Consider the following 72089-nt stretch of genomic DNA (forward strand, 5'->3'; position numbering starts at 1 on the left):
TACAGTAGCCCAAACAAACAAAAACAAAGGTTGAAATAAGAAATAGCAGTTATTATTCAAATTTGTATGAAAAGTCTTTGAGAAAGTAAATTTTTCTTTAAAGGAAAGATGGTTATGTATATGAAAATCAACAATGTATTGAAAATACAAAAAACAAAAGAAGAAAACTGTATTTGTTATTACGACTTACTTTTACATGTAGAATAATTTCCTATCCGGTTACTGTACTACCCCATTCATCCTGGAACAAATTTTTAGGTTAAAATTATTTATACAAAACTAATATGTATACGAATCTTTTCATTTTATAAAATTGTATGTACAAAATATTTACCTTCGTTAAATCTCTTTATATAGAAACTTTGCAGCTCGAGTTTCTAATCAAATTCAATTCTCCACTTAATACTCATTACCAAGTAATGTTTGGTAAATTAACAAGTTATAACGTTCAGTAAATTTTTATACCATGTACATTCTACCTTGGCTCGAATACGAAAGACGATTGAACAGCACCGATGTCTATTATAATAGTGAAGACAAAGGAGTGGTGCTGCTTGCTGATTGGCTACGCTCTAGGATTACAGGTGGAACATGTGCCCGATCATTGCGCAGAAGTTACCTTGTGACATACTTGTAAAATCTAGATGTGATTATCTTGTTAATTTTCCATGGTTGTATTTCAATTTGAAGTTTAATTAAATAAATGTTTAATAACGATTTTAATACCGAAAATAACGATTATTATACTCCGAATTTTTATATGGTTGTAGTATAGTAAAATATATGAAATACATGTATGTGTTATGTACAACGGCACACGAAAGTATTCGAAAGCTCGCTACTGAAATATTAAAGACATATATATGTGTGTGTGTGTGTGTCTGATGCTCTTGATATTTCAAAGTATTCTCATAACTACAGTAAGATACAGATATCAACATTATGCGTGTAAAATTTGAATTGGATAATATTTGTAAAAGTTAGAGAATACTCGTTACAGTAACACGCAAAAACAGAGTTATAAAAGTTTCTCTATTTCTATTTCTTACCTCATTTTAATATTTAGTTCGATCGCTTTTGCCTCGAATAACATCTCTAGGACATTGTGACATTTATGTCAATGTTATTCCATATTTAAGTAATTATCTGTTTTCATATCGTTTCCTTACTTATTTTACAATTATTTTGTCTTCTACCTATTCCATCCCATAAATATCATATTGGGTTTATATATTGGCTCTGTGATGGCGTGTGTTGTACAGTATCCATTTTTTCACAACTCAGGTTCAATGTTTCGGATCTATATCCTGTCGAAAGTGAAGATTATGTATTTTTAGCATTTTCAGCATTATTCCATTTTTTTATAATATAATGGATTGTATTATATTCGATTTACATCTCTTAAAGAGATCGGCTATCTCTCTGTAAGATTTCCATCTTTATGCAGTTTTAATATTACTTCACGCTCGGACTTTTGTATTTCAGATCTCTTCGAGTTCATGTCTGCACTCTATTAATCGTAACTGATTATAACATTAAAATCAGTAAATGACGTCTTAGCGCAAATTAAGTTCGTTAGTATTAATATTTACTGCGTAAATTCAATGTAAATATCGCTCATTTCGAAGCGTCCGATTATTTTGTGATTCTCTTTTTGCGTGTTTCTGTAATGAGTATTCTCCAACTTTTACAAATATTGTCCAATTCAAATTCTACATACGCAATCCTGATACTTATATCCTAATACAGTTATCATATTACCTTGAAATATAAAATCTATCTCATATATTTTTATTCTTTAATGTTTCAATGGCGAGCGTTCAAATAATTTCAAAGACGCTATATGCCTATGCAAAATATAATATTCAAACTGTTACACATTCAAAATATGTAATATTTGTACAATATTTTACATTATGAATGTAATTTTAATCGTTCGTTATTAATAATCGTTCTTATTAATATTTTGTTGTCAATTGAAAATCGATTTATAAGAGGGAAAATTTTTTTATTACAAATAGACTAATAAAAAGTTTTTCACTAAGATGTATTGCAAACAATAAATTTAAATAAAAATGGATGATTAGATGATTTTTCTAAGGAAATAAAAACGCATAAGGAATAAAAATCGAGTAGTTATAACATAGTTGATAAAATTTTATTCCTTGTTCCTTATTCAATAGACTGCGGAATTTTAGGCCTTGATATTTGTGTTAGGTATGCATATCTCGCTGACATTCGATAAGAACGAAAAGCATTCCCTTAACACTTTCTCTCCTTGAGAATGTCCTTAGTGCTATAACAAATGATTCTTGTAAACAAAATATTATTCTTAGCTCGATCCTAGCTAGCAAGCCCGACCCTGAAAAAAGATAATACCAACCTTTGTATACAGGGTATCCGGTTACATGTTTTCGAAAATTTAAGAGATGATTCTTGACACCGAGATAAGACGAAAATCAAGAATAAAAGAATTGCGTTTTCGACTTTGTTTTTTTTTTTTTTATTTTGACAGTTAAAAATACCCTGCACGTGAGTAATCCTCCTTATACCAACGAAGAGTGGTCAACCTATGCAGCGGGGCGCACAGTGATCCTCAATCCGAACGATACATTAGCGGTAGCTTACTTCTTACAAGCCGTAGAAAAGATCTAGGTATTCAGAAACGTGAATAACCCCACGCGACGTTTTGCAAAATACCTTTGCGATGGGTATAGTCCTATTGGGATATTTTTCGGCGTATAAACTTTTACGTTATTGTCGACCGCCGTATCACAGCAAAAGTACATGTCCGAAAGTTCTGCAAATGTATAATATTTTATAATATTATACAGTATAATCACATTTTATAATAAATGTGACTAGTAAAAACGCACACCACGCAGTGCGTGTACTGTATACACAAAATACACCCAAGTAACGCTTTAACTGAATATTTCCAGTTCTTTGAAAGCTCTTCTTCGACTATTGGAATGATTCTGTTACTCAAAAACTGTTCTAGCCTCTTGCTTGAAAACAGTTAAAATACGGCAATATAGTGATGGAGAGTTCATTTAAAAAGAAAAATTTACGATACTCATTACCAATGCTTTCACCTTTTTTGTATAACTCGAAATTATCTAGCAACAGTCGAAAGCAAGTGTATAGTATTGAGAAAGCGAATAGGCAGGCAATCCGATGTGTTTAAAAACGCACAAACCTATTTGGTACAATCTTCAAACTTTACGTAATTAGAGATTTATTCATATTTCATATTTACCAGATAATCATTGGAAAAGTGGACTTTCTACTTACCAGGTGGGTTTCCGAAATATATCATTTCTTCGAGCCTTAATTAATAGCCAATAAAACAATAAAAATATTGAGATATGGTTTTTAATTTTTACAATGGTAACGTGAATACTCTGAGATAACTCTAACATAGATTAGAAGCACGATCATCGCATTCATTATTTATTTTTAAGTAAACATTTTCACTATATATATTTGTGGAGTAATGTAAAATATTAATTTGACATTCTGTGATGAAAAGTGAATATTTATCGAAAAATTTATAACCGGCTCTTCAACAGTTTTTATAAAATGTCAAATTAATATTTTATATTATTTCACAAATATAATCACAATGTATATCAGATACGAAACACCAGTCTATGCGTTGAAGCGCTATTAACCCTTTCGCTTCGGCAGTCCAGTCCACCGACGTACCGTCACTGAATGGAAACGTTGCTGTATATACGTTTTCCTAAGTCTCAAATAACAATAATTCTTGTAAGAACCGTGTATGAAATATCGCTTCACTGTCAATGTTTGTTTTTATTATTTCTTATATTTATTTTAATGTACGATAGAAAGTAATGAAAAGAAATGTCCATAACATGTAATACGGTTTTGATCTCATAAAGACAATCTTTAAGTTTGTACTGTTAATTTCTAATCTAAGAAATTCCCTGGCGCATTTACTTTCCAAAACACTAAATACTCATATCGCTATCGTTTATCATCGAAACATCTATGTATCTGCGTTATCTTTATCCTAAAGTAGTTATTATTTTGGGGCTTAGGCCCATTCAAAGTTAAATAAAACTGTAAATTATAAAGTCATATCATGGTATCGTAACTGCCGAAAAAATAAAAGGACACGTAGCGGCGCATGAGCTAGAGGACAATTCAAATCATGTTGTTGCTTTACCTCGGAGTATCAATATAAAACCTCCACGATGACCACCGTCCCTATTGCGACAACATTCTGTCCGTATTACGTCTCGCACTCTCCCAGGGGGAAAGTCCTCACTCTTACCACCTTTCTAACCTCATCTTTTGTTACTATTGAGGCACTTTTTTTTTTTTACTTTATTTTGGTTATTTTACAATTTGTCCTTGCGGACATTTGGTAAAGTGTTATATCTTGTTGGTGAAGAATAAAAAAAATATAAATAAAAAAATAATATAGCATGTGGGCGGCTACCCCCAGCGGGATGCCAGCTTCGTTTTTTCTAAGTTATATCTTTTATGAGGTCTATTGGGTGTTTCCTTTTTAGTCTTCTTGCGATGTTTGTTGTGTTGCACGTTTCGGGTTCGGGTGTGTTTCTGTTCTTATACTGCATCTTGTTGCGAATCTGGGAATCTCTTCCTTCACCGTTGGTATTCCCAGGTCTTTCCGTATGTCTTCGTTTCTAACGAACCACGGGGCGTTTACCATTGTTCTAAGGATTTTGGCTTGGATTGTTTCTATTTTGTTTATATGGCTCATTGCTGCTGTTCCCCATAGTGGAATTCCGTATGTCCAGATTGACTTTATGATTATTTTGTATCTTTTCAGTTTGTTTTCTGTGCTTAGTTTGGATTTTCGGCTTGTTAGCCAGTGCATTTGTCTCCTTGCTATCTGTATCTTGTCTATTATTGATTTGATGTGCTGTTTCCATGTGAAGCGTGTATCTCTGTGAAGTCCAAGGTATTTGACTTGCCTTGTTTGTGTTATTTGCGTGCCGTTCAGGAAGATGTTTGGTGTTATCTGTTTTCTCAATGTGAATGTAATGTGGTTGCATTTGTTAGGGTTAGCTTTGATTTGTTGTAGCCACTTTTCTATTTTTGTGATGTGCTCTTGTAGTATTGTGGCTGCTGTTACAGGGTTAGTGTGCCTGACTAGCACGGCCGTGTCGTCCGCGAATGTCAGTATTTTGCTATTGGTACTTGTTGGAATGTTGGCCGTGTATAGTGTGTATAATATGGGTCCTAGGACGCTTCCTTGCGGAACACCTGCTTTGATGTCTTTGGCTTCGGAGTGTGCGTCCTTGATTTTTACTGTGAAGGTTCTGTTGCTTATGTATGATTTTATTATTTGGTATATTTTTTCCGGGAATTGTTTCTTGATTGTTTGAATTAGGCTTTCGTGGTTTATTTTGTCGAATGCTTTCTCTATGTCCATGAATAGGGCTGTACAATATTGTTTGTTTTCTATTGTGTGTATTATTTCGTTGACAAGTCTGTGCATTTGTTCTATGGTGGAGTGTTTGTTTCTGAATCCAAATTGATGGTCTGGTATTAATTTTTCCTTCTCTATTATTGGTTTTAGTCGGGCGTATATTACTTTTTCTAGTATTTTGGAGAGCACGGGGAGTAGTGATATTGGTCTGTAAGATGTTGCTTCATGTGGGTCTTTGCCTGGTTTGGGTAACATTATGATTTGTGCCTGTTTCCATAATGTAGGATAATATTGTATTCTTGGTATTGCATTAAATATTATAGTGATTAGTCGTATCGCTTTTGGATGGAGGTTTTTCAATATTTTGCCATTGATTAGATCGATTCCTGGTGCTTTGTTGTTTTTTGTTTTTTCGATTATATTTCTAATTTCTTGTGCTGTTGTTTTGGGTATGGTGTATTGCTTGTCGATTGCAGTGCTAGTGGCTAGCGTATCGTCCTCCGTATGGCTATTGTGGTTGGTCTAATCCAAATGAAGATTCCTTACAGGCAGCTAATCATAATGTCAACCAGACACATATATATCTGCTTTCTAAACAAGAAAAATATATCTGTGTGAGGTACATTTATTTAGAGTATAATCATAACTCATGCTATATAAATATTTAATATAATAATGTAATGTAATGACATTACATATCCCTACAATTATTTTATTCTTCTAATAAAATGTTTTTTAGGTTTAATTATTTTTTGTTTTTTATGTTACAAATATTTCAATTTATATTTTGTAGACTTACCATATTTCCAGTTGGCAACCAACTCCCTTGATTTATAATGAACGATGGATTTTAAGCCGGTATTATTGCCGAGAACTAGTATTGGTTCGTGTTGACTTCCGTTTGCTATAAACAAGGAAACAACTGTGCCCAAAATAGATCTTCTATTTCTTCGAATGTCTTAGACCCGAAAAATTCGTGAGTCCAACCTGGACCAAAAAGCGCGACAGAAAGTCCTTCGTGTCGTATTTTTGGTAAAGCCTGTAGATTATAATGGTTTAATGAAATATTAAATGACTATATGCTACAATAAAATAAGTAATATTGTAATTACATATGTTGAATTAAATCCACCACAACCAGGACAACATCTTCCCCAAATATCAAGTCCTACATAAATATCATGAATATCTCTGCTGTGATTTTTTGCAAGTGCCAAACCGTTTTCCAATTTTGATTTCGTCCAGTTATAATTCAAGTAAATGCCATCGCAGTTTAAAAAGAAATCTCTGAAACATTGTATTCAGAACATTAAATAAAATTTAGAAACAGAAACAATTGTAATTAAGCTCATTTTGCCAATTTAATTTTCCATCATTGGTTACGCTGTCGTACCATATAATTTCAGAATTTCTAATTGCTTCATGAATATTTTCTGTTAGATATTTTACATAATAAATTAGTGTAAATTAGTATTAGTGCATCTGCAAATCTTCTTACTTCTTCCTGAGATTCAAGTATTACATCCCAGATACCTTCTCTTTCCGTAATTACAATACCAAGAACTTTTACACCATGATTATGTGCTACATTAATCCCTGTTCCAGCGGCTCAACGAAAATCTGCATTTTCAAGATTATGAAATTTGGGAATCTGAGAAGATCATCATACACATTTCGGCGCACACTTCCAAAATTTGTCCCGAGTAGTCTTGTGGGATTCACGCAACTTTTCGCGCGGTAGAAAGGAGACCGGATAAAGAATGCTTCGCTACATACAAATAACAAAAGGTGGCGCAGTTATGAAATGATGACTAGAATACACAAACGTGTCAATAACACTCCAGTGATAAAATAGGTAAGAATCATAAGATTCTGATCCATATATAAATCTGAAAAATCACGGCTATATTATGTATAATATATGAATTAATAAATATAGCGATTTATATTACCTGTCTTCTAGGCAGCCACCTTTCATATCATGACGAAGCAACGTTTTAGGATGTACTTCTCTATCCAATTTTTCTAACTGCGTTCTTTCTGCGCTTATTTCTAAACCACTGTACACATAATCAGTTGAATCTCGTAGTTATTCAATTTCCGGTCATGGTTTCAAATTACCCACGTTATCGAATAATTCTTTTAAGTTTTCGAAAGGTTGTGACTATGTAACTTCGGTTGTCATCTCTCTGATTTATACTGTTCTACAGACCACTTTCAAATAGTTTTTAATTCATTAACTCAAACAAAGGTTTCTCTTCTTATTTGCTTCACTGGAAAGTTGTATACATGCATGATAGTGTTCCCATCTAAGGGAACTAGCATATCAAATTACGTCACATGATTTAACATCTGATTTATCTGAAACAAACTATATAAAATAAAATTATGAATTTATAATGCACGTACATCAATGTTTATATGATTGTTTCGACTTTGAAAGTAATATTCTTATTTACATAAGTATATATTCTTTAATATTTTGCAAAAATTATATCGAAACAAACAATTTGGAATAAACATAACTAAGTAAATACTTTAACTTTTTTTTATATTTAATTAAATATTTTATTTGATTTGAGTAGAATTTAACACCTAACCTTCACGTTTAAAATATTACACTTTCTCATTCTCTCTTTCAATTTTATTTCTTCTGCTTCCGTTTTATGATATTTATGACAATTCTTAGTTCAGATATAAGTAACTTTTTCGTAATTTATAAAAAATGACACTCTTTTTAATTATCGTACACTATTAATCCATTACATGTCTTGTTGTAATTTAACTTTTAGCAACTTAAGATATGTGCACGTACAGAGTAATTTTCTTCCTAAGAATAATCATTTAATATTACGATAATACTAGAAATTTAAATTAATTACTGTTGTTAATTAATTTGCAAATAACGTAATGCACAGCCATACACAAGTCATACAAGTTATACTTATGTCCTTTAATTCACCAGAAATAAATTTTAAATTTTATATTATATATTAATATATATTATAGGGAGAAGCACTATACAAAATAATAATGTTAAAGGCATACATGTAATTTATTAGTATAGATACTTACTATATACAAAGCGTTCTCTTCAAAGATAATATGTCGACTACCAAACGATCGACGGCAACCGAACGCATTTCTGGTACTGATAATAATAGTATAGTCGCAAGATAGTTGTGTATCCATGTTCAGCTATAAAATTTGAAAATCGGCGCTTGGTCTCGCGGCATGTCGTATGTCTCATGGGACATACAATGTATCGCCTACGGTCTACGATGTGAATATATTAATAAACTTAACAAATTTGTTATTATTTTCTCTAGGTAATTTTTCTCCCTCAAGATTCTGAGGAAAGTACTGAACTGTTGACTCGTTATCAGTATTGTCAAAAGTTCATCATTTATCACCTTTCCCGCTTCATAGTCAGGTTTTTCAAACTAAGAGCGGCATACGGTACATTTTTATTGTACGTGCGAGAGGGAGGTAACGTATAGCACAACCACACACAAGTATGTATCCCCTTCGTAGTATGTATGCGAGCGTTGTACGATGGCCTAGGACTCCGTTGAGAGAAAAGAGAGAAGCGCAGTGTGAAAATCTTATGCCCTAGATCTCTGGCGAGTATCACACGTGGCGAGCAATTACGTGAATATTAGAATAAAGTTCCTTATAATACCTCTCCAAGTCCTCTCCATATTTTAATAGCCGTAAATTGGCGCAGCAGCGCCAAAATTTGAAAGAATAAGGAAACACATATGTACGTATCTTTCTTTTGTGAGACAGAAGAGCTTTATTTTTCTGGTCTTCCAACGTTGCCGTCTGCACGCGTCGCGAAGCGCCGGTTAAGCGAGCTGTCGCCCGTAAGGGTAGGTTCAACTTGTCCAGTGACCCGCAAGGGGAGGGCCGGGTTTTTCCAAGCCGCGCAAAGACCATCAGCGCGCCGTACCCGAGGCGATGGACGCTAGAAAGTAGTAAACAGTCAGTATGAGTTTCCACTCTTGGTATGGCACGGTCGGCCAGTAGCCAGACCCTAAGCGCTGAAACTAATTGTCTCGTAATATAAGAATCGTAGGTTACTACTGCTGCAGCCCTTGCAAGTTCACTCGTTTGAGGTGGCCCTGCTGGCAAAAACTAAGATTACGGAGAGGCATAAGGTGCAGTTCAAGGGTTTTCATTTCGAAAGAATGTGACCATCTGAACTCGAAGTTCGGGGACGGAACCGCTTTATCATTTAATTCATTTCGATATCATTTAACTTTGAAGTAATAATCACTAGTCATACAGACAAAGGGAAAATGGATCTTTCAGTTGTCACGATAAACCTAGCAAACAAAACGCGGCTTTTCATATATTATGTTTACTCTATTTACGTTGCAGGCTCTTAAGCTTGTGTCTTATTACATGTCTTATTACGTCTTTGCCGCGGAATGAGACACGCTTTTCGAAAAACTCTATCTGTGCGATAAAATTTTTTCATGCTTGATGGTGATTATAACGCGAGACACGTTCCCTGGAGCAGCAAGTTAAATAATAACAGAAACGAGAACCTGTGACATGGATGTAACGAGTAATAGATGGACATGGTCCTCCAGTTCACTGACACTGATTTTGATGGTATTTGATTTGTCAAGGCGCAGTCGTTCTTGGATTTGGTACCCGCGGAAAAGATGGATGTTTTTCTGCACCGAGCTGTCAGAATTTGATACCTTTGTCCACGAGGATAAAAACACTGAGACAACAGTCACAAAATAGAGATCGTCCTACAGACCACAAATAATAAAATTCTTTCGGTCCTAGGAGCCTCCATTTCAGCTCTCGCATGGGATTTCAGTTACGTTGAGAGATATCTGGATTCCCACTTCGGAGGTTTGCTACAAGACAAACACCAAATATCTGAAGAAGCGCTTCTGCAAACTATGTTACTGTATCCCATCATTCACTGAACACGACAAGTGCTATGCAACCATAAAAAGACGCATCAGAAAGGATTCTGATAGATCCCTGAGTTCTCTGGATCCAGAGAATTAAAGATTCCAAAAGCATGTTTCCGCAAGTTAGACGAGTGCTAGGCAACAGGGCTAACCTCTTGATCGGCGCCCTCAAATTTTCTTCAGACGATTCTTACCGTCTTTCACAGTTGAATAACTTAGTTTGACAAAGCAGAGGATGCTTCGTTATTGGTACCAAACTGACAAATGAGTCGAGATCGTGACGTCTCCGGTGCTGCCGGCTCCCCAGAACTTACTAGTAATGCGATTACATGCCAAGAATAATGTACGCAACACGTGCTTCTGTTACTCACGATCGTGTGCCGTGACTTCCTTTCAAGTTATAAACTGTTCTTCGAACAGGTCTTTAATTACTATTGTGCTCGCGTGCTATTTTATCACTTTAAATTTATTAAACTTCTATCGCTCGTTACTTCTATTACTTAGCACCTATTATTTGTATGTAGCGAGGTATTGTTTGTCCGATCTCCTTTCTACCGCGCGATAAGCTTCGTGAATCCCACAAGACTACTAGGAGCAAATTTTGGAATTGTACACCAAAATGTGTATGATGGTCTTCTCAGATTTCCAAATTTCATAACCTGGAAAATTCGGATCTTCGTTAAGTCGGGGCCGCTGAAACAAGGTCTGTATCTTCACCCGAGGAAACAGTAGTAACCGCTGCTAGTAACCGCTTCGGCTCCGATCTCTCAGAAAATTATTTCACATCGGTAGATTCATTAACGATTCAATTTAAGTTTCTGAATGAGAAAAGATTATGGCAGATGAGGAATGGATCGATATCTCTAATACGAGAATGATTTCTGCTGCAACTGTCAAGTTTATTTAGCATAAATAATTTAAATATGAGTATAATTGATACCGTCAATAGACATTCGTACAACGTATTCCCCAAGATAGAATGGACCTCGAGGATGACTCGATAATAGCTCTCTAATAATAATTCGTACAACTCGGAAAAGAACTTGCTAATCGCTCGACAATTATCTCGTTCGCGATCGTATCCGCTTATTTATACTGGTCGGGAGGAGTCAGATGGTTTAGATGCCGTTTGGAACGAAGGTTGCCCTCAACGGCGACAATGTTTTTGGCTAGATTTCGTGTGTAGAAGCGCTACCCGTGATTCGAGGCACAACATGCGTCGCTCTCGCTTCGCCTCGTCCTATGATTCATGTGTCGCCACAAGGTAATCTGACTTCGATATTTTCAACGCAGTTCCAATATAGCTCCCGCAAAGGTACACATTCCTCTTCACCTTAATCTTCAATGATCTCTTGAACTTGCATACTTTTCTAAGATATGGAAGATGGGAAAGTAGTTCTCTTGCTGGGGAAGGATAAGAATAAACCAAATCCAGCCAAGTACGGATCAATGAGTTTGCTGTATGCAGAATATCCATTAATAAGGTCTTAGAGAGGCTGATACAGAGACTCATACTGTTTCTTTTTAAAGAGGCTTCCATTCTTCCCCATCAACAATTTGACTTCCGGATTAAATACAGTAAGGTCCACGCAACAATAGAATTCGTGTCAGACATCTGCTAGTAGCAAAACTCTCTTTATAGACCTGGAAAGAGCTTTTGACATGTTTCGATGTAGCGGTTTGCTATAACAGCTGATACGATACGGTTTCCTTAAACATGTAGTTCCGATGATTTTGTCCATAATCTCCGGAAGGCGTTTCATACGATGGCGCAAGCTCGAATGTCGTCTTCGGGGTGAATGATGGGTGCAACAGGGAACATTCAACACCTCCATTCTGTTTAATTTGTATTTTAGTCATGCTTTGAACCTCTTCCATCTCAATAGCGACCTTAACCTTTGCGCGTTGGTATTTGCTGATGACCTAATTTTCACGGCTTAAATGTATTCGTCAAAAATTAATTCCACGCTACAGAAAGTTTTCGATCGAACTATGGTTTACTGTGGTAACTGAAAGTTCCGTATAAATACTACAAAGTGGGAGTCTATCCCTTTCGGGCTGTGCATGTCTAGACATTTTAATTTCAACCGTGATGTGACCCGACATTCACTCTGATATCTTATCATCGACAATAGCCCCTATCCGTTCCGCCTAAGAAGATGGTCAAATATCTCGGTACATATTTGTATTGCAAATTACAGATTACACGGCACATTAAGACGCAAATGTAAAATAAGTCAGAAAAGACTTTTATTGCAAAGAATGTTCCGTTCTTCTCGAAGCATCTCTGTGCGAAGTGTAGTCTTCTATTGTACAAATTGCTGGCAATAATCCTATCCCGACTTATGCCTGTCCGATTTAGCTCAATCTCACAACGAGCCATATAGACCAGCTCAGACGTTTCAAACGGAAATGCCCGAGGCATTGCATGAGGCTATATCGCTCGAGCTATTTTACATGCCAATACATATATTTTATATAATTGTATGTACTATATACGAATTACACATAGCTTTTAAATTCCTTGTGTCTGTAGGACGCGATGAGAGTGTCATGGACTCTCAGTTGACCTGTTTATGTCAGAATTAGCGAAGAATCATAGAGCCGAAGTACGTGTAATCGTCGATCAACTTTGGTGGAGATTTGTCTGATCCAAATCATTACTTATATCATTTTTTTAAATGAATTCAAAGTAGAGTATGCGCCATCTATTTCCCTTTTCAGGATTAATATTTCAATAAAACTGCGCACATGCACAAACAATGATAAATAATTTACGACTGCAACTATAATGTATTTTTATATGCTACTGAGAACACCTGCACTTCGTTATATGCAGTATGATGGATCCTCGCGAAAGTACAAGAATTGTTGGAAATTTTAAGAATATTCACCATTTTGGCTAACTTGTCTGGAAGCTAATTTCTCTACGATTTGGATGATATTGAAATATCAATAATTTTTAAAACAAAAATTTTATAAACGCGTGTGGCACCGTAAAAAAGAGGAGAAAAGGAATACCAGAAATGAACGAAAAATTACAAAAAGGAGAAGCGTGCCTTCGCTCGTCTGCAAATGTATTAACCATAAAATGGCAAGATAAAAAAGAGATTTTCATAATTTCAACAATACGTACAGAAGAATTTGTGGATGTACCAAAAGACTATCATGCATAAGAAATTTTACAGAAATCATCTTGTATACACGACTATAATAAATTGATGGGTGCTGTAGACACGGTCATCAGCACTATAAATTCTACTTGCAAAACAAGGAAATGATACAAAAAATATTTCTTCCATATGATTGATATGTGTTTATGGAATTCATATTGTCTGTACAAATTGAAAGTCAACAAAACAATATCAATTGCGAAATTTCAACTGAAATTAATAGATCAAATTTTAAATCAAATAAAAATAGGTCAAATTTATACCCATTAAATACGCTTATATCTTTTATGCAGAAATTATGAGTATATTGTTTTAAAGAAAAATCCCTTTTCTTCCAAGATAAACTGTCTGTTACGTCGCGTGAGATGGTCCGTGCGACGTCCCTCGTGGTCTGGCCGCCAAGGCCCACGAACGGTTACACAGACCCTCGATAAACTTAAGGAATCTGCATAAACAGAATCTTTCCAACGTAATTTCTAATCTTGCAAGTATTTTCGGTTTATGGGTGGTGCATATGGATCATTACCTAACTATTATCTCACTTTCCTAACGAAAAGTGTGAGCAACGAATCCGCGTTCTTAGTTTTAAAGACACACTCGCACTGAGCTTTCCTCCGTAATTGCATGAGAGCAGATTGCCAGTCATCTCAACTGTTTCTACGACTTTAGTTCAGTCAATACTCCGGAACCAAGTTGACAACTACCAAGTCATCGACGGATCAATCAGCTGCTTCTACTACATTCGAGCAAGATCAACATATGGACTCGATCTTCTTCATAGATCATTCCGCTTCTCAACACTGATTTTCTGACTTGAGAACAGTCAGTGTCACGCTACCGGGCCTTCACCCATCCAACAATCGTCTATAACACGTATATCTTACGCAACGACGTAATATTTGATTGCATTAAGTTGTTGGAAATAAAGTTAATATAAGCCGTCAATTGCAGTGTTATACCACCCCCCTATTATCCCAAAAGAAATAAGGGGATCGACCAGTTCGTGGTGTCGATTATTGTAATCGTAACGGGAATTTACGACTCCAGTTAACGTGCTTCCTCGCGAACGCGTCTCCCCGCGACTGGAAGAAAATACACTTACGCCGCAGCCAGCTGGAGGGACATGCTGAATCGGAAAACAAAGAAAATCTTAATAAGAAAGAAGATCGACGCAACCAGGTGAGCGGACAAGCCAGCCCCTAAGGAGAAGTGAATGGCTGGAGCGACGGGCACCTGAGCGGGGTAAAGGGGAACCGACTTCATCGAAAAACGGAGACAACAACAACAACAACAACAACTAAATGAAGAATCGCAGCGAAGAAATAAACGGACATAACAAACAACACAATGGATTGAAGATAGAACAATAGACAAGATAGAACCGGGAAAACAACAATAACAAAGAACCTGAGCACAGAAAAAACACGATGCAGGCTGTTGCGACCGTTCGCGGAGAGACGCGGTCGCGAGGAAACGCGTCAGCGAGAGTCGTAAATTCTCGCTACGATTCGGTTAATCGACGCCGCGAAATGGTCGCTCCCCGCGTTTCGTTTAGGATAACCGGGATGATTCAATGAGTGCAACTTATTCTACTATTGTAGAATAAATATATATATTTATATCAGAATAACACTTACAGTTTATATAAGATATCGGTTTAAATGGTGTCGGAGGTTACCACTAGAGTGTTCGAGTTAGATATTATACAATGTGATTAATTTGGACGCGACCGTACAGAGAGTTTTCGACTGCGACTGATCGGTTCGAATGTTAGATTGCGACTTTACGATGCTTCTCAGTGAGTTTGCTGGACTGAGCGATAGTTGTAGACGTAGTGACTGATTTGAGGACGAAGACGAACTGACTTGATCGTGACGATGCTGTGTCGGAGGTGAGCTAAGGAAGGGTGTGTCTAACGCACGGAATCATCTGATTTGTTGATGACAGTTTTTGGTTGGAGAAGTGAGGGGGGCAAAGGGGAACCGACTTCATCGAAAAACGGAGACAACAACAACAACTAAATGAAGAATCGCAGCGAAGAAATAAACGGACATAACAAACAACACAATGGATTGAAGATAGAACAATAGACAAGATAGAACCGGGAAAACAACAATAACAAAGAACCTGAGCACAGAAAAAACACGATGCAGGCGGTATCCATACAAAGTGGGTGCCGAGACAGTGCAGGGATAATCGGTTGCAGAGTCAACTTGCTGAGACCGGGCTATATGCTGGCAGCTCCGCCTCCTCGTGACCCCCGCTGGTAACGGCGCGGCGCGACGCACGCATACGCGAGCTGCCGCCTGACAGGCAATGACACGCAAGGAGAGAGCAGGGTTTTTCCAAGTCGCGCGTCGACCATCTATGCGTGCCGTTCCCAGGGCGGGGGGTGCTGGAAAGGAGATGAGAGTCGAATGAGAACATCTGAATGCGAAGCCAGTATGAGTTCTTTACGCCAGGTATAACGCGGTTAACCAAAAAGTCGGGCTCTAAAACGCACACATTACTTGTCTCTAACCAAACGGCCATTTGACTTAGTGCGCGAAAAACAAAACAATACGCTGCGGGACTTAATGCGCGATCAACAAAACAATAAGACGCGGAATTTAGTTTTTTGTGTGTTAAAATAAAAAGAAAAGGCTACACGCCGCAAGAAGCAGTGTCCGCGTGCGAAAACCGATACGCCGCTTAACTGAGTGCCTGTGATTAAAATACGTCGCGAGTGAAATCTGCGGAAATAATAACACACGATGTCAACTTAGGGACGATGTCTTACTAAACTTGTACCGAGGCATCGGTGTAACTGTCCATCTTTACAAAGCTGGTGGAACAAATGTTATTATATACGTATTAACTCAGTGTATCCTCAATCAAAACACCCTTGTTATCATAACAGAAATAAGGGGATCGAGCCGATCACAAGCCCTTGACATATGCGTTCAACCAAAATCTAGAGAAGGGCTCACCACAATAGTTTCGACACCTAGACTATATTGATCAATTTGCAACCGATATTCGGTATATAAAGGGGCTAGATAATAATGAAGCCGATACTTTATCCCGGATCGAAGCGATAGGGAAATCAGTCGACCACCGCACTTTAGCAGCCGCGCAAGAGAACGATACCGAGTTTCCCGACCAACACGCAGAAATATACTGGGATATATCTAGCGAAACTGTGCGACCGTATGTTCCGAAATCTCTGCGATACAGTGTATTTAATTCGTTACACGGGCTTTCCCATCCAGGGATACGCGCCACGCAAAAACTAGTGACGACGCGTTTCGTCTGGTCGTCGATAAACAAGGATTATCGAAACTGGACACGGCAATGTATCCCGTGCCAGCGATGTAAGGTCACCAGGCACTTATCCACGCCCGTTGAAACATTCGAAGAGTTAGCAGGCTGATTCGAACACATACACATAGACATTATCGTGATGCAATATTTGCAAGAATACCGATATTGTCTAACGTGTATCGACCGTTTTTCGCGTTGGCCCGAAGCCATTCCCATCACCGACATGGAAGCATGGACCGTGGCTCTCCTTTCGACATGGATATCTCGTTTTGGCATATCCTTGAAAATAACCGTGATGGACGATTCAAACAACCAATACTACGGTAACTATATTCGGTATTTACTTTATTTAAAACAGACAGCAACTATCGAGCAACCGAGCAGGAATATCTGCGGTATATACTCCGCTGTTCGTAACTGTATGTGTTAGAAAATATTCACTCACCACCGAGTACCGATCCATAGTTTCAAACTGTACTAGACCACGATTTTCATGTTATAAGTATATCGTGTTATGTGGGCAACAGCGTCGTAGATTACTCTTCGTCAGCACAGGAATGAAAGCTAAAAAATTGTTAAATTGCCTCAGTCAGAGACAGTCAGATCGGATGGTAGTCCAAGCCAAGACTAATAAAATGGAGAGTGAAATTGCTAAAGTAGAGACGTTCTGGAAGAACAAACAAGAACGGAATCAAGCTGTATCGTAATTGACTTGTTCCGTGAGTGACCCTGCACAGTCTGTCGTGTAGGTAAAGAATTGACACAACAATTGTCTAAGCTAAGACATCACAGCCGATAGAATCCGGTCATCTTCTTCAAGGAATGAGCCGAAGCCGACAAAAATTTACACACATAAAAGATCCTATGCAACGATAAGTCCTACATAAACACATAGAAACGCGCACGCTACAGCGCAACAAATTTTCTTTCGTATTTATTTAAAGATCGTACGCTCGATTGCGATTCTGGAAAAGTTAGGGTCAACGCGAAGTAAAATTCCTTTAAACGAAAATCTCACGAACGCTACGATTTCTTCCTATTCGTCAGTACTAATTTTTCCCCAATTTCTGAGGTGTGAAAAGGGTAGTAACAAATGTTAGATGGGTTCAGTTGGTCAACAGATTCGCTACGAGGAATCCACAACAACATAAACATACTACTCGTATCAGAGACGCATTTCACAACAAAAAGCTACACAAAAATACCGCACTATACCATATACGATACCAAGCACCCCTCAGGAAAAGCACACGGAGTAACCGCAGTGATAATAAGAAACGACATTAAACACCACCTACACAGCCAAGTTAGTAAAGAACACATACAAGCAACTACCGTTACCGTACAAACTAGCAGCAACCGTCTACAGCTGTCAGCAGTATATGCACCACCGCGACACAAAATTACAGCACAAATGTGGGAAGAATACTTCCAACAACTAGGCGACAAGTTTATCGCAGCAGGAGACTACAACTCAAAGCACACAACATGGGGATCAAGAATCACTACACCTCGAGGCAGAACCCTGGAAAAACACATCAGGAAAAACAATCTCAATATATTATCCACAGGAAGACCGACATACTGGCCGACAGACCTGAGCAAAATCCCGGACCTACTCGATTTTGCAGTCACAAAGGGATTAAACGGAAACAAAATAAATATAGCATCCAGCCTCGAGCTTAGCTCCGACCATACACCCATAATAATAACATACAGAAACAAGCCAATACTCTACAACAACTCAGAGACGCTATGCAACAAATCCACTAATTGGCAAACCTTCAAAGAAATAATTGAAAGCGAAATCAACTGCAACATACCACTGAAAACGCCCCAACACATCGAACGAGCTGTAACAACACTTACAAAAACTATACAAGAGGCAGCACGGGCAACCACAAAACCAGCAACTACCACTAGACAAACAAAACAAATCCCATCAGACATCCTCGAAAAAATTAGAGATAAAAGAAAAGCGAAAGCGAAATGGCAGAAACACAGAACAAAAGAAAACAAAAAACACCTAAACAAACTCGCAAAGGAAATAAAAAACGAAATAAAAGAGCACAACAACAACGAATTCACAAAGTTCATAGAGTCACTATCTGCACACGAGAACTACAACTACTCACTATGGAAAGCCACAAAAAAAATAAAGAAGGCGATAAAACCAGCCCCAGCAATCAGAAAAGCAGACAACACATGGGCAAGAAGCAACGAAGAGCAAGCCGAAGAATTTTCCATCCACCTATGCAACACATTTACACCACACAACATCAATAACAGCAACCACAATAGCCATACGGACGACGATGCGCTAGCCACTAGCACTGCAATCGACAAGCAATACACCATACCCAAAACAACAGCACAAGAAATTAGAAATATAATCGAAAAAACAAAAAACAACAAAGCACCAGGAATCGATCTAATCAATGGCAAAATAATGAAAAACCTCCCTCCAAAAGCGATACGACTAATCACTATAATATTCAATGCAATACCAAGAATACAATATTATCCTACATTATGGAAACAGGCACAAATCATAATGTTACCAAAACCAGGCAAAGACCCACATGAAGCAACATCCTACAGACCAATATCACTACTCCCCGTGCTCTCCAAAATACTAGAAAAAGTAATATACGCCCGACTAAAACCAATAATAGAGAAGGAAAAACTAATACCAGACCATCAATTTGGATTCAGAAATAAACACTACACCATAGAACAAATGCACAGGCTTGTCAACGAAATAATACACAAAATAGAAAACAAACAATATTGTACAGCCCTATTCATGGCCATAGAGAAAGCTTTCGACAAAATAAACCACGAAAGCCTAATACAAACAATCAAGAAACAATTCCCGGAAAAAATATACCAAATAATAAAATCATACATAAGCAACAGAACCTTCACAGTAAAAATCAAGGACGCACACTCCGAAGCCAAAGACATCAAAGCAGGTGTTCCACAAGGAAGCGTCCTAGGACCCATACTATACACACTATACACGGCCAACATTCCAACAAGTACCAATAGCAAAATACTGACATTCGCGGACGACACGGCCGTGCTAGTCAGGCACACTAACCCTGTAACAGCAGCCACAATACTACAAGAGCATATCACAAAAATAGAAAAGTGGCTACAACAAATCAAAGCTAACCCTAACAAATGCAACCACATTACATTCACATTGAGAAAACAGATAACACCAAACATCTTCCTGAACGGCACGCAAATAACACAAACAAGGCAAGTCAAATACCTTGGACTTCACAGAGATACACGCTTCACATGGAAACAGCACATCAAATCAATAATAGACAAGATACAGATAGCAAGGAGACAAATGCACTGGCTAACAAGCCGAAAATCCAAACTAAGCACAGAAAACAAACTGAAAAGATACAAAATAATCATAAAGTCAATCTGGACATACGGAATTCCACTATGGGGAACAGCAGCAATGAGCCATATAAACAAAATAGAAACAATCCAAGCCAAAATTCTTAGAACAATGGTAAACGCCCCGTGGTTCGTTAGAAACGAAGACATACGGAAAGACCTGGGAATACCAACGGTGAAGGAAGAGATTCCCAGATTCGCAACAAGATGCAGTATAAGAACAGAAACACACCCGAACCCGAAACGTGCAACACAACAAACATCGCAAGAAGACTAAAAAGGAAACACCCAATAGACCTCATAAAAGATATAACTTAGAAAAAACGAAGCTGGCATCCCGCTGGGGGTAGCCGCCCACATGCTATATTATTTTTTTATTTATATTTTTTTTATTCTTCACCAACAAGATATAACACTTTACCAAATGTCCGCAAGGACAAATTGTAAAATAACCAAAATAAAGTAAAAAAAAAAAAGTGCCTCAATAGTAACAAAAGATGAGGTTAGAAAGGTGGTAAGAGTGAGGACTTTCCCCCTGGGAGAGTGCGAGACGTAATACGGACAGAATGTTGTCGCAATAGGGACGGTGGTCATCGTGGAGGTTTTATATTGATACTCCGAGGTAAAGCAACAACATGATTTGAATTGTCCTCTAGCTCATGCGCCGCTACGTGTCCTTTTATTTTTTCGGCAGTTACGATACCATGATATGACTTTATAATTTACAGTTTTATTTAACTTTGAATGGGCCTAAGCCCCAAAATAATAACTACTTTAGGATAAAGATAACGCAGATACATAGATGTTTCGATGATAAACGATAGCGATATGAGTATTTAGTGTTTTGGAAAGTAAATGCGCCAGGGAATTTCTTAGATTAGAAATTAACAGTACAAACTTAAAGATTGTCTTTATGAGATCAAAACCGTATTACATGTTATGGACATTTCTTTTCATTACTTTCTATCGTACATTAAAATAAATATAAGAAATAATAAAAACAAACATTGACAGTGAAGCGATATTTCATACACGGTTCTTACAAGAATTATTGTTATTTGAGACTTAGGAAAACGTATATACAGCAACGTTTCCATTCAGTGACGGTACGTCGGTGGACTGGACTGCCGAAGCGAAAGGGTTAATAGCGCTTCAACGCATAGACTGGTGTTTCGTATCTGATATACATTGTGATTATATTTGTGAAATAATATAAAATATTAATTTGACATTTTATAAAAACTGTTGAAGAGCCGGTTATAAATTTTTCGATAAATATTCACTTTTCATCACAGAATGTCAAATTAATATTTTACATTACTCCACAAATATATATAGTGAAAATGTTTACTTAAAAATAAATAATGAATGCGATGATCGTGCTTCTAATCTATGTTAGAGTTATCTCAGAGTATTCACGTTACCATTGTAAAAATTAAAAACCATATCTCAATATTTTTATTGTTTTATTGGCTATTAATTAAGGCTCGAAGAAATGATATATTTCGGAAACCCACCTGGTAAGTAGAAAGTCCACTTTTCCAATGATCATCTGGTAAATATGAAATATGAATAAATCTCTAATTACGTAAAGTTTGAAGATTGTACCAAATAGGTTTGTGCGTTTTTAAACACATCGGATTGCCTGCCTATTCGCTTTCTCAATACTATACACTTGCTTTCGACTGTTGCTAGATAATTTCGAGTTATACAAAAAAGGTGAAAGCATTGGTAATGAGTATCGTAAATTTTTCTTTTTAAATGAACTCTCCATCACTATATTGCCGTATTTTAACTGTTTTCAAGCAAGAGGCTAGAACAGTTTTTGAGTAACAGAATCATTCCAATAGTCGAAGAAGAGCTTTCAAAGAACTGGAAATATTCAGTTAAAGCGTTACTTGGGTGTATTTTGTGTATACAGTACACGCACTGCGTGGTGTGCGTTTTTACTAGTCACATTTATTATAAAATGTGATTATACTGTATAATATTATAAAATATTATACATTTGCAGAACTTTCGGACATGTACTTTTGCTGTGATACGGCGGTCGACAATAACGTAAAAGTTTATACGCCGAAAAATATCCCAATAGGACTATACCCATCGCAAAGGTATTTTGCAAAACGTCGCGTGGGGTTATTCACGTTTCTGAATACCTAGATCTTTTCTACGGCTTGTAAGAAGTAAGCTACCGCTAATGTATCGTTCGGATTGAGGATCACTGTGCGCCCCGCTGCATAGGTTGACCACTCTTCGTTGGTATAAGGAGGATTACTCACGTGCAGGGTATTTTTAACTGTCAAAATAAAAAAAAAAACAAAGTCGAAAACGCAATTCTTTTATTCTTGATTTTCGTCTTATCTCGGTGTCAAGAATCATCTCTTAAATTTTCGAAAACATGTAACCGGATACCCTGTATACAAAGGTTGGTATTATCTTTTTTCAGGGTCGGGCTTGCTAGCTAGGATCGAGCTAAGAATAATATTTTGTTTACAAGAATCATTTGTTATAGCACTAAGGACATTCTCAAGGAGAGAAAGTGTTAAGGGAATGCTTTTCGTTCTTATCGAATGTCAGCGAGATATGCATACCTAACACAAATATCAAGGCCTAAAATTCCGCAGTCTATTGAATAAGGAACAAGGAATAAAATTTTATCAACTATGTTATAACTACTCGATTTTTATTCCTTATGCGTTTTTATTTCCTTAGAAAAATCATCTAATCATCCTGTTACGTCGACCGACTCTCTACCTGAGCCGGACCTCACATCGCGGACGGATGGCAGCCAGATGCCCGCACATCCTTATCGCATACTCTTGAAAACACTCGCAGCCTGACTATAAATCTCAGAAAACTCTGGCGAAAGTCTTTCATCGCAAACAAGGACTTTTCCAAGAAAGCGTTTTCTAAGGTTTCTGGTTAACGTCTAGAAAACACGTGAACGCTAAGTGTTCACACGTGCGATGCCTCCTACTCCCAACTTTCCATCGAGGGTGGCTAATACCCTTCCTAGTCTATCGATAGTCTTACTAACCAATAGAAACAATTTCTATTACCCTCACTTCTCCAACCAAAAACTGTCATCAACAAATCAGATGATTCCGTGCGTTAGACACACCCTTCCTTAGCTCACCTCCGACACAGCATCGTCACGATCAAGTCAGTTCGTCTTCGTCCTCAAATCAGTCACTACGTCTACAACTATCGCTCAGTCCAACAAACTCACTGAGAAGCACCGTAAATTCGCAATCTAACATTCGAACCGATCAGTCGCAGTCGAAAACTCTCTGTACGGTCGCGTCCAAATTAATCACATTGTATAATATCTCACTCGAACACTCTAGTGGTAACCTCCGACACCATCTAAACCGATCTCTTATATACATTGTAAGTGATTCTGATATAAATATATATATTTATTCTACAATAGTAGAATAAGTTGCACTCATTGAATCATCCCGGTTATCCTAAACGAAACGCGGGGAGCGACCATTTCGCGGCGTCGATTAACCGAATCGTAGCGAGAATTTACGACTCTCGCTGACGCGTTTCCTCGCGACCGCGTCTCTCCGCGAACGGTCGCACCAATTGGTCCTTCGAGCCGGATCACGTGTCAGTGAAAAGGTGGACTTATCAGTGAACATACAGTGCCACGTGAATCCATCATAATTGGCGGAAGCGTTACCACTCCAGCGAGGCCAGGCGCATCACCTTCGAAGAGGTACAACCCGTTGGTCGAAGAACGCAACCACTCAACCTCCCGCCGCAGCGGGACAATCAGCAACATCGCAAGTACAACCATTTCAACTTCTCTACCATTGTGTCACCTTCGGGAAGGATCACCTTCCTCGCGAAGCGCACATCAACCACAGTCCGCTGCATAGTAACAAGCGATATCTTGCCGTCGGAACAACGTCGGTCTCATACCGCAACTCCAAGGTAAGCCCAATCAAAGTATCGAAATCAGCAATGGCGCCCAATCTAGAAGAGCGCACAAAACAGTTGATATTAAAACGAGAGGCGTTCAGAAAAGAATTAGAGGTAGCTCGCGCAATACTCGACAGTTATGAGGAAGGGGGCCCTATCCACACCATCCAACGTACTTTGAAAGAGTTAGAGATAGAATTCGCATCATTCAAAAAGAATCAGTGTGACCTAGACGATAGGGAAGAAGGCCCGACACAGCAAGATCGCGTGAATTTACAACGGACATTCTATACTATCTTCGGGGACGCGTCGGCCATCATTGACACCGCAACGAAACAATCAGAGCCGACGATCCGAGTTCCGACTTCGAACATTTCCTCTCCGGAACCCATCGAGTTGCCAAAAATTCAGTTACCCACGTTTTCGGGTGCTTACGAGGACTGGCCAGGTTTCGCGAATCAATTTCGTAACACGGTTCACGACAACCCACGAATCGACGACTGCAAACGTTTGACATATCTTCGATCCTGCTTAACGGGCGCCGCGGCGCTAACCATACCATCTTTGAATAACGTAGCAACCAATTATTCCGCCGCGTGGGCAATACTAGAGAAAAGGTATAACAGGCCAGAGAAGATCGTGCAGAGACACCTGCAAGAGATATTCAACACAGGCCTCGCATCGCGCACAGCACACCTAGACCTGCAATCCTACGCGACCAAACTAGAATGGCATTACAAGGCATTAGAGTCGCTCGGACATTTGACGGCAGACTCCGTGCTATTATATCTATGCACCTTTAGATTAGACCGGGATACCGATCTCATCTGGAAGGATAAAACACAACACACACCGTTCCCCACATTCACGGAATTCCTCAATTTCTTGAACGATCGGAGTCTACTCAGCGAACCCTCAAGGACGACGCGCCAGCCACGCGGGCAGGCGTTTGTCACATCACGATCGTCATCAATTTGTCCAATGTGTAGCGGACCGCACAAGATCTGGACTTGTAGAACCTTTAGAACGAAAACCATCGAAGAGCGCATCAGGGCCGCCGAAGAAATATCGGCATGCACCAACTGTCTGACGACAGGACATACACTCCCACAGTGTTCCGCCGGGTCCTGTCGCATTTGCGGACAACGTCATCACACCCTTCTTCATAGATCCGATGCTCAGACTACGGATCGAACCAATTCCAGCAACGAAGAGCCCGCAACGACACCGCCAGGCAAAGGCAGAAGTCCTTCGAAACACCCAACTAGTACATCACCGAATCAATCGTACCCTAGTCCAGTATCCGATATCCAACAACAAATCACACAATGACAACCACAGACCGACGCGACTCGGAAAACCGAATCACTGCTCATAGACTTTGTCACCACATTACCCAACGACCTGTTAATATCTGCACGCATCAACATTTTAAACGATAGAGCTCAACCAGTTCGCTGCCGAGCATTGTTAGATACCGGTGCTAGTATGAATTTTATTACCGAACGCCTTGCAAACTCTTTAGGACTTCCGCAACAGAAGTGTTCCATCTCAATCAAAGCCCTCGATGTTTTATCCACGACGTCAAATCGTTTTATTACAGCCACGATCACATCCACTAACGGAACCTACCAACGCACCTTAACATTTCTCATCATACCAACAATTTCGACATCCATTCCGGATCAACCAATAGACCGATCAACAATCCCAATACCCAAGAATATCCATCTTGCCGATCCAACATTTCATTTACCATCCCCAATCGATATTTTGCTGAGCTCAGGGCCCACCATTGCATCACTATGTGTCGGCCAAATCAACCTTAATCCGCCAACAGGCCCCGACCTCCGTTTACAAAAAACACACTTCGGGTGGGTCATCGGGGGGAGCCCGGTCTTCCCGTCAACGGCCAGGGCATTTCACACCTTCACAGCAGATCTTGAGACGGATCTTACTCGCTTTTGGGAACTCGACGAGGGACCACAAACAAAACACGTGTCAGAAGCGGATCGACAATGCGAGGAACACTTTCAAGCGCACGTCCAACGCACCAGCGAAGGGCGATACATCGTCGCACTCCCGTTTAACGACAAACTTTCCTCACTCGGATCAACTAAAACAATGGCGATGAAACGACTCGCCTCTCTTCAGCGCCAATTCCAACGCGATCAGAAATTCGAAGCAGCATATCGGGCGGTAATTCAGGAATACTTGGAATTAGGGCACATGACGACAATCGCATCACATCATCAATCAGCCGATGAACACTATCTGCCACATCACGGCGTAATCAAGGACTCGAGCACATCTACAAAGCTCCGCGTCGTGTTCGACGGATCCGCACCGAGCACCACCGGAGTTTCTTTGAACGACACCCTTCACACAGGACCGAAGTTACAAGAGGACTTATTCGATATTCTCTTGAGATTCCGCTCTCATCAGTATGTTCTCACGGGTGATATCGAGAAGATGTATCGACAATTTCTCGTACGCCCGGAAGATCGTAAGTATCAGAAAATTTTGTGGCGCAATTCGAACGGCGAAATCGAAACTTATCAACTCAACACCATCACGTTCGGCCTGTCGGCCGCACCCTACCTAGCTATCCGATGTCTCAAACAATTGGCAAACGATGAAGGACATCGATTTCCGCGAGCTTCGTCAGTCTTGCAGCGGGATTTCTACGTCGACGACGCCCTTACCGGGGCTGACACGATGAGCGAGGCGTTGTCAATCAGAACAGAACTCACCGAACTTCTCCAACTGGCCGGCCTGAAAATCAGAAAATGGGCATCCAACAACCGCGAACTACTCAACGGACTGTCGGACCACGACATAAACCAAAACCTACAATTGGGTGAGTCCCAACCATTAAAGACACTTGGAGTTTATTGGAGGTCCTCCGATGATTCAATCCTTTACTCAGTCGCCGCCATGGCCAATATTCCTCACGTTACCAAACGATCGATCAGCTCCGTAATCGCTAGGATTTACGATCCTTTAGGACTACTCGCGCCAGTAATTGTTCGAGCAAAAATATTACTACAGAGAGTCTGGGCACTGAAGGTCGATTGGGATGAATCACTTCCCGCAGATTTCCATTCCGAATGGAGCCGCTATTATTCCCAATTAGCGCTCCTGAACAATATCTCGTTCCAACGCAAGGCAATAATCGGATCCGCAAAAGAAATCGAAATGCATGGTTTCTGCGATGCAAGCGAGAAAGCATACGGAGCTTGCGTTTATCTACGAACCGTTAATCCTGACGGCCACGTGCAGGTCCAGCTTTTAGCTGCAAAATCAAGGGTAGCCCCGCTCAAGTCCCAAACCATTCCTCGGCTTGAATTGTGCGGAGCCCTTCTTCTTACGTCCCTGATGTCTACCATACAACAGGCTCTATCGCGCAATGTGTCTCGAGCCGTCTACTGGACCGACTCCACCATCGTCCTCCATTGGATAAGTACGTCTCCTCACACACTGAAAACGTTTGTGGCCAACCGAATCTCCGAAATCCAGACTAGAACTAGTTCGCACGATTGGTGCCATGTTCCGACCAACGACAATCCCGCGGATCTAATCTCGCGAGGACAAACGCCTGAAGAATTTCTACGCCCGACTATTTGGCAACACGGTCCTGAATGGCTCCAACTATCTGAAGAACACTGGCCGACATGTACACTGCCACCACTAACGGAGTTACCGGAACAAAAACGAGCAACCTGTATGTCCGCAACCCCCTCCGATCATGGATTTCTAGAAAGGTATTCATCTTGGCCTAAATTGATCCGGATCATCGCTCGCTGTCTCCGTTGGAAACATAAAAACAATCCGACTACACCCATCACGGCAACTGAATTAAATACAGCCCACAACAAGATCATCAAACTATTGCAAGGCATCTATTTTTCCGCAGAAATACGTGCGCTCCAGAAGGATCGAGACGCAACAATAAAGGGAAAGCTCACGCGACTCAACTCGTTCATAGATAAGGAAGGCATATTACGCGTAGGCGGCCGACTTAGTCATTCACTGATACCTTTTCCTCAAAAACATCCGATAATCTTGCCCAAGTCATATGTTACAGCACGCATTATCGATCATGCACACAACGTCCACATGCACGCAGGAACACAAGCTACGCTGTACGCCGTACGACGAAGATACTGGCCCATCGACGGTCGAAGTCAAGTTTGGCATACGATCAAGAGCTGCGTCCGTTGCTGCCGCGCTCATCCACCGCCGGTGGATTACATTATGGGTGATCTACCTGAGGCGAGAGTGACCGAGTCACGCCCATTCACGAACGTCGGCGTCGACTACTGCGGACCATTCCACATCAAGGAAAGGAGAGATCGCAACCGCCGCCAGGTCAAGGCATATGTTGCCATCTTTGTATGCTTAGCGGTTAAGGCGGTGCATATCGAACTCGTCGGCGATCTCACTAGCGAGGCCTTCATCGCCACACTCCGAAGGTTCATCGCTCGACGCGGGTTTTGCTCTACCATCCATTCGGACAACGGCACAAACTTTGTTGGGGCGAACAACGAATTACGTGAGCTTCACGAACTCCTACGATCGAACGATCATAATTCCAAGGTGGCCTCATTTCTGTCAGATAAGCACATTGAATGGCATTTTATTCCCCCTCATACCCCGCACTTCGGCGGACTCTGGGAAGCAGCGGTAAAGTCATTTAAACGTCATCTCAAACGCGTAATCGGCAACGAGTTACTCACCTTCGAACAATTCAACACCCTCATTATTGAGATCGAGGCAATCCTCAACTCACGACCGTTAACTCCGATATCCTCCGATCCGAACGATCTCCTAGTCCTCACTCCCGGCCATTTCCTCATCGGCGATTCACTAATGAGTTTACGGGAGCGAGATTTCAGAGACGTCCCTTCCAATCGGCTCTCCAGATGGCAACATCTTCAGCAGATCAGGCAACATTTTTGGAATCGCTGGCATAAGGAATATTTAAACGAATTGAGCAACCGCAGCAAATGGAACAAAGGTGGGCACAACATCCAGGAAGGCGCAATCGTCATCCTCAGAGAGGACAATGTGCCCTCTTTGCAGTGGCCTCTGGGACGAGTTATCAAGGTCCATCCAGGCGACGATGGTGTCATCCGAACGGCTACGATTCAAACGGCGAAAAACATCGTGGATCGAGGCATCAAAAGACTTGTCCCACTGCCAATCCATCCTGACTTCGAGGAATCCGGACAATCAGCAGTTGAGACGAGGGGGCATTAGGATCCCAACCAACGCCGCGACACCCAACGTTCATTACCTACCAAGGAACATCACTGGGAGAACTCGAGTCGGGCGACTCATCGGGGGGAGCCAAGCCTCCCAATCAACTACAGAACCCCGCATCGCGTCAAACGAAACAGCATCAAGCAATACTGGAATTCCGTTCAACGCTACCTCTTGGATCAAGCTGGTCCACTACATTCCAGGACCGAGACGGTCCACGATCATCCAAGGACACTTCCTGGGTCAATAATCACAACCGCAAGTTTCCGTACAACCACAAGGATCACGACGGTCGAGACTCCGACTCCTGAACAGGACATAAACAACATACTTGTCAAATTATCATAACTCTGTTATTTTTCCAGATATAATCTGGACTCTCCGAATGGAACAGCATCCATTCATCAGCCTCGGAATCAACCACTGCAAACCATTTTATGTCAACGAGCAACGGGATCGCAACCGCCACAAAATCCAGAGTCATCGCTCTTCGACAGGGATGCTCCATCCAACTGTCTCCAGCTAGCATCAAGCGGATGGTACCACTACCGAGCAGATCGACACCAGATGACTCCGACCTGATCAGCAGCAACGCGATCTAATGCGAGATCCACCTCATCTAATCAATCACATCATTTTGATCGGTACCCTCTCAACGGGGGGAGGATGTTACGTCGACCGACTCTCTACCTGAGCCGGACCTCACATCGCGGACGGATGGCAGCCAGATGCCCGCACATCCTTATCGCATACTCTTGAAAACACTCGCAGCCTGACTATAAATCTCAGAAAACTCTGGCGAAAGTCTTTCATCGCAAACAAGGACTTTTCCAAGAAAGCGTTTTCTAAGGTTTCTGGTTAACGTCTAGAAAACACGTGAACGCTAAGTGTTCACACGTGCGATGCCTCCTACTCCCAACTTTCCATCGAGGGTGGCTAATACCCTTCCTAGTCTATCGATAGTCTTACTAACCAATAGAAACAATTTCTATTACCCTCACTTCTCCAACCAAAAACTGTCATCAACAAATCAGATGATTCCGTGCGTTAGACACACCCTTCCTTAGCTCACCTCCGACACAGCATCGTCACGATCAAGTCAGTTCGTCTTCGTCCTCAAATCAGTCACTACGTCTACAACTATCGCTCAGTCCAACAAACTCACTGAGAAGCACCGTAAATTCGCAATCTAACATTCGAACCGATCAGTCGCAGTCGAAAACTCTCTGTACGGTCGCGTCCAAATTAATCACATTGTATAATATCTCACTCGAACACTCTAGTGGTAACCTCCGACACCATCTAAACCGATCTCTTATATACATTGTAAGTGATTCTGATATAAATATATATATTTATTCTACAATAGTAGAATAAGTTGCACTCATTGAATCATCCCGGTTATCCTAAACGAAACGCGGGGAGCGACCATTTCGCGGCGTCGATTAACCGAATCGTAGCGAGAATTTACGACTCTCGCTGACGCGTTTCCTCGCGACCGCGTCTCTCCGCGAACGGTCGCACCACATCCATTTTTATTTAAATTTATTGTTTGCAATACATCTTAGTGAAAAACTTTTTATTAGTCTATTTGTAATAAAAAAATTTTCCCTCTTATAAATCGATTTTCAATTGACAACAAAATATTAATAAGAACGATTATTAATAACGAACGATTAAAATTACATTCATAATGTAAAATATTGTACAAATATTACATATTTTGAATGTGTAACAGTTTGAATATTATATTTTGCATAGGCATATAGCGTCTTTGAAATTATTTGAACGCTCGCCATTGAAACATTAAAGAATAAAAATATATGAGATAGATTTTATATTTCAAGGTAATATGATAACTGTATTAGGATATAAGTATCAGGATTGCGTATGTAGAATTTGAATTGGACAATATTTGTAAAAGTTGGAGAATACTCATTACAGAAACACGCAAAAAGAGAATCACAAAATAATCGGACGCTTCGAAATGAGCGATATTTACATTGAATTTACGCAGTAAATATTAATACTAACGAACTTAATTTGCGCTAAGACGTCATTTACTGATTTTAATGTTATAATCAGTTACGATTAATAGAGTGCAGACATGAACTCGAAGAGATCTGAAATACAAAAGTCCGAGCGTGAAGTAATATTAAAACTGCATAAAGATGGAAATCTTACAGAGAGATAGCCGATCTCTTTAAGAGATGTAAATCGAATATAATACAATCCATTATATTATAAAAAAATGGAATAATGCTGAAAATGCTAAAAATACATAATCTTCACTTTCGACAGGATATAGATCCGAAACATTGAACCTGAGTTGTGAAAAAATGGATACTGTACAACACACGCCATCACAGAGCCAATATATAAACCCAATATGATATTTATGGGATGGAATAGGTAGAAGACAAAATAATTGTAAAATAAGTAAGGAAACGATATGAAAACAGATAATTACTTAAATATGGAATAACATTGACATAAATGTCACAATGTCCTAGAGATGTTATTCGAGGCAAAAGCGATCGAACTAAATATTAAAATGAGGTAAGAAATAGAAATAGAGAAACTTTTATAACTCTGTTTTTGCGTGTTACTGTAACGAGTATTCTCTAACTTTTACAAATATTATCCAATTCAAATTTTACACGCATAATGTTGATATCTGTATCTTACTGTAGTTATGAGAATACTTTGAAATATCAAGAGCATCAGACACACACACACACACATATATATGTCTTTAATATTTCAGTAGCGAGCTTTCGAATACTTTCGTGTGCCGTTGTACATAACACATACATGTATTTCATATATTTTACTATACTACAACCATATAAAAATTCGGAGTATAATAATCGTTATTTTCGGTATTAAAATCGTTATTAAACATTTATTTAATTAAACTTCAAATTGAAATACAACCATGGAAAATTAACAAGATAATCACATCTAGATTTTACAAGTATGTCACAAGGTAACTTCTGCGCAATGATCGGGCACATGTTCCACCTGTAATCCTAGAGCGTAGCCAATCAGCAAGCAGCACCACTCCTTTGTCTTCACTATTATAATAGACATCGGTGCTGTTCAATCGTCTTTCGTATTCGAGCCAAGGTAGAATGTACATGGTATAAAAATTTACTGAACGTTATAACTTGTTAATTTACCAAACATTACTTGGTAATGAGTATTAAGTGGAGAATTGAATTTGATTAGAAACTCGAGCTGCAAAGTTTCTATATAAAGAGATTTAACGAAGGTAAATATTTTGTACATACAATTTTATAAAATGAAAAGATTCGTATACATATTAGTTTTGTATAAATAATTTTAACCTAAAAATTTGTTCCAGGATGAATGGGGTAGTACAGTAACCGGATAGGAAATTATTCTACATGTAAAAGTAAGTCGTAATAACAAATACAGTTTTCTTCTTTTGTTTTTTGTATTTTCAATACATTGTTGATTTTCATATACATAACCATCTTTCCTTTAAAGAAAAATTTACTTTCTCCTAATCCTAGCTATATGTCCATATATATATATATATATATATATATATATATATATATATATATATATATATATATATATATATATATATATATATATATATATATATGTCCTGTATATGTGTGTATGTGATTTACTTTGTTATTACTTGGAATGTGTCTGTTTTTGTAAATATAGCTACGCCCTAGATATATCTTCATTGAATTTCATTTATTTCATTCTTATTTCTCTATTTTCTTCCTTTTTGCTCTATATTAATATTTTTAGCTTATCTATCTTTTCAAGGAGGTTTTGCATACAATAACTTTAAAATATGCCGCCTTTACCATGTAAATGTATTAAGTTTCCTGACCTTCTCATTACATTGTCTGCAAAATACACATCTATAAAGTATTGAGTCCAATAATAGTGTGCTTTCCTTTCACCATTATTACTGTTATATTAATCTCCGGCACTAGAAATATTGTAGTCGCAGAATTTGTTAGTTTCGAATCATGCTTGATCCTCTGGCAGTATATTGTTATAACACTTCTAGAATGTTATACCACAATACTTGGTTAATAGCTTAAAAGTATCTCTTCCTTCTGTAGAACTGTATTCAAGAGTTGCAAGATTATTCTCTTCGTATTTTCCATTAAAGATTTAAGTATTCGTTGTGTAAAACTATAATTCGAACTTAACAGTGTTAAAAGCCATTTTGAAACGTCCACATATTTAAAAGAACCAAAAACAGAAAGAGGTTATATTTGTACTTAACAAAAGAGGTTGTATTTATACTTAACGACGAATATAACAGAATAGCGATATTGGTTTCGTTATTACAGGATATCCTACGTAAAATCGGTTATTGAAACTTCGCTCATTTAAGGAATGTTTTAGATTCTATTTCCGTATTATACAGATTTACACTTGGTAGCGTGCAGTGCAATATCGCTTTCAGAACATCGCCTTCTTGCAAACATTTTTTGTGTTTTTTGGTAGTACGCGATGAATAAAGACGAAATATAACGATTTTATGTTTAGGAATCCATTGGTTCAAAAGCATGCATTGGTTGTGTATTTTTGAAGTCTGACATAACTTGCATAAAGGTTAGTTACTAGTTACTAAAGTTTAGTTTAACGTGAGAAAGATTTAGCCGGTACACTGTTTTGTTTATTTAATTACATGCAGTGTTTAACGTATCGTAATATTGTTTTAAGACGGTTATATTAGTAACGTTTATATAGGCAAAGTTCAATGTACACTATCGAAAGTATTTTTAATAATATCTCGCAAATTACCTTCAAAGACTTCCACTTTACTGATTTCGATGATTTCTGAATATGTTATAGAAATTAACTTTTTGTATAACTTTTGTCTATATATATAATTGCCATTTTGCCATAGTTTCCCAAATATGCGCAAAAAGTTGTCGATACCGCTACAGTGAATTCTGCCTATAATTGTGCGTCTGTGACAACGTACGCGTCGGAATTAGTTGCCGGCAGCCTTATGGCGACAGGTATAATGACCTAAATGAAATCTAACTCTTATCTTTTGTTTATAGTATATTTCTACACACACAATTACACGCGATCGCACACACACACAAAAGTAACTTATACATACCAACCGTTTAAGAGAAATAATTAAAAATAAAGAATATCTAACGAAATACTAAAGAATTATACCGGAGGCATAACTTTTACTTTGTAACAAAGTAATAAAATGCCTCAAATTTTTGTGATATAAAATTTTGCATTTTTCTGATGTTTCTTGAAGCATATGTAATAAATCAGTCGTTTTGGTATTCATAGATTTTCTATATTATACTCTAACATACTTCAATACATTTTTCTATATAATTGTACACTTACTCAAAATATAGAGCTTAAAAGACAAAATTATGCTGGTGACCCAACATCTTTGTAATCGACTTTATACAGTGCTGGACAAAAGTATTGGCACAGCAAGATTGTTATGATACAAATGCTTATAACTATTAAACAAATTGATTTAAACAAAAAACTTTTTGACGTATTTATTTATTATCTATCCTAGTTTATTACATAACAAGAGCAACAATATAAATAAAATAATACGCAAAATAATAACAAAAATATATTTTTTGAACATTTTATGGGTGGACAAAAGTATTGGCACAGTAGAATATTTACGCTTATAACTAATTACATAATAAACTTCTAATATTTTGTTGGCAGTCCTTTTCTTTTAAGGACTTCCTTTAATCTTCTGGGCATCGAGTGGACTAATTTTTTAGTGAATTCAGGTACAATATTGCTCCATTCCTGCAGAAGAACTTTCTTCAGTTCAGACTTGCTTGTGATATTATGTTTCCTAATTCTTTTTTCCAATTCGTTCCACACGTGCTCAATGGGATTCATATCGGGACTTTGAGGTGGTGTGTTTAATGTGTGGGCAGTATTATATATTATCCACTGACGAACAATATACGCCATATGTTTAGGATCTCGATCCTGCTGAAAATAGAAATCCCTGGGGAGGTTTAATTTTTGAGTACTTTTCAAAAGATTTTGCTTGAGTATATTTAAATATACATATTTATCCTTTATCTCATCAATGAATATAAGTTCTCCTACACCCGATGATGCCATACATCCCCACACCATTAAACCACCACCCCCATGTTTCATGGTGGCTTGCAGATTCAGTTCGTCCATCTCTGTGTTGGGTTTTCGCCATACTAATATTCTGCCGTCAGATTTAAAAATATTAAACTTACTTTCATCTGAAAACATGATCTTTTCCCAAAAATCAGTATCTTTCGTAACAAACTCTTTCGCGAATTCCACTCTTTTCTTTTGGTTTATTTTACTGATGTAGGGCTTTCTTCGTGCTGCACGGGCAGAATAACCGGCATCCTTCAATACCCTACGTACAGTTTTGGTACTTACTTCTTTTTCACACTCAGCTTTTAACATCGAAGCAATTTCAGTCGAATTAGTTTTTGGATCCTTCTTTACAATATTTACGATTTTCCTTTTTTCTCGAATTGTTACCTTAGAAGGGCGACCACTCCTAATTTGATTCTCTAGATTTTCTTCACTTTTAAAGCGTTTTATGACTGAACGCACAGTAAAACGACTTCTGTTTATGATTTGTGCAATTTAAACACACCACCTCAAAGTCCCGATATGAATCCCATTGAGCACGTGTGGAACGAATTGGAAAAAAGAATTAGGAAACATAATATCACAAGCAAGTCTGAACTGAAGAAAATTCTTCTGCAGGAATGGAGCAATATTGTACCTGAATTCACTAAAAAATTAGTCCACTCGATGCCCAGAAGATTAAAGGAAGTCCTTAAAAGAAAAGGACTGCCAACAAAATATTAGAAGTTTATTATGTAATTAGTTATAAGCGTAAATATTCTACTGTGCCAATACTTTTGTCCACCCATAAAATGTTCAAAAAATATATTTTTGTTATTATTTTGCGTATTATTTTATTTATATTGTTGCTCTTGTTATGTAATAAACTAGGATAGATAATAAATAAATACGTCAAAAAGTTTTTTGTTTAAATCAATTTGTTTAATAGTTATAAGCATTTGTATCATAACAATCTTGCTGTGCCAATACTTTTGTCCAGCACTGTATATGTCATCTTCACATAAAATTAAGAGAAAAGGGAGACATTCAATGGACACTTCAGTTCAAACAGAAAAAATTAGATGAAAAATCTCGCATTTATGCCCCTGACATGAAGAGGACGATATTTTCTTCTCACTTTTTAATCATATTATTTGATTTTTGTCAATGAACACTTACGCATCCTTTCACATGCAAATCTTCCCTTATTTCTGTTTCTTTTAATATTAGTTTTCTTCAAGCTCTTACTTCGACATTTACTTCATTCTTCTAATTGACTATAATATTTTAGGAAATTATTTGAAGAGTCTACTGATTGAAACTGATTTCTGAGCAAGTCAAGGCTTCATAAATTCTTCGCCATGCTGTTGTCACGACCGGCTCACTTTAAAATCGGAGATAAAGATGTGGCGGCACTCGGCGACAATGTATATCGCTGAAGTGCCTAATGAACCATCAACATCACAACGGTCCTTCCACCGAAGGCTCTAGAAGAAAGAGCGCGTGGCAACGGCCGCGGACGCCTGGCAAATGCGTGGACGGTGGGGATGTTGAGGGATAACAAAAGAAAGCGATCGGATCCGATCGAAAGTAAAAAATCATAAGAGCTTCAGTCTTAAAAGGTCACGCTTAGAGCTCGGAAGTAGATTGTAAAACCAAGTGTTAGAAGAAAAATAAAGTTTCTTTTTTTTATTCTTTTTTGTTGTTCTTTTGCATAATTTTACGTGACACTAGCAACGTTACCCTGAGACTGAAACAACTGCCTAAACCAACGTCGGACGTGTACCGCTTATGGTCTTTCCTCGACGCATTCCTTTGTATATGCGCTTTCGAAGACCTTAGGCGGTTGAGAAACCGAAGACCAGATGTAGAGTTTTCTCAGAAGTGACGATCACTTCAACACTAATTAATTTTAAAATGATACTTAATTATCGATAGATAGTGCATTTTATGTTTATAAACGTGAAAAAAACAATTTTCGTTTCACCGAACTATGGTTATCCCACAATATATGTATCATTAATATATTATAAGGAACTATTCGAATATACGTACAAAATCGTTTTTATGCGTATTTTTACATACAACTTTTATTTACTTTAAATTATTCCAAATTTGAGGATAAAATTATGCAGACTATATACACAGAAGAAAGGGGATTAATTTTACCATATACTTCATTTGAAAGAAAGTTGCGTGAACTTCTCATGACGTAAAGTGTAAAAATTTAATAGAATGTAGATACAGTTTTCTATTATCGTTACAGATAAGAAATTTGTTAAACACTGATAAAGTTAAAGCCATTAATAGTGGTTGCAGCAAAGATTTGTTATTAATTCAAGATGAATAGGTTTCAAACAAAAAATTCCAGTTACTACTTATAGATTTGATTTTATAAAAAAAACAAGAAATTAAAAATTTTATAAAAAAGTTTATTCGCATTAAAAATATTATATTTTATCGCATATCAGAATTTTAGATCTTACGTTTAAAATAGTTTTTTTTTACCTTTTTTTGCTTGTAAAGTTATTACATTAATAAAAATGTCAGGATCGGGTTAACTGAATTGATCGTGTAGTGAAATATCGATCCAAATATCTTGGAATCATTAAAAAAAATGCTTTTTTTATTGTGAAAAAATGGTACTTTATTACCGTTAATCATTTAACTGTAATATTGGCTATAATATTTAACAATAATATTTCTAGTACATCAACATTAATATACGTTCTAAATAATATGTGAAGAAATTTGAGGTTAGGTTGGAAGATATCTACACCGGAAATGACGCCTGCAAAATGGCGCACGTGATTGGTTAGAAATTAACCGCAGAACATCTTCATACGCTATTGATTATTTCCTGTAAATGAGGAATTTTAATATAATGTACAAAGTATATAAGATTTTGCATTAAAATTGTCGCAAATATTTTTAAAAATTAATTGGATTGTAGTATTTTTCAAAAATTATAATAATGTAAGATTCTATATGGAATTACTTTCTATCGTTCGCGCATAAGACCAGTACGTAACGACAAGCTTGAGGGTATATAAAGCCACCATCAGACGCGCAACGTAGGCATTTGTCGAGTCGTCTGCAAGCGGAGAGGATCTTATTTTGCTCGACAGTTTCAAACATTTTGTGTGTTGTGTGAACCTGTTCTATCTTGTTCTACAACAATCACGAGCCATATACAGGTTAGTGTACTTATTATTATAATTTATTCATTAATTAGGTGAAATAGTTTAGGAAACAATAAGAAAACGTGAATATCGTAACATCGACACTGTGTTAACCTCGAAAAAGAGGACATTTGCATTCCTGCAAATTAAGAAAACTACGAAGCCGTCGTCATGGCAAAGTCTAAGAAGAGAGTTTGTGATATTGACGCCAAGCCAAGTAGTACTAAACGATTAGCATCTTGGATCAGAAGAATCCGCAGTAAAAAATCAAGGTATTGCCGAAATCGCAGACGCGATTTACGGATTGAAGCAATGCTGACGTGTGCTCTCTTCAAAGCTGAAAATGAATTACGCATCAAGCAATCATCTAAAGCTTTAAAATTGCAGAAACTTAAAGAAAAATTATTGAAGAAGGAAAATTGTATAAATTACGAACGCTGCGATGATGAAGGCACGTCTCAGCAGAGCAATCCCTGGAAAGAGCCTGATTTGTGTCCTGAATTGAGAAGTTTAGACGATTTCATGTCTAAGCTATCAGAAGTAAAAGTACCAGTACGACGCTGAAGTAGTGGGAAAAATGCAAACCTTCAGGTTATGAAGACCGGCCGACGCCCAAGACGCGTTGAGTGCACTCGTTCCCGTCCGATCACGAAAGTTAAGCAACGCCGGGCACGGATAGTACTAAGATCGGTGACCGCTTGGGAACTCCGCGTGGTGTTGGTTTTTTTCAGAAGGAGATCAGCCCAGTATTTGAACTGTCTAAGAAGATGACGCGAGCAGTAACTGCCCGAAGAGGAAGATACAGCGGGGCATGAAAGGAACAACCCTGATGACTGCCGCCTGGTATTACCGGGGTTGTCTGCCCTCAAAGCAGAGGAAGAAGGAGGAGTGGTTTTTTTAGTGGGTATGGCAACAACATCCGCGCGAGTCCCACATAACCCAGTGATTCGGGTCACTGGGCATGCGTAACAGCATTTTCCCCTCCTCATGCAAAAAAAAAAAGGTTATGAAGACCTGGAAGCTTATGTGACTACTTTTACAAGAGGATAATTTCTCGCAACGTTTTATCCACCAAATGCATAGAGATTTCAACAACAACTATATGCAATCTGGAGCGATTATGGAGCACCGTGTATCACGTCGGTGCTGCAGGAATAGAAATCGCATTACTATTCTGATGTATATAAGGATTTTTTTAATTTACAGCTTCACCGTTTGAGATGACATTTGGACAGACGGAGGGAGGGAGTTGGTGTTGTCAACGATGCTGAAGCGTACTACACGATTGGGGACCCCATGTTCTCTAGTCTCTGCACCTTTCATTGGTTTGGTTTGTAACTGTATCGTGACTGATGCATTCGGGACCTTTACAATTTTTTGTGGTAATACAATTTTGTAGTAATATAATTTTGTAGTAATATAATTTTGTAGTAATATAATTTTGTAGAAGTATAATTTTGTAGTAATATAATTTTGTAGTAATATAATTTTGTAGTAATATAATTTTGTAGTAATATAATTTTGTAGTAATATAATTTTGTAGTAATATAATTTTGTAGTAATATAATTTTGTAGTAATATAATTTTGTAGAAGTATAATTTTGTAGTAATATAATTTTGTAGTAATATAATTTTGTAGTAATATAATTTTGTAGTAATATAATTTTGTAGTAATATAATTTTGTAGTAATATAATTTTGTAGTAATATAATTTTGTAGTAATATAATTTTGTAGAAGTATAATTTTGTAGTAATATAATTTTGTAGTAATATAATTTTGTAGTAATATAATTTTGTAGTAATATAATTTTGTAGTAATATAATTTTGTAGTAATATAATTTTGTAGTAATATAATTTTGTAGTAATATAATTTTGTAGTAATATAATTTTGTAGTATTAATGAGCGTTCGAAATATATTTGAAGAATGTTTGATTCGATATTTTTTATTTTCAAAAGTATGGCAATTTACACAAAACATTACGTATTTTGTATGTCTTAGCGTTTAAAGAAAATTTGTATTGCATGGTAACTTATAGATTTAATAGTACCGTTTCGAATATTCTCTCCATTATTCTGAACGTCGAGATTTTGTATATATTTCCTTAATGTTAATTAACAGTTTTGTAGACTTTTGAATAAATAAAAAGGAATTGATAAAATTTGGAAAATGTCTACAATTTTCCTGCGATCTTCTAATTCGCCATATTAGTCCTTTTCAGTCCAGCATACTACACATAACAAAATTCTGTCGCAGGCAAGAGATCCGCACATGTGTCCAGGCTGTTGGCCGTCATCGGCGACATTATTTCGCCTGTCTGTGTATGAGATAAGGAGTGACGACAGACGATTGGTAGGGGATAAACAAAGGGGAAAATTGTTTGTTTTTAGCAAATCGTGCATGAAGTTTTCTGACTGACGATGAGTCGCACCATAATCACTTTGTACATAAACGTCTCATCACTCCGTGTTTCCGTATCTTGAACATCCAAGCATCAACTAATTCCAAAATCGTCTGACGCGCGATACACATAGGCTTATTGTGACAAGCTACAGCAAATTATAGCAAGTTTTATTTGGTGAGCTCTAATCTCTTTTGTTCGTTACCTGTGCACATGTGTTTTCTCAGGTCCAGAAAAGTTTTTTCAACGCTTGTACCACCAAGTTGTATGTGAGTTACTCTGGCTTGTCAATATGCCTTGTTCAAAGTTGAGAGCTGGATACTGTCACAGCTCTCTATCTTCCCATGTAATTATGATAATAGGAGCTTTATGAGGTATGGAGTAAATTGAATGCGTCTTTGTTGAATCTAGATGATCCAGAATGGCGAATTGTTACAAGTAGAACAACTAATCAAAGTAATAGACATACACATATATGAAATATGTTTCATATGGATAGGAAATTACTTTGAAATTTGACAAGCATTGCAATAAATATGTTGGTTCGGAAGTAATATTACTAGATACTTATTTTTACAGATTGCAATATTCTCTTCACTAATTCATAGATTGATCTTAGAACAAATGAAGAACTTTACATGTTATTGGATTAACAAATAAAATGTATTGTTCCTCACAAATTGTATGCAGAGGAGTAATGAAAATAAAAGACAGGTGTATATTACAGTTCAAGTGACGCGAGAGACTGAAATACTATTTATACAAATTGCGGATGGATGGATACTGTGAAAAATCTTTCACATACTGATTGTAGGAAAGCAGAGATGGAAAATGAAGCAACGTATTTTAAAATTGAATCCCTAAGTATAGCATGTAGATAATATTTTGAGTGTTGATGGAGGACAAAATTATGCACATTCCTTTTTCAATTCCAAGGAATTGCATCATCGATGAGTCGGTTGTCAAAACATGATGGAAATAGCTCATTGTTAATTGAACAAGTTTGATATAATTACACAACCTAAAGATTTAACTTGAAATTTGATCGAAGAAATTTACTTTTACTTATACGTGATGTCAAGTGCGGTATTAAGTATCATGCTTTCATAACTATTGTTTTAAATATTTTTGTGTTGAAATATTGTCGTTTCGGTGTCTGTTCTGTACTACAGGAGTACCCGAAATAATTTTACTCGTCGTGTACAGTTAAACAACTACAGGTAGTTGATTCTATTCCTGGAACGCGTTGGATTCGTGTTTACGTGGTACGTTGATTAGAATGATTTAGAGGTGGTTTACTGATGCCAAGCAAGGTAGATATCATTTCCGAACTACCACTGGAGGTTTCGCACTTGTTACTTCGAAAATTGGATCCCTCCTCCCTGCAGAGCGCCGCGCTTGTCTCGCGCAAATGGTTGAACATATGCAGATCCGACAAGTGTCTTCGGCGGACAGCAAGAAATCACATTCGGCGTACGAGAAAGGGGTTCAGGATGGGGTTCCTCGGAACCACAGCCGCTAAAGCTGCCGAACAACAATCAAGGAGTAGAGTACGAGGTGCGAGGAACCTACGACACGAAGTAGGCTTATCCACTGCTCGTACGACGGTCATCATTGGAAGGTTACGTGGTCCTCCGAAAATTTCGATGCGAAATCGTCCTATCGATGTTGAACCGCTAAAATGTATTAGACTGTAATTGATAGTATGTACCTTAATTCGACAGTTTGATTTTGCGAGAACATGAAACTGCCTTGTCCTACGAAAATGATTCAGAACTGTAGCGCAAAGCTTGAAATAAAATGGTGCCATTGAGACGGCAATTTGTTTCAGCCGCGGCAGTTTTCTACAGAAATATCGACAATGTAACTCACATTGACGCTTAGTCGTGTACCGCGTTACACTCTATCTGTGGACTAGAAAGGGTCTTGGCCGCCTTCGTGAGAAAGCCGTACCGTCTTTCGTGTTAACGGTGCACTCGCTCTGACAAGTGGATTTCAGGACGGGCGGCGAAGTTTCCTTCGAAGAGCTTGCCCACTTCATTACATAAGAGCATCGGGCGATACGAGGACGACGAGAACGTCGGTCGTGCCGCCCTTCAGAAGCTGTACCAGCCTCACCATGCGCTTTATCCGACGAGAGGCTCCCTCCCACTGACACCGTGAAATAAGTGTCGTAGCTTGGGGGCAATTATCCGCGTCCTCTCCGCTCATACCCGTCCGGAGATACCGTCCGTACCAGGCGCTACGTCACGGGAGGCTATCCTCGTCGTCCTGCATCTCCCCGCATGTTTATAGACTGACGGAGCGTCATACTCGATTTTGTGATGGCGTGAACGTTATTCAAATATGTAATAACGTTACCAAACCCACTATAACTATAAATTACTTTCCCACAGAACTTCGACTCATTCTATATCTTGGATAGTTCACAAGTACGTATGCGCGAGATATATATTTCATTATAGAAGCCCTGAATCAAGTATTGAATTTAAGAGGTAATGGTTTGTAGCCTTAAGTACTGAAACTTATTCTATAATGGGAGCAACTGCCACAAATAGGAATCTAATCATTCTAACTAAAGACAAATTCTATCGACGAAATATTTAGTATGTAATTATAATATAAATTATACAATCATATAGTATAGTTTAATGTCATCATTAATTTCTATATTCATACAATACCGCATATCATTTGCAAATGTATATTTTATACCAAGTAGTTTATACACTCGGAAGACAAACTTATTAATTCCATCTTCCGATATTACCTGTACTTATATAGAAATATAATACTAAATACTAAAATATATCATAAGTATTTCATATTTGAAACAACAGTAAACCGAACGGAATTAATCTGTTTGACTTCTATGCGGCTCAAGTCACGTATCAATATATGTACATTATTCTGTAGTTTTAATATTTTAAGCGTGCATTGTGCACAGGACAATTGTCTTCAATAAATTTTGCAAATCTGTTTATAGTAAGTGAGGGATCATTAGGCCAAAGAAAAATAAGGCGACTTTTAAAAGATGCAATGAAACTTGCTTCTGCTGAACATGGACTATGAAGGTCGAACATCTTCCCGTTTATTTTGCAATTAAATACATACGTAATTGAATGTGGTTTACTGGCATACCGATTCCAAGGATTTACCGTGCTTCTTAGAAATATTACACTTTGTGGTATGAAATATAATTTGTCCTTGTTATAACCATTAACATCTAGAGCCTTTTCTGGAATTTCTTATACTAAGGCATCGCAATTATTTTTCATTTTACGCTGTGTTGCTCGCAAGTTCTCATATATATATGAACCAACTGGAAATAATTCTTTGGCACGTATTCGAGTACAATTGCTTCCTTCTGGTTCCCACAAAGCTTCGCAGAACAACTTCGTATCCTCGTTCCTTTAAAAAAAAGTCACACGTTAGTATTACATAAAAGTACCCCTTCAAAAGACATTTCATTTCTGGAAATCTATACGTTTATTATTGAATTCAATAAGATTCACTTGCTTACCTGCTCCTCGAATATTTTGTACTATTGTCACCTCCTCCTCCTAAATAGGATGCATCTATAATATGCAATGCAGGTACTTTTTGCTGATGTATAAACTCCTTAGTCATACCATATACAACTTCTGCGTATACATGTATATTTGGTGGTAATTTTATGCCAATGTCATCGTCTCGAACCCAAGAATTCTTTATATATCTATATACGTTATTCCTTCCCATGCCCATATAAAATGTAGCGTTATTCTTGTCATCATGGGGCCTTGGCTTTGTACAACATGGAATACAAAACCAGTCATTTGGTGAACAATAATGCATTTTGAATGTTAAATTCCATCAATTGTGCTTGACTAATGGTAAGGAATGAAGTATCTTTCAAAAGAGTATTCTATTTATCTTTTGGTTTCATGTGTCTTGGGGTTGTTCTAGTTTCATCAGGAAGTTTCCAATACTCCTGACATTGTTTGCGCACATCAGCTTGTTTTGTCTCAACAAGAGTATTATCCTCGCAAAATGCAGCCTGTTATCTGTTTTCTGCTCAAATCTTTGTTAGAAGCACGTAGATATTGAACAAATTGTTTCTCGCTTTTTAATTCATTATATGATACTAATTGTAAAACGTTGTCATTTCCACCACCTTTTAAAAGCAGACGATTAACATGCTTCAGATATTCCACAACATCTTGTGTCCCACATCGTTTCGTCTAACATATTAAGTAACGTTCTGAACTTGCTGGACCAGAAGAGTTTGGTGTAAAAATACAAACTTCTTCAAAGCAGCGATACATTAAATTAACTAAACCAGCACTAAAGGGTGTAAGATGGTCAAATAATTTTGTCACAAAATAACCACCCTCTTACAATCATCAATGCTATTACACATTGACAAAGATACAGTTGTTTTGAAAGAATTTCTTGTACATTATCTTGTCCTTCTACAGAAAATCCCCCATCAGACATCATAAAATGTACTCCTTTGCCATGGGTATGCTGCTTTATAAGATTCGTAAATGCCTCTTGATTATCTGGGTCAAAAACATCACCATTTTCTTTTAGTCCATATTATGGATGAAATGTTTCACAAGGACCCGCATTAAAATCTGCTAATTTGAAATCATTTTCATTCTTTAAAGTAAGACCAAATCCTTTAGCACGTCGTTTCTTTCGCCATAGAACATATTCACTAAAACCACCTGGTCCAGCACAAACATCTGCAAACTATAGCAGCTCATTCTCCCCCAAACCTTCTGGTTTAATAAACATAAAGTTACATGCCCTATATATATTCGCCATTTTAACAGCAGCACGACTTAAGAATAATGCACCACGAATTGATTCATAAGAATTACAACGTGTCCTTGCTCGACGCACTTCAACGTTATCCAAATGACCGAGTACTGTTTTTGCATTGATAATATTTTGCACTCTATCTTCACAACGGAAATCAATTTCATCATCTATGATCAACTTTTTAGGTCCCTGATGTAACCAGTCCTGCATTTCTTCCAACGTAGGCGTATTGGAATTTGGATTCCTTACTCATTTCATGACTTCCACACACATTATTACTTCCTCTTCAGGATTCCATTTATGACCTGAAGCTTCATGTCCAGAAACAGGTTGCTGTCTACGACCATGCTGTTTAGGTGCTTGAACTGGCTCTGAACGGCCTTGTTTATCTTTTCCAAGACCGTAGCCTTCTTTATTTTTTTACTGCCCCGTCATCTATATTAACCCGACAGCACAGGATAATACTTGAATTCGTTCTTCCCCAAATGTAGAATTTATGTACGTCAACAATATATATATAATGTACAACAATTTATTATAATTTATAATACAGTTTATATTAACATGTAAATTACATTAATTTTCTGACGAACGGAATTTGAGAAAGGTAAAGATGGCGACCAGTGCCGCCGATGCGGTAATAACCCTACATCCGGTTGACGGCAACACGCAAAGGCGTCCCCACACAATGACGCCCACGTTTCAAATACTTTGTAGAAATTTTAACGTTTCAGTGGAAAACTTGTCGTTCTTATAATATCCATCTGACAGAGATGTACAATTTATGATAGAATAACACATGTAAATTTCGTAGCTGAGAATTATTGGAAGTTTCTCATTTAATTCATAATAGCAATAATCTTTTCTAACGATATAAGCCATTTATTTATCGTCCTGGTTTGTACTATGACATTTATATTGTAATAGCAATGTGAATATAAGGCAATCTGAACGCAGAAATACTATTTCAAATCATTTCGCCCATATTCCTTAAGTTGTTTATAAATGATTCGTGTATGACGTGTGTTCTTTCTGTCCATACTCCGGCGAAAACATAACTTTTATTTAAACGAAATCAACTGTGTCATAGAATCAATCGCGTAGAGACGATATCGCGACATAGCGCTTCAGCGAGAGTCGTAAATTCCCGTTACGGTATTTATATACTTATATATATTTAATTTAGTCCAAATATATTTGACTGGTTACAGCAGGAATCGGTCTTGTTATTTTATGATATTGATCGTCACACAGTCCGCCATATTGGTGACTCCGACGTGATCTGAAACGAAGCATGACAAACGCTAACGACGGTATAAAAGGCACGCATAGTGTTTCGATGACTTCGCCTCCGTTGCAACCCGCGAACATTACCGTACGGTTCGCCTTATCAGAGACGCAAATCGACGCTGCGTATATCACGTACGACAAGCTAATATTCGCGACCTTCGCTAAATGTCTCGGCGATCAACTCCTCAAGCAAATTGGGGGCGACACGACGGACCCTCCTGCCACCGGGCTGTATGCGAAACTAAATGCCGGAATCATCCGCGTTCTTACGGACTCCGATAGCAATAGGGTATAGAAGTTGGTTGAAAGCGTAGAGATGGGCGATATGAAGCTGCCTCAATTCTATCAGCACTTAAGAGAACTCGCTGGCCCCTCCACGTCAGATAATTTCGTCCTCTCGTTGTGGAGGAATGGACTCTCTGTCCTCATCAGACGCATCCTGGCCGCCGTCGACGACTCAAATCCAGACAAATGGGGGCTCAGGTGAGTGCCGTGAGTGTTAATCATCGCCCACGTCGGCGATGGCGATCGAGAGGTAGAAGTAGCTCGAGGTCGTGAGAGAGAACGTACAACTCCGGCCTGTGCTATTACCGTCAAACATTTCAAGATTGCGGGCAAAAATGCCGATCCCCGTGCATTTGGAAACAGGGAAACAAGAACAGCCGTCCGTAAACGCGGCACAGGTCCTTCCACTAGCTGAAAATATTCCGTGACGATGTATCGACATCTGGCAAACATCTTGTCCGAAGAATAGGATCTTTGTGTAGCCAACCACGGAACAGAAACCGTAGGTAAGGTTACTGTCGAGTGCCGGACCAATTTTAACCGGATTTATTTTGCATAATCTTGTGGAAATATTAAAAGGAAGTATCTACCTTGCTATTTGATATAAAGCGAAACCTCGATACGCGATATTCTCCCTATTTGCGCAGCCTACAGCGCACATCTGTCGGTTTATACAATATGAACACTGGTTCCATTCAACTCAACGTATGTCTGCTGCTATTGGAGGTATATCGAAAGGTATGTAGGCCACGCAACAGGAGGAGGTACGTAGGTAAGTGAGGGCAATAGATGTTGCTTATAATTGGATAATAAGAAGATTGGTGGACTAAAAAGGGTCTTAGCCGCCGTCGAGAGAAAGCCGTACCGGCTTTCGTGCCAACCGTGCACTCGCTCTGACAAGTGAGTCTCCGGACGGGCGACAATGACTCTATCGAAGAGCTTGCCTACTTCAGGAGGCGACCCATAATGGGCCTTCCGGCAAAGCCACATCGTCCCGGAATTCTCGGGGGTTACCTCCAGCCCCAAGCCTTTGATCGCGGCGTCCGCGCAGGACACCGCCATTTACGCCAGACGGGCGATCGTCATACCAGTGGCAACGTCTCGGCTGCGTAGCATGTCAGCACCGAGTCCGGGGGCATCGGTGCGCGATGTACCGTGTCGTACGCGATGTCCCACAGCAACGGGCCCAGTACCGAACCCAGCGGGACACCACGGCACACCACCCTCCCCATCATCCTTCCGCCCCACTCGGTGTGGACGATGCTACTGACCCGGAGGAAGGCCCAGACTACAACCTGCAGGTAAGCGGGCACCCGATAGAACTCGAGGCCTATCCTGTACCAGGGGTTGCAGTTGATGGCGTTGACCACATCTAGAGACACAGCCAACGCTACGTAACCCTGCCGCACGGCCCCCTCGACGAAGTTGCGGACACGGACTAAGGCATCGGCCGTAGACCGCCCCTCGGGAAGCCAAACTGGCTGTCGTGCAGCCCCGGAGCACGTCGATACAGATGTGACTCGAGTCGGGCAGCCACAATCCTCTCCAACAGCTTGCCAGCCTGATCCAGCAGGCACACAGGCCAGAATGCGGAAGGCGAGTCCCGGCGAGCGGCAAAAGGACCATCCGTCCCTCCTTCCATAGGACAGGGTACTCGCCCCGTGACAGGCATCTGTCAAACAGGGTTCTCAGCCTTGGGGCCAAGACTCCGGTGACCTCCTTCCATACGCGGGCCGGAATCCCGTCGGGAACCGAGGTCTTGCGCTCTCCGATCTTCCCGACAGCTCCGGCCAGCTCATCCTCAGTGATCGCGGATTCCGGGCTACAGCCACTTGCGGTGTCCCGTGGTTCCTTCCCCGGCAGCGGTAGCTCCCGCTCTTCGTTTGTCCTGCCCTCCTCCCCGTTCTCCGCACCCGGGAACAAGGCCCCGACGACTTCCTCCAGGAACTGCGTGTTCATGTTCTCCGTCATAGGGGGCAACCAAGGACGGAGCTTGTTCAGCACTATTCTATACGGGCATCCCCAGGGATCGGAGTCGAGGGTGGCCAGAATCTCATCCCAGGCTCGTCTCTTCGCCTCTTTGATGGCTTGCTGCAGAGTCCTCCGCGCTTCAAGGTAGGTGTCGTACAAAGAAGCCACCGAAGACTCATTCTCTCGTCGCCTACGCCGAGATCTGGCATACCGGTGCAGGGCGCGGATGGAATTCCGGCATCTTCCGCGGTACGGTCACCTTGGCGGGGAAGCCTCGAAGTGCATCCGCCATCTTTTGGGCCAGTCGCGACGCTTTGCTGCTACCGTCCTGGCCCGCGATCTCGAATGTGAGAGCATCCCTAACCGCTCTCCTCTGTATCATCTTTGCGATGCGAAGGTCGGAGAGATTGATCTCCCTCCTGACCATCGATATTGTGTTTCTATATGTAAAACCGCAGCCATCCCTCACGGTGAGCGCAACCCCGGCGTCCTGGGGGAGGGGGCGACGAGAACGGCCACGCATATTTCTTTTACGCGCGTCCCGCTCGCAAGCGTTTCGCCCCTTTTCGCTCCTGTCGTTGTTCTTTACTCCCGTTCCCTACGCGGTTTCTTTCCCCGTGCCTAGGGGGGCTGGAGGCAGGGTGGCCACCTCGGCGAACGTCCTCCCCTTTAGTCACTTACAATTATTGTTGTTGCAATCCACAGTTCCGGATGCCGACATCCCTGTTTGCCGCGATGGCGACTTCCGTTCCACGAATCTCACGTTACTCGATGGCGCGAGGATCGCCTGAAGGAATTGCGCTTCTGGCCTTCTGCCCTTTCGTCTTATTCCTGCCATTCCTCTTCTCGCGTCAGTGATGTAGCCTTCTGTCTCGTCGCTCGACGACTCGGCAGTTGAGCGCGAGGTGCCACTCGCAGGCCGCAGACCGGATGACACGCTTCGTGGCAGTGTCAGCAGCCGGGGGGATCGCATGCTTACGTGCTATCTCACGCCACTATTCCTCTGAATTGCGGAGGAATATAGCGTTGAGGTCCTCGAGAAGATCTCCGAGTTCTATCGGTCCCTTTCCTATTGCTGTTTCATCGCTCCCCGTCCGAACGGAACGGCAGAGACGGCGTGACTCCAGCCGCGAGTGCGGCGGAGGTAGGTGTGGGGGTCCCATAGTCCCCCTCGCTGGGAACTTTCCTTTTGCCTCCCTCGTTGTGACGATCGCTCCCGCTCGCCCCACCCCCTTGCACCACCGCGGTCAGTCGTACCATCGTCTTCTGGAGACGACTGATCTCACTCTCCAGAGAGCGCACCCTATCCTCAATATACGCAGCATCCGCGTGTTCTTGACCGTTGTTCGATCTCACGTCCTTGTCGCTGGTCTCGGTTCCCACGGATACATCCATATACATGTCGTCATCGCCAACACCGCCGTCGCGGTTGCGGAGGCGGCAGAGACCGTCCACCGTCGTGGCGGCAGCGGAGGTGTCCACTGTACGCTGCTGGAGATCAGCGCCTGACGATTTCGTCCTCCGCGAGGCCTACCTTAACCGCCTCACGAGTGCGCCCCTCGTGTTACTGGAGAGGGAGGCGATCCTTTCGACCACTTCCATCACATTCATAATCCCGGCCGCCGCGGGATCTTGGTCGGAGTATCCGTTTTCGTGCATGAGTGTATCAGATGATAAATTATTACATTTTATCAGATTAAATTATTTGATATAGGAAAATCGATCATTTTATTGTATCATAAAATACAGCTTAGCACGCGACAAAACTAGGGTAAAGTTCTGTTTTTGTCATCAGTATCGCAACGGATGAATTCCTTAATTAAACAGAGGCATTACGGTTATTATTGTCGTACGTATACCGTCTTCTATTTGTAACACGGTTAACACTGTACCGACCGATAACCGATTAATCGGTTTATTGTTGCCGACGCTTACCGACCGGTAGTCCATTAATCGGTATCTTGTCTGCGATACTTACCCACTTTTTGTCGCCGACAATCTTTCTCATTATTCGAGCAGTAATTTGCTATTTAATACTAAGATACCTTGCTCGGTTCCTTCAGTTTCGTTACTTCGTAAGTTCCCATCGTTTTATACCGATGTGAAAAACTTACCGTTCGCGATGATCGAAAAGAATGGTATTGGAGAGTCTAAACCGAAACAGAGCCGGCGCCAGGGAGGATCTGTACCTGAGCTGCCAATAAAGCGTATTTTTCTTCGGTACAATCTCGTTAAAAAAGAATTTTATCATTTGTTTGGAAATGTTTATGGTCTCCACTTTCATTCGTACAACTTTGACATATAAAAAAAGCAATAAAGATAAAGATAAACAAACACAAAAACGAAAACAGAGACGACAGCAGAAGCTTAACGAAAGAATAATAGGATTAATAACAATAATTTAGTAAAACATTGCCCGATTTATTTTTTCCTTCACGTAATATAACATATACAGGCGCACGTGTATCTCAATGTAAACGACAAAACTGAATTTGTAATAATTCAATCATGAAAAAATTATACAATAGATTTTGATAACATTAGTTAAAATGTAATAGTCCGTTTCTATATATTATAATGTTTCTCAGTTTAATGTCATTGTTAATTTATATTATTTGAATCATAATAAATCATAATTATATCGGATTCTTTTTCGAATACATGTCAAGTCATGGATATTGAATGATCCAAAATAAAGAGCGAAATTTAATACTCAGAAACGTGTAATGCATTTATCGCAAATATAAAATTGTATACTTTATATTTCATATAATTGATCGTATTTGATCGTATGAGATAATAACAGAAAATAAAAGAGGACACACACACATCATTACGATAAATCGAATTGAAAATATCGTTTTCAGTATCAATATCTGTTAATGTCTGTTAATGTTTGAGTACTTTGTTCGATTCTGATCTGCCGTGGTATGTTCTAATTTTCCTATCAGAGTTATATCTGTCATTATTAATCAAATCTGAACACGTTGTATATTGTACAAATATTTTATTTCTTTCTGTAATATTCGAATTAAATGTGTCGTTACGGAGAGTGTTATTCGTTATCAAAAATATAAAACTATTACAAAGAACGCTTATTCATAGAAGATTTCAATCCTCACGAAAGGTTTGGAATTATATCTAAGCACGATTTTATTTTTTATTACTTTCTATTATTGCATAAGATTTGTTACGTGGGCCGACTCTCTACCTGAATCGAGCCTCACATCGCTGACGGGATGGGAGCCAGATGTCCGCACATCTTTATTGCATACCCTTAAGATTTTCAACGACCGAACATAAATCTTAGAAAACTCTAGCTAAAGTCTTTCAGTTCAAACAAAATTCTTTCTATGAGAGCGTTTTCTAAGGTTTACGGTTTCTGTCTGGAAAACACGTGAAAGTTAGTTTTGCACATGTGCGATGCTTCCTACTGTCAACTCTCCATCGACGGCGGCTAAGACCCTTCCTAGTCCATCGACAGTCTTAGTAACCAATAGAAACAATGTCTATTACCCTCACTTTCCGGCCAAAAACTGTCATCAACAAATCCGATGATTCCGTGCGTTAGACGCACCCCTCTTTAGGTCTCCTCCGACACAGCATCGTCACTTTCAAGTGAGTTCGTGGTCGTCGTCAGAGCAGTCAACCAGTCTATAACGGTACCACTCTAAAATCATTCCGTGTGACTGCATACATCGAGAGCTCTGACGAATAAGGTCGATTAATCCAACGAATTCATCGAGAGACATCGAAAAGTCGGGTAGAACTTCTCTGTGACACATTAACTGTACGTATCGCCAAATACATTGTGACGCTCATATTATTGTATGATTGATTGTTGAATATAGACGATATGTTAACCTGTCAACACAGTGTTATCTTCATTGAACCACCACTGTTATCTTAATCGAAACAAGGAGAACGACTACTTCGCGGCGTCGATTAGACGAATCGTAGCGAGAAGTTGCGCCTCTCGCTGACGCGTTTTCCTCCCGACCGCGTCTCTCCGCGAACGATCGTAACGTTTCGTCCTTCGAGCCGGATACAGTGGTAAGTGAAAAATGCATACCAGTGACACCCACTATCATACAGCGCCACGTGGATCCAACATAATCAGCAGCGGAAGCGTTACCACTCCAGGGAAGTCAGTAACGTCAAGGGCCGTCACCTGGAAGAGGCATAATTCGATGGATGAAGAACGCAACCACGCAGCCTCTCGTCGCAACTGGACAATCGTCAACAAAACGATATTCAACAACTTCGATCTCACGACAAAACGCGCCAATTTCGCGAAGGATTACCTTCCTCACGAAACGTACGTCACCGACATTCCGCTGCACAGGGACAAGCGACAACCTGTAGTCGGAACAACTCCAGTTTCACTACAACACGAGTGATCTTCGGGAAAAATGCCTTCTTCGCGAACATCACCATATTCCGCTGCACAGTGACTAGCAACAGTTGAACTCACAGCTACAAGGTAAGCTCGTTCATTGCATTATCTTTACAAACCGCTATACAAATGGAAAAGAAAGACAAAATTATCTCCTTGCATCGGAGACAAGGTTTGCAAATTAGTCGATTTGCTTGCACATCCAAACGACTCGACGAATACTAACGATGCAGTCAAAAGAACAAGTCCATTTTACGGGGTTACCAGGCATGGATCGAAGACAAGTGGAAACAGTGCCGACTGTTGCAAAAGGAACTAGAACATTTAGGCGAGGAAACTAAGGAAACTTTGTTCCGTTCATCTTGTCCGCTTGGTAACCCTCTACGCATGCAATCCCATTAAGTAACCTTTCGTCCTTTACAGCTGTATCGAATGACGAAGAGAAAATATCACCCGTAATAAGCGTACTAGGAGCCGAATAATTTTTCAAAGACCTCGTCGTCCTACCCGGAACATCCAACATTTGTTTCAAATCAGGTGACTGTAATATGTCGAGTTCCATGTCACTTGGTTCTTTCAAGGACCGAGACAAATGGTTTACACGACGTACACGTTGTTTATGTATTAAGACCTTCATTCGACGACATACATTCTCATGTTGTTTCAAACACGAGTATAGCCAAAATCGTTTGCGACAACCTTTGCATTTGTGTTGTTTTTTCGATACATTGCAATTTATTTCAACATCGACCGGTAGAGAGTCTTTTTTTGATCTTATGGTCTTCACACAATGCAAAATCATGTGTCGCTTCAACAATGCCGACGTGTCAAACTTCTCATAACACACGCAACATTCCCTTCGTTTAAACACAATATGCTGACGTAGATAGTGAGATAGTAACTTATTCATGGACGTGTAACGCGCGTTGCATATGCTCGACATGTAAATCGTATGGAACAATTTCATGTGCTCGCACAGGTTCTCCTTCAAAGAAAACGATTTTTTACAAATATGACATTGAAATCTTTTCTGCCGATTGACCTTAAAGTTCTTCTTAAACTCGACCGATTCTTGTTGAGGTACGATTAATCTATGAGCGAAAGATTTTGCAAATTCATTGAATCGCTTTGACGCAAACGTGTCAGCTGTCAAAGGCAAGTTATCTGCCGAGCTTGTTTCACGAAAACCTTCAAATTCCTCATTCACATTTTGCAATACTGCTTGTTTGAAAGCTTCATTGTGTTCTTTTTCGTTTTCGTCTTCGTTTTCGTCTTCATTTTCGTTTGACACAAAACTAGTAGGCTCCAAGAATTTGTCGCAGTTCTCCAAAAGGACCACACATTCTTTACGCTTAGACTCAGGCGCAGATCTTGTACTTTGATTAAAGATGTAGTGAGACTTGTTTTTTGTACAAGATGGTCTTGATCTTTCAGAGGTCTTAAACTCCAATAAATCGTAAAAATCATATGAAGGAGAAGAACATCTTTTCACTGGCCTAAGGTTGTAAGACATATTGTGCGAGGTATTGGAGCTTTCAGATTCAGCTTTTATTTCGTTGCTTAATAAAGATGTCATTGTTTCTAAATTCACATGAGTTTGAACAAACAGTCTTTTCCTAACAGGAGATTCGATTCGCTTAACAGAAGTGGACATCTGAATAACTTCTGAAGCCGTTGATGTCTTGTTACTAAATGTCTCGAGCGTCGAAGTTGGAATAATAGTCGCAGTACCAGGTATATTCTCCGTATCGATAACTTTCCGGCTAACCCATTCGTCATTCGGTTTGTCTTTGTCCAGCGATATTAAGTCTGTAAGGACGGTCTGCGTCATCCTTTTCGAAAGTGTACCATGCGAATCGTTTAACCGTTTCGGATGCGTAGACTTGATCTTGCTGCTCGAACCCTTGGTGGGTGTATCGTTTGAACTATTAGGTGGTTTTAAAGATATATTTATTGAGCTAATTACATGTTTGGGGGAGGGACTGTGTGATGTATTTGATTCTGCCTTTACTATACCATTCGAATGCTTCGACTTTTCTAACGATTCAGGAGATGTTTTCGTAATTTTGCTTTCACCAGAACATATTGCATTCTCATGCACATGGAATAAGTGAGATTGGACATGTTTTCTATAGGAAAACATTCGGTTACAAAAATTACATCTATATCCATGCGATTTTTTCGTGTAACATCGCGTCTTCAAATGACGTATCAACGAAATATGCGTAGTGAAGATCGCAGTGCAATTATTACACTTAAGTATGTTACAGCTATATAATTTATTATGCAGTTCCAATAAATTTTTAGTTTGAAAAGTTAACAAACAAACGTTGCAACTTATTCCGTTGTTTGAAGGTACTTTATGCTTACTTGTTCGTTTATCAGGTTCCGATTTGTTATTTTCTAAATAAGTACTTTCTTGAGGACACGCGGATTCTCCATTTCTACGATAAACGTCATCCGAAGATTCACCTTCAAACGTCGCTGTTTCATTTTCATTTCCTGTATTCGTATCAACTGGCGACGAGTCATCGCAAACCTCTGGATAGATTGGCTCTTCCTTTATGGTTATTGCATATTCAGAAGGCTGCAAAAAAAAAAAAAAATACAAACCTAATGTAACATCCTAAGAAACGAAAAACCTATGAAACCATTCTAGTCTAGTAATCGAAGTCAATCGTGCCATAAATATTACGAGTAGAACAGAATGCTACGTATAGAGCTACTGAATTAGATACTAGAATGAACGGTTTATGACGCCATATTTATGAGTCAGCCAGACTCCACCATTAAAAGCATGAAATACGTAACTGCACAAATCCAGAATACTACATACATAACAAGAGAGGTGTAAATTTTATATAAATTTACGGTTCCATTAGAATTGTTAAGAAACATTTCCTCAACTCCTAACATTTACCATAGGGCAGGGCCGGTCGATATTTTCAAACTGTTATGTAGTGAATTCGACTATATTCAACTCTCAACTACATTCAAACGTAAGAAAAATCAGATTCGCAAACAATTCTTTTAGCATGGTTGTTTAACGTTATTTCATGAATGTATTCTTCCAGGTAACAAATTAGTACAAAGCAACGAGCAGTCCTTCTACATGTTTAGCAAATTGTATATTATAAATGATAAATAAAATGTACGACAGAGTAACAAACACTATGCAAAACTCTAAAAATTCCATATAATATGAGAATATAAAAAAACAGCTCAAAGTATTTACAAAAGTCGCCATGAATTGTCTAAAATAGAAATATTTGTATCCAATTGGGTGGAAAATATTGTAGAATCAATTGCGATCAGTAACCGGTGTAAGACACAGTTAATGGTAGTATTTGGTCAAACAGAACAGTTTTCTGTTCTTTTATGAAGTATGTTGGCTTGCATCAATACAGAAAGTAATATATTTTCTTAATTGGTAAGCAAAGCCATTGGATATATATTAGGTATATACTGGTATACTGATGTCACTTCATGAGACTTTGGAGTCGATGCGTAGCGTCATTACAATACGTTTCAGCTTGTACAGGCTGCTCAAGGAATTTTCTACGCTAGGCTATATTAGAACTGCTGTTCCAATGCTGTTCGGGCAGTTAGGGATATATGCAAAAAAGAATATATATACACGTGGGCGAATGTAAACGTGTATCTGTGCCTCGTCATAATAAAATGTGTGCGGAAAAATTTTGTATATGAACTCATAGCAGCAATATTTTTCATAACGCATGCGCAAATTTAAATCTGGGCATCAGGATACACGACGTTAAAACGGGCATACGTTTCACAGTCATTTCGTACGTAGAAGTACGTAGAAGTCACAGCATACGAGCGTTGCCTGTTTTGCAGAGTTGGCGGAAGAATTACTCACGTACTATCAGAGCGCTGGCACGCAGATGGTCGAAGCGTTAAATTTCTATTTCTCAAAAGTAGCGATTGTTCTGGACTGTGACGTAAACCATGCTTAATGGAACCTTCGGGACATTGTGTTGTAAAACTCAAAGAATATTTCTTTTTAATCTGAATCAACATCGAAGTGCGTTAAAAACTGTAAATAATTTGATTTATACAAATATACAACAATGGAACTTTTTTGCAATAACAAATGATTTATAATAAACAAATCGAAAAATCTTTCCACAAAATAGAAAAGTTTTCATTCCGATCCAACTATTCACTATAGAATAGTCGCTGGACATACATAAAAAAATACATACTCATCGAACTGATAACGAATATCTAACGATACGTTCGTGTGACCTGCTCTATTTAAGGTTATACAATACAAAAAATGCCTCAGCCGAATTCAATGCCCGTACTAACATAAATACATCAGTGAAAAGGTAACGTACGTTGTTAGTGATGAACGTTCCTGGTACATGTGTGAGTTTTAATCTATTATACGGCAATATATTTTTTACAACATACGTTGTTTCAACGCTCGTATGCTTCAACGCATTAATATGATAAAAATCTTATTTGTAACATGCATCTTTTTTATTAATTCATACGAATAAATAGATAACATCACGATACATCAGTGATATACATTAATATTGCATGGAACATATTTATATATGTATGAATATCAATTTTATATTCTACAAGCCCAGGAAAATTAATAACAAATAATAATAATACAAATGGTAAACATATGCAGTATACTAAATAATAACATATTAATGAAAGTCATTTATAATTCAATATTTCCATTTCAATAAAATAAAATATGTAAATGAAATTTAACTCTAAAATAATCACATTCGTATAAACTTATTACTCTACAACGGAAAAATTAAATATTATATTGATAATAATAATAAGCAAGGCTGCATCGATGCTAGACATTTTGCATTACTTTAGTATTTTTAATCCATGTATTATTATTGAGTCATAATATATAAAGCATAGACGCGCAAGAGATCATAGCGCGTTGGCCAAACCAATCTTACAATTGACAGGTACATTATACAAAATTTTATGTACCATGGTGGAAATTCCTTCTAATTCAACAATTAAATTTTATTTGTATTACAAATCACAAGTTTGCGTCACAACGGCCAAAGAAGCAAATCTTACTTTATCATATTGAAATAGTTGAACATTAAACATTAGCTTAATATACTATATTAACCAAGATTTATAAAAACAAAATATATTATTCAGTACGGTCAAAGAGCTCTTATCGAATGATGTTTCAAAAGGTACTTACATACATTTTGCTGTCCAATTTTATATCCATGAAGATTGTATCAACAGGTCCTACGTAAACTAACGCTCGAGCTACTTACTTTATGAAATTATTATTATTATTACACAAACTGCTTATCTGTGTACAAAGAAAATCTATGATACTTGGATAGTAGACTTTAATAATATCCTCAAAGAACAATTCGCGTTTTTCTTAAAATATGTCATAACTGCACAATAACAGTAGCAATTTGTAAATGAATATAGAAATTGTATGAAATGCAGTTCTCAAATATATTTAACAAAACTGTAATTATTTGATAAAAAGTCGTAAAATCAATGAAAAGCAGAAGACAATGGAAGATATTTTAGGTTAGCGTGTCATACATGATCTTAAAGGTTGTTTACACTCTCTTATTATTCACTTGCATCCAGAACATGTTTTTCTTTGTTAATAATTTGCGTCAAAATAAAATGTAAATTTTATTTATACACATATAAACATGCACAGAGAGAGATAGAGAGAGAGAGAGAGAGAGAAAATACCGTTCAAACTCCGACACCACTATGAGCAGCACTACGGGCATTAAAATGGAATCCTCCACTAGTAACAAATATTCCGCTCAGTTCAGACAGGTTCAGATCATTATCGGTAAGGAAGTAACCTTGAAAATATATTTATGGATGGAAAGTGTACAATAAAGAATCCTATAGTATTTATAATACATCATTCTTCAGCAGTTTAATATTATTTTATTAGTTTAACATTAGTTTCATCTAATCTTACCTAATCCATTTTATAAATTGCATTTCAATTACGAAACAGTATCATATAGTACGTTCACACGTAACGGTAAATCAAAAATTGATTCGTGGAACTACAACGCACGCGTATTACTAAGTAGATTTTCTGACTAACTTCACGTTATGTCCAATACAATTTTCATGTTCACGTTTCTATAAACATAAAAGATATAACCTAGCAAACACGAAGATGGCACCCCGCTGGGGGTAGCCACCCACATGCTATATTTTATTTTTATTTTTTACCAATAAGATATAATACTTTACCAAATGTCCTTCAGGACAAATTGTAAAAACCAAAATAAACTAAAAAAAAAAAACGTTTCTATAAAAACTCACATTATATATGTATACACATTTGTGCATCTAAGAAGCAACTCCAACGTCAATGAATATCTGATTATTCTTGCATCATAAGTATTGTAAGTATTGTCGCATTCATATACACAAGTTTGGAAACTCCAGTAGAGAAGATAATGCTTTTAATATCCGGCAATGTGCTTTACAAATCGGCCGCTAGTCGCAGCACTGGCATCGATTTGTTAACACCTTTGTCGACATTATCACTGAAGGTAAAGAATATAAACTAAACTGCTTTTCATAATTTTCATCAATATACTTAAAGTAGACATACGGTAGTACATGTGATACAAAAGAATGTTGTTTAACTAAATGTAGTTTTACATAATACAATAGAGTTTAATTATAAACACGATCGTGCTGCAGACACAAGAAGCGCTGCACGGCGAAGTCTAGCAAATCGATTGAGGTCCCTTACTCGAGAAATATTTTCTGGCCCGTAGGAGTCTTACACACTTGAATGGAATTCTTAAATTTGTGTTTACGAACATGGCAAATACGTACATACATACACATGCGTGCGCGCGTATACACACACACACGCACACGTACTTACTGTTGGCTCTGTCATAGGCTTATGAAATACCACTGGTTGTTGAAATATCTATCAAAATATCTGTTTTATACTCTAGCGTTCAGGACGAGCACCTTATTGCTCAAGAAATTAAAGTGTGGTTAAAGAAATGATTATCTGAATCCGATGGACCGTCAACTTTTGCGGTCGGTAAATTACCGACAACATATTTATATGTATTATCATCTGTGATACTGTCGCGTCGGTTCGAGATTATTTCACGTTCCGCACGTAAGGTGAGTGATTCGTACTCCAATTAATAACAACTAATAGTTGTTTCAAAGTTTATTATAAAACTGACAGAGTAACGGTACAGAATGTTACATTGACAGAACAGAAATAGGAGTGGAATGTCGAGTGCTGACTTGGGAGGATTTTTATATCAAGGTTTTGGCTGCTGTGGAGGGATTATCGCTGGATGCCGGCACACGGGTATGCTGTTACTGCTTAATTGTAGTTTTGATGGCTATGGTATGCGAACTGGTATGTAGAATATGATTATTCTATATTCCAAGATCACCGTGACAATACAATGCCACAGATGGAACGAAATATAGAATAAACATTTATATCAGTATACATAAACGAGAAGTAGAATAAACACGTTTGTCGCACGTCTCGAGACTTTGGGAACCTTTAACATTTTAGTATTATTCCAAATGTTACCGACTTAGCGTCTCGATAATATTTTCTCTTCAGCACATTATCCAGTCCAGCACATTGTTAAATATATAGGTATCTCCTTTCCATATCACATCTCGAATAACAAGCTTTTGTGGCAATCGCAGGTCCGGAGATATTTACTTGTACTCCAACGAGATCAATCGAGCTGAACATTTGATCGGCCAGCGGGCGTTCTCAGAGTCTTGTCCCAATAGTAATAAAAATAGAAGGAAATATCGGGCTTTCTAAGAGGTGGTGCTCTATCTTTAAAACCATCTCAATTTCTGGCATGGGACGCTGCAGTTCCAAAGAAGTACTGCCCAAAAATCATCCTGGTAACCAAGTGATACAAAAGGATGGACTGGAACACAACAATACTCTATTGAAAGTGAAACAGGTTTTCTATTCTAAGGAAAATCAAAACTGGTGTTTTCTCGATAATGTCTAGACTAACAATAGTGTTTTTTTCGATTTTGACCTTGAACATCTGATGAGGAAGATGAGAGCCTGTTGAACTATACGTCTCATTTATAAGATAGACAGAGCCACGTTACATTTCTCCAACCGGTAGGGAGTGCCACGGACAATCTATACTGGACGGAGAGAAGGCGGCTCTGAGTCGGCGTTTCATCAAATACTTACGATAATAAGTTAAAACAGCTTTGTTACATTTGGACTTCTTCAGAACATGGTAATGGCAGTGAAATCTGAGCTGATGTAGGATTGCCGTGACAGTCTAGCGCGGCTTACCTCGCACAACCTTATATGTTGTTTACCAATAGCAATCTAATCCTAATATTAAAAATAACGTTACACTTTTAGAATAGTACTTCGTGTATCATTATTTCTCAGGTTCTATTTACGTAAAGAGTTTTTAAGCATCCGAAGCAGAAGATGTAAAATTATTTGATAGCAAAGAAGTAGCGTGTATTGAAATTTATTAATTAGAATAGTTATAGTATGTGGACCCATATAATCATATTTGAACATTGAACTTACCATCGAAGAAACCATACCTCGTTGCCATCGATTACATTGCATTTGGTTCTTCGATTCCATGAATGCGGTTTGATATTTTGGCTTTGAACGAGCACAAAGAATTACATTTCATCCACAAACGCTCTACAGTTACACTTTGCATTGGCACTGATTTTATACGAAATAGTTAAGTGAGAAATTAAGTACTGCGTTTAAAATTAAAAAATAAAACTAAATGGAAACAAAATACCATTTCAAGGACTAGAAAGATTTCGTTGATACTAAATAAAACAAAATAAATCATTCATTTAATCGCTATGAGTTGGTGGTATTGATTTAAATGAATTACTATTCTACTGAATTGCTTCCGATTAATGGTATGACTATTATAAATTAAGAGCATAATTATTTGAAATTAATGGGAGGATATTACTATAAATTATTGGTATAATTGTTAAAAATTAATGGCGTGATTGTTTCAGATTAATAATATATTGTTATAAATTAATAGTTGAACGTGAGAAATTAATAGATTGAACGTTGTAAGTTAATTGCTTAAATGTTGTAAATTATTAGTTTAATTGTTACAAATTAATAATTAAATTATTAATAAGCGAGTACAAGTTTTATTTTGATCTACACGATACGGCAGATCGAAGAAAAATGAGCTCCCGCGCGAGTCGGAGTTCCTAATGCACCTCGTACAAGTCGTAGAGAAGAAGATTCAGAGACGTAAATGATCTCGCGCGACGTTGTGCAAGGAAATGTTGGATTGGATTAAACAAATTTGAATTAAACAAATGTTGGATTCTTCCCACATTTGTGCTGTAATTTTGTGTCGCGGTGGTGCATATACTGCTGACAGCTGTAGACGGTTGCTGCTAGTTTGTACGGTAACGGTAGTTGCTTGTATGTGTTCTTTACTAACTTGGCTGTGTAGGTGGTGTTTAATGTCGTTTCTTATTATCACTGCGGTTACTCCGTGTGCTTTTCCTGAGGGGTGCTTGGTATCGTATATGGTATAGTGCGGTATTTTTGTGTAGCTTTTTGTTGTGAAATGCGTCTCCGATACGAGTAGTATGTTTATGTTGTTGTGGTATAGGAATGCTTTGGTTTCAATGGCCCTTTGTTGTAGGCCGTTAGAGTTCCAGGCAGCTATTTTTAGTATGTCCGTTTTTACTTTTTGCTTAGCATGGTTGTTATCAGTTGTATCATAGCTGTGATTTGTAATGATTGCTGCTTGAATGCTTCGTTTAGTTCGCTTATCGTTCTTGTTAACATGTCGGTGCTTTTGATGGATTGTTTTAATAGTTCTTTTATTTCTGTAGCGTCGTTGGTGTTGTTGTTGTGGTTTTGATTGGCTACGGGTGTTACTTCCTTGGTTGCTTGCGCGTAGCTTCGACTGCCAGTGGTGTTGATATTGTTGTGGTTGTTGTTCATTACGTACTGCACTTTTATTGGTGTCTCAGCTTCTGCCCTGTCTTGTTGTGTGTGGTGGTAGTTATATGTCCTGCTTCTAAGCGGCGGAAACAATTTACGTTGGAGTATTTTTCTGGCTGGGCAGCCTTTGTAGCTGGCTGGGTGGTTTCCGTTGCAGTTGTAGCACTTTACCTCGTTTATTTTTCCCGTATATGGGCAGTAAGTTGTCAGGTGCTTTTCTGCGTATTTGACGCAAACCGGGTTTCTGTTGCAGTAATTTTTTGTGTGCCCATATTGTTGGCACCGCATGCATTGAGGTATGTCTTTTTTTGTCTGGGTGGTTCAACTGTGATTATTGTGTTTAAGATTTGTTTAATGTCATAGATTTCCTTGTTGTTTTTGTTCGGTTCTAGTTCTATTGGGAACAGCGGTAGTGGTTGTTTGGTATCAAATCTTGTTATGTTATTTATTACCCTTACCTGGTGTCCGATTTTGGTTAATTCGTCACATATGTTGCTTGTGTTTGTTTTTGGGTGTAGTCCTCTGATAACTGCTTTATAGCTTTTGTCAGTTTTGAGCTGGTAGGTGTGGTACCCGGCGTTTTTTTCTTTTAGCACTTTTACCACTTTTCTGTAGGTTTCTGGGGCGTTGGTTAGCACTTTTACCTGGTCCAGTTTTAATTGTTTTATTGAGTAGTTTTCTTTGCCTGCCGTATTGTTTAGCAGTTCGACGAGGGGGTCTATTACTTGCGCATCGATGTATATTGGTGGTGGTTTGGCGTTGTGTTTTGGTTTTTCAGTTGTTTCTGGTTCCTTCTCTTGTGGTAGTATGCTGAAGGGGTTTTGTAGTGGGATTTCTTGGAGCCACTGCTTACTTTCTGTTTCTGCAGCGTTAGTATTTGCGTTTGTTGTAATTTTTCTTCTTTTGCTGGGAGTTACGACCTTCCAGCTTCCGTCTTGTTGTGTCATTTCGTTGTTGTTGGCGTTTGTATCGTCGCTCATTCGAGTGATTTCCATTTTGGTTTCTGTAGATTCTTGGATTTCCATATTTTTGTGTACGGCATATGTTTCGCCGTTGCTTGATATCCTGAGCGGTGGCACTCGATGCATTTTTTGTTTTCCCTGTTTTTTCGCACTTTCGGGAACATTTTCTCTTCGCGTCCTGTTTCGAGGGAGAGACCTCTCCGGGCACCCGGCACGTCTGCACTCTTCGGCAGTCAAAAGGGAACTCGTTCTCCAGGTTGCCTGATAGTCCTTTGTTCCTGTTCACCAGGTTTGGCTGTGGATTGAGTTTCCGCGTTTTATGCGCGGATAGTCTTATGCTATTGTTGATTTCTTTGGTCGTTTTTGGCGAGATTATTTTTCGTTTAATGGTTTATTTTGTTGGGATTAAGCCAGATGTCCCTTTTTTTGGGCTGAGAGGTCGGTCTAGCTTGGAGGTTCGTAGTCGACTCGTTACGACTAGATAATCTACGGCACGAAGTGATCAATCCCCTTATTTCTATTACGATAATAGGGGTGGTTTAATTGAGTTAACTGAATTAACACGTGTAAAATAATGTTTATTCCAACAACTTTGTGAAAGATGATGGTAACGCTGTTGTAGTAAGTGATAGATAGTAAGTGATTGATTCGTTACTGACATGTTGACTTTTCTAACGACGAAGAATATGTGCCGTTTAGTGACGATGATGTGTCTGAGGAAAGCTAGTGATGAGTGCGTCTAGCGCACGGGACCATGGGATTTGTTAATGATATTTTTGGTTAGGAAAGTGAGGGCAGTAGACATTGTATCTTATGCGTTTCTTAGCAGCCCTCGATAGAAAGTTGATAGTAGGAAGCATCGTACGTGAGAAAAACTAACTTTCCCGTGTTTTCTCGTAGTGATTCATATACCGTAGAAAACGCTTTAGTAAAAAGATCTTTGTTCGGTCTGAAGGACTTTAGCTAGAAAGTTCCTGAGATTTATGGTCGGTTCTTATGACTATTGAGGGTACGAAGTAAGGATGTGTTGACATCTGGATGCCGTCTTGCCCATGGTGAGTGGTCTGGGTTATGTAGAGAGTCTGAACAATACTACTGGCGCAAAAATAAAGCGCTACAGAGACCTCTCGAAACGAATTTCTTTGTGTTTGCTGTTACTTTTCTAGCGATATATTTATTTCAAATCCCGATTGCCGCTCATAGGTTGGAGCACATAATAACCGGAGTACGAGTCTCCCATGATATCATTCAATTTCTATATGAAACTTTTTCCCCAATTTTTATACGTATAGAAATAATAGCACGTATGTACTTAAAATGGACATATTGTATACGTCATGGCTTATGACTGTTTAGTGTAATAATAACGGTATCTGCGTGTAGACTCTACCTCAGAAAACATGACAATCGACTTCGACTGCGACGAAACAAGTATCTAACTGAGGTCGGTGATGCGTGTGATGTCGATACCCAATCTTGCAGAGATTCCTCGTAGCGAATCTGTTGACCAACTGAACCCATCTAACATTTGTTACTACCCTTTTCACACCTCAGAAATTGGGGAAAAATTAGTACTGACGAATAGGAAGAAATCGTAGCGTTCGTGAGATTTTCGTTTAAAGGAATTTTACTTCGCGTTGACCCTAACTTTTCCAGAATCGCAATCGAGCGTACGATCTTTAAATAAATACGAAAGAAAATATGTTGCGCTGTAGCGTGCGCGTTTCTATGTGTTTATGTAGGACTTATCGTTGCATAGGATCTTTTATGTGTGTAAATTTTTGTCGGCTTCGGCTCATTCCTTGAAGAAGATGACCGGATTCTATCGGCTGTGATGTCTTAGCTTAGACAATTGTTGTGTCAATTCTTTACCTACACGACAGACTGTGCAGGGTCACTCACGGAACAAGTCAATTACGATACAGCTTGATTCCGTTCTTGTTTGTTCTTCCAGAACGTCTCTACTTTAGCAATTTCACTCTCCATTTTATTAGTCTTGGCTTGGACTACCATCCGATCTGACTGTCTCTGACTGAGGCAATTTAACAATTTTTTAGCTTTCATTCCTGTGCTGACGAAGAGTAATCTACGACGCTGTTGCCCACATAACACGATATACTTATAACATGAAAATCGTGGTCTAGTACAGTTTGAAACTATGGATCGGTACTCGGTGGTGAGTGAATATTTTCTAACACATACAGTTACGAACAGCGGAGTATATACCGCAGATATTCCTGCTCGGTTGCTCGATAGTTGCTGTCTGTTTTAAATAAAGTAAATACCGAATATAGTTACCGTAGTATTGGTTGTTTGAATCGTCCATCACGGTTATTTTCAAGGATATGCCAAAACGAGATATCCATGTCGAAAGGAGAGCCACGGTCCATGCTTCCATGTCGGTGATGGGAATGGCTTCGGGCCAACGCGAAAAACGGTCGATACACGTTAGACAATATCGGTATTCTTGCAAATATTGCATCACGATAATGTCTATGTGTATGTGTTCGAATCAGCCTGCTAACTCTTCGAATGTTTCAACGGGCGTGGATAAGTGCCTGGTGACCTTACATCGCTGGCACGGGATACATTGCCGTGTCCAGTTTCGATAATCCTTGTTTATCGACGACCAGACGAAACGCGTCGTCACTAGTTTTTGCGTGGCGCGTATCCCTGGATGGGAAAGCCCGTGTAACGAATTAAATACACTGTATCGCAGAGATTTCGGAACATACGGTCGCACAGCTTCGCTAGATATATCCCAGTATATTTCTGCGTGTTGGTCGGGAAACTCGGTATCGTTCTCTTGCGCGGCTGCTAAAGTGCGGTGGTCGACTGATTTCCCTATCGCTTCGATCCGGGATAAAGTATCGGCTTCATTATTATCTAGCCCCTTTATATACCGAATATCGGTTGCAAATTGATCAATATAGTCTAGGTGTCGAAACTATTGTGGTGAGCCCTTCTCTAGATTTTGGTTGAACGCATATGTCAAGGGCTTGTGATCGGCTCGATCCCCTTATTTCTGTTATGATAACAAGGGTGTTTTGATTGAGGATACACTGAGTTAATACGTATATAATAACATTTGTTCCACCAGCTTTGTAAAGATGGACAGTTACACCGATGCCTCGGTACAAGTTTAGTAAGACATCGTCCCTAAGTTGACATCGTGTGTTATTATTTCCGCAGATTTCACTCGCGACGTATTTTAATCACAGGCACTCAGTTAAGCGGCGTATCGGTTTTCGCACGCGGACACTGCTTCTTGCGGCGTGTAGCCTTTTCTTTTTATTTTAACACACAAAAAACTAAATTCCGCGTCTTATTGTTTTGTTGATCGCGCATTAAGTCCCGCAGCGTATTGTTTTGTTTTTCGCGCACTAAGTCAAATGGCCGTTTGGTTAGAGACAAGTAATGTGTGCGTTTTAGAGCCCGACTTTTTGGTTAACCGCGTTATACCTGGCGTAAAGAACTCATACTGGCTTCGCATTCAGATGTTCTCATTCGACTCTCATCTCCTTTCCAGCACCCCCCGCCCTGGGAACGGCACGCATAGATGGTCGACGCGCGACTTGGAAAAACCCTGCTCTCTCCTTGCGTGTCATTGCCTGTCAGGCGGCAGCTCGCGTATGCGTGCGTCGCGCCGCGCCGTTACCAGCGGGGGTCACGAGGAGGCGGAGCTGCCAGCATATAGCCCGGTCTCAGCAAGTTGACTCTGCAACCGATTATCCCTGCACTGTCTCGGCACCCACTTTGTATGGATACCGCCTGCATCGTGTTTTTTCTGTGCTCAGGTTCTTTGTTATTGTTGTTTTCCCGGTTCTATCTTGTCTATTGTTCTATCTTCAATCCATTGTGTTGTTTGTTATGTCCGTTTATTTCTTCGCTGCGATTCTTCATTTAGTTGTTGTTGTTGTCTCCGTTTTTCGATGAAGTCGGTTCCCCTTTGCCCCCCTCACTTCTCCAACCAAAAACTGTCATCAACAAATCAGATGATTCCGTGCGTTAGACACACCCTTCCTTAGCTCACCTCCGACACAGCATCGTCACGATCAAGTCAGTTCGTCTTCGTCCTCAAATCAGTCACTACGTCTACAACTATCGCTCAGTCCAGCAAACTCACTGAGAAGCATCGTAAAGTCGCAATCTAACATTCGAACCGATCAGTCGCAGTCGAAAACTCTCTGTACGGTCGCGTCCAAATTAATCACATTGTATAATATCTAACTCGAACACTCTAGTGGTAACCTCCGACACCATTTAAACCGATATCTTATATAAACTGTAAGTGTTATTCTGATATAAATATATATATTTATTCTACAATAGTAGAATAAGTTGCACTCATTGAATCATCCCGGTTATCCTAAACGAAACGCGGGGAGCGACCATTTCGCGGCGTCGATTAACCGAATCGTAGCGAGAATTTACGACTCTCGCTGACGCGTTTCCTCGCGACCGCGTCTCTCCGCGAACGGTCGCAACAGCCTGCATCGTGTTTTTTCTGTGCTCAGGTTCTTTGTTATTGTTGTTTTCCCGGTTCTATCTTGTCTATTGTTCTATCTTCAATCCATTGTGTTGTTTGTTATGTCCGTTTATTTCTTCGCTGCGATTCTTCATTTAGTTGTTGTTGTTGTTGTTGTTGTCTCCGTTTTTCGATGAAGTCGGTTCCCCTTTACCCCGCTCAGGTGCCCGTCGCTCCAGCCATTCACTTCTCCTTAGGGGCTGGCTTGTCCGCTCACCTGGTTGCGTCGATCTTCTTTCTTATTAAGATTTTCTTTGTTTTCCGATTCAGCATGTCCCTCCAGCTGGCTGCGGCGTAAGTGTATTTTCTTCCAGTCGCGGGGAGACGCGTTCGCGAGGAAGCACGTTAACTGGAGTCGTAAATTCCCGTTACGATTACAATAATCGACACCACGAACTGGTCGATCCCCTTATTTCTTTTGGGATAATAGGGGGGTGGTATAACACTGCAATTGACGGCTTATATTAACTTTATTTCCAACAACTTAATGCAATCAAATATTACGTCGTTGCGTAAGATATACGTGTTATAGACGATTGTTGGATGGGTGAAGGCCCGGTAGCGTGACACTGACTGTTCTCAAGTCAGAAAATCAGTGTTGAGAAGCGGAATGATCTATGAAGAAGATCGAGTCCGTATGTTGATCTTGCTCGAATGTAGTAGAAGCAGCTGATTGATCCGTCGATGACTTGGTAGTTGTCAACTTGGTTCCGGAGTATTGACTGAACTAAAGTCGTAGAAACAGTTGAGATGACTGGCAATCTGCTCTCATGCAATTACGGAGGAAAGCTCAGTGCGAGTGTGTCTTTAAAACTAAGAACGCGGATTCGTTGCTCACACTTTTCGTTAGGAAAGTGAGATAATAGTTAGGTAATGATCCATATGCACCACCCATAAACCGAAAATACTTGCAAGATTAGAAATTACGTTGGAAAGATTCTGTTTATGCAGATTCCTTAAGTTTATCGAGGGTCTGTGTAACCGTTCGTGGGCCTTGGCGGCCAGACCACGAGGGACGTCGCACGGACCATCTCACGCGACGTAACAGACAGTTTATCTTGGAAGAAAAGGGATTTTTCTTTAAAACAATATACTCATAATTTCTGCATAAAAGATATAAGCGTATTTAATGGGTATAAATTTGACCTATTTTTATTTGATTTAAAATTTGATCTATTAATTTCAGTTGAAATTTCGCAATTGATATTGTTTTGTTGACTTTCAATTTGTACAGACAATATGAATTCCATAAACACATATCAATCATATGGAAGAAATATTTTTTGTATCATTTCCTTGTTTTGCAAGTAGAATTTATAGTGCTGATGACCGTGTCTACAGCACCCATCAATTTATTATAGTCGTGTATACAAGATGATTTCTGTAAAATTTCTTATGCATGATAGTCTTTTGGTACATCCACAAATTCTTCTGTACGTATTGTTGAAATTATGAAAATCTCTTTTTTATCTTGCCATTTTATGGTTAATACATTTGCAGACGAGCGAAGGCACGCTTCTCCTTTTTGTAATTTTTCGTTCATTTCTGGTATTCCTTTTCTCCTCTTTTTTACGGTGCCACACGCGTTTATAAAATTTTTGTTTTAAAAATTATTGATATTTCAATATCATCCAAATCGTAGAGAAATTAGCTTCCAGACAAGTTAGCCAAAATGGTGAATATTCTTAAAATTTCCAACAATTCTTGTACTTTCGCGAGGATCCATCATACTGCATATAACGAAGTGCAGGTGTTCTCAGTAGCATATAAAAATACATTATAGTTGCAGTCGTAAATTATTTATCATTGTTTGTGCATGTGCGCAGTTTTATTGAAATATTAATCCTGAAAAGGGAAATAGATGGCGCATACTCTACTTTGAATTCATTTAAAAAAATGATATAAGTAATGATTTGGATCAGACAAATCTCCACCAAAGTTGATCGACGATTACACGTACTTCGGCTCTATGATTCTTCGCTAATTCTGACATAAACAGGTCAACTGAGAGTCCATGACACTCTCATCGCGTCCTACAGACACAAGGAATTTAAAAGCTATGTGTAATTCGTATATAGTACATACAATTATATAAAATATATGTATTGGCATGTAAAATAGCTCGAGCGATATAGCCTCATGCAATGCCTCGGGCATTTCCGTTTGAAACGTCTGAGCTGGTCTATATGGCTCGTTGTGAGATTGAGCTAAATCGGACAGGCATAAGTCGGGATAGGATTATTGCCAGCAATTTGTACAATAGAAGACTACACTTCGCACAGAGATGCTTCGAGAAGAACGAAACATTCTTTGCAATAAAAGTCTTTTCTGACTTATTTTACATTTGCGTCTTAATGTGCCGTGTAATCTGTAATTTGCAATACAAATATGTACCGAGATATTTGACCATCTTCTTAGGCGGAACGGATAGGGGCTATTGTCGATGATAAGATATCAGAGTGAATGTCGGGTCACATCACGGTTGAAATTAAAATGTCTAGACATGCACAGCCCGAAAGGGATAGACTCCCACTTTGTAGTATTTATACGGAACTTTCAGTTACCACAGTAAACCATAGTTCGATCGAAAACTTTCTGTAGCGTGGAATTAATTTTTGACGAATACATTTAAGCCGTGAAAATTAGGTCA

At 38.9% G+C, this 72089-nt stretch overlaps 2 protein-coding genes and 2 pseudogenes across 2 annotated transcripts; 3 read left to right on the forward strand and 1 right to left on the reverse strand.

The window, feature by feature from the left end:
* The first annotated feature begins 24233 nt into the window (after positions 1–24233).
* Positions 24234–25523, forward strand: LOC132915962 (uncharacterized). The gene has a single exon (XM_060975725.1). It carries the CDS (start codon positions 24234–24236, stop codon positions 25521–25523), a length of 1290 nt encoding a protein of 429 aa, XP_060831708.1.
* A 156-nt stretch (positions 25524–25679) lies between these two features.
* Positions 25680–29453, forward strand: LOC132915960 (uncharacterized). The gene has a single exon (XM_060975723.1). It carries the CDS (start codon positions 25680–25682, stop codon positions 29451–29453), a length of 3774 nt encoding a protein of 1257 aa, XP_060831706.1.
* A 337-nt stretch (positions 29454–29790) lies between these two features.
* LOC132915961 (cap-specific mRNA (nucleoside-2'-O-)-methyltransferase 1-like) lies at positions 29791–49917 on the reverse strand (annotated as a pseudogene).
* On the forward strand, positions 39384–39502 carry LOC132915963 (5S ribosomal RNA; annotated as a pseudogene).
* Positions 49918–72089: the final 22172 nt, after the last annotated feature.

This window comes from Bombus pascuorum, unplaced genomic scaffold (genome assembly GCF_905332965.1).
Source record: "Bombus pascuorum unplaced genomic scaffold, iyBomPasc1.1, whole genome shotgun sequence".
Lineage (NCBI taxonomy): Eukaryota > Metazoa > Arthropoda > Insecta > Hymenoptera > Apidae > Bombus > Bombus pascuorum.

Bases quoted from the DNA above. Each gene is read 5' to 3' on its own strand.
- LOC132915962 (XM_060975725.1), top strand. From the start codon at position 24,234: ATGGCGCCCAATCTAGAAGAGCGCACAAAACAGTTGATATTAAAACGA.
- LOC132915960 (XM_060975723.1), top strand. From the start codon at position 25,680: ATGAATTTTATTACCGAACGCCTTGCAAACTCTTTAGGACTTCCGCAA.